Here is a 72,089-nt window from a genome sequence, read left to right on the forward strand (position 1 = left end):
CAGAAGGTTCATCTAGCTGACACTAGCTGGAACACGGCAGAGTTATTACAGTGCCCATGGTGTACCTTCCCCAGGAACATTGACTGCTTGTGACTCACATCTCTTGGATACCCTCTTTGATCCCACTGGGTAGAAAACTAAGAAGATCTCCAGTTATTTTTGGAGCTAAAATTAAGCTTTGTTTTCATTTATAATTTACAAAGGGATTTTTTCTTCACAAGGCCTTTCGGTAGGGGGCGAGATTTTCCTGGAGTTCTAAATCACCTTTCTAAATAAAGACTCTTCCTGCCATCACAGTGAAGTTTAGCATTTTTGACATGCCTTCAATGATTCCAAATGAACCAAGGTAACAGGTGCTAAATCCTTACTACCTTAGTATCTGGGTATACTCTAAAGTATAACCTGGATATAGCTTTAGTTGTATATCTTCCTCACCCTTATTTGGGGATTGCTCTGACCCAAACTCTGACAAAACATATTTTTTTCATGTTCATTTCACTGTGAAAACTATTGTTGCACAGGTTTGTAACTTTTTTCCTTGATCAAGAGAAATGTTTCAGTTTTCTTCCTACCTTTTGTTCTATTCCTACATGTAAGTGAATAAATTCTCAATAAATATTTGTTAAATGAATGAATAAAGAAAAGAATAAACAAAATGTTAATACGATTAATCAGAATCATGCAATTCCATGAGTGGGAATGGTTCTTAGCAGCAATCAGACAGGGGTCCCACATGCAAAATCATTCTCCACCGTGATTTATGTTCTCATACACCTGGTCAATAATGTCCAAGGCAATTACTATATGAATTTTACATTGCATGACCTCTCACTAATAATCTTCGGCATAAAACAGGCAATATATTTATAAATAGGGCATTCTCTAATGGTCAATTCATTGATGATGACAATTTAATCCGTGTCTCCATTCTTCTTAGATGTGTCTATGACTATGTATTACTTACAGAGAATCTTCTCTAACAATAATTAGTCATTAAGAGCTTCTCAGATCAAAAGGGATCTTCACAGGGTTTTCACTCTCTAGTCTTAGGTTCCAAACATCTGGAGAAGCTCTTTTTATGACAGTTTTTGAGAACATACCATTCAGGGCTGGTATCATCAGGATCAGTTCAGGGTCCTTTCTAGATGTCTCACTCTTCTAGCCAGAATGGTGCTCTTGTGACTAGCAGCACTGTTTCCAAAGATCAAATGCCCACCTAATACCCCAGTTCCTATCCATGAGTCCTTGACCTTTCCTCCATAATGAAATGCTAGGTATGCATCTTTAGCTGCTCTGAGAATAGAGTAGTTACTCAAGTCTTTTCTCTTTCTATTTTCGACATTTGTTCTATGAAGAACAGATCTTCTCTAGAACCTCATTTTTAGGATTTAATTTCCCTGCTCTGTAAATGTAAACTATAAAGCTGCAGACCACACTGAAAAATCCATAGGCTGGAATGATAAAGTGAGTAATCTGTAGCTAGGACTAACTAATCAAACTGTGAACTTGATTCACAATTCAGGACCACCACCCCCCAACTCCCGCTGCCCAAGCATGTTTATGGACATTGGTCACCAACTTGAGTCTTAAGTAAATGGATGGTAACCCGGCAGCAGAAACACACATTTTTAATAGGAAGTTCATCATAAAGGCCCAATCTCTGGAAAATGACATTGGGTAGGTTGTCAAGATAATAGCATCCCAGAACAGAGTTATAGACTCAGCAGAGAACAAGAGAATAAATAAGGAATCAAGGTAGGACCCCAGTTAAACTTACTTGAAACAAACACCCTGGGTAAGAGTACAGCTTTGTGGTTGTATTACCAACACCTTACAGTGGGCAAGAGTACAGCTTTGTGGTTACATTACCAAGAACCTTGGGAGCTAACATAGGGTAGGCTAAGAGCCAAGCTAAGGATAACAGAGCAAATCCCAATCACCAAAAAGTTGTGATGAGTGTCCTAAAAAACTATTGGATTTAATTATTATTAAATCAGGCCCTGCAGAGTCAGAATTCAAACCCATTCTCCTGATCCATAAAGCACTTTTTATTAGTCCATATAATCAGCATGTGTAAATAAGGAAACTAATGCATTTATTGCATATATATTGAAGATACAGTTCTATGATAGGCACTCTTTTGAGTACCAAGGACACAAAGACAAGAAAAACAAAGTTTCTTCACTAAAATTCATAGACTTGTAAAGAAGATAGAAAAGTAAGCAAATAGTTACACACAATGTGATAATATATGCAAAAAGTACCATGTGAACCCACAGAAGAAGAATATTTACATAAACGTTTGAACAAAAGAGGTAACACTTGAAGAACTATTCGGAATTCAATAAGTGGAAAATGTAGTCATTTACTATTGAAAAAGTTATAGTAAACTTATACGAAAAGGATACTTTCTTATCTTGATAAAGAATATTTACTCAAAAAGTACAACAAATTTCAAGTAGTGAAACCTAAGAACCTAGGATGATCATTATCATAACACTATACAACATTTTTCTAGAGGACACACAAATGAAATAAAACAAACTCTAAACTTAAAAAGGAAAAACAAAGCTCTTATTATTAGATCATATAATTTTCATATTAGAAAACTATTAAGGCAAAAAAAGTCCATAAGATGGCTAAAAACACATAGATAAGTAATAAATTTAAGAGTTTGAGCAAAGATCGATTTAGCAAAGATAGATTTAAGAGTGAGGAGAAAGGAAAGAATCTAGAAAGACCCCATGCTTTCTATCTTAGAGATGGTGTCAACCTATAAAAAGGATGCTGGACCAAAAATATATTTGGGGTGAGTAGAAGGTAGAGGTTGAAGAGCATGAGTCTGATTTTGAATACAATGTTTAAGGTGGCAAAGCCATTCAAGTGAAGATTCTATTTATGTATGAGTAAGGATAGATGAGATTATGCTGTAATAACAGATAACCCCCAAAGCTTGTTAGCCTGTACCAAACGAGATTTATTTCTCACTCTCACAAAATCTAGTGCAAGTTAGAAAGGTTGATAACCTTTCTTGTCTTTCAGCCAGCTATCTGCAGGAGCAGGGCAAGAAGGAACTGGCAGGTGGTATGACATGTTTTTAAGAACAAGGTCTCTATATAGCTTATATCACTTTCACCCACAATCCATTGTCCAAAACTCAGTCATATGACCCAACTTAACTGTTAAAAAGGTTAGAAAATGTAGTCTCTCCATGATCTCAGGGAGAGTAAACAGTACAGTAAACTCAGAACAGCTCCTGTGCCAAAAGAGGACTAACAGAAATGTAAGTTTAAGCTTAGGGATGAGATTTTCATTACATTTATTTTCTGGGTACATAAGTTCTAAATTAGAACTCCAATTTTTTCACATGGAAAGTAGGTATAATCATATCTACATTATCTATTTTGCAAGGCTGTTATAATAAAATTAAATGATTATGTGGAAGAACTAAACTCTAACACAGTATACACAAAAACCATCTTTTTTACACTATATTTACTCTCGAAATATAAGTATGTGTAGAAGGGACTGCAATTATTTTCTGCACTTGTGTGATATTAGCTTCCTGTGCAGTAAAACGAAAGTATCTGTATGCGTTTTTGTGTGTGTGGTAGTTGATGATCTTTTCACAACTGAGAACAGAAAAGAGTCCTAGATAATTTCCTCTTCCACTTCATTTAGCCCAGGGCTTAGCAAACTTTTTTGTAACAGGCTACATAGCATGTATTTCCAGCTTTATGGACTACAAGGTCACTACAGATCACTACCACAACTACTAAACTCTGCCATTGTAGCAAGAAAGTAGCCATTAGCTATACAAATAGGTGTGGCTGTGTTTCAATAAAACTTTGTTTCTAAAATACAGGTGGCATGCTAAAGATCACTGATTTATCCAAAAGAGTTTTTCTGCATCCATAAAAAGGGACTTAGAGGGGCCGGTCCCATGGCCTAGTGGTTAAGTTCAGTGCACTCTGCTTTGGTGGCCTGGCTTCGATTCCCAAGCACAGACCTACACCACTTGTCAGCTGCCATGCTGAGGCAGTGACCCACATACAGAACAGAGGAAGATTGGCACGGATGTTAGCTCAGAGCGAATCTTTCTTAGCAAAAGAATTAAAAACAACAAAGACTTAGATGTTAGACAGAATTTGATAGTATGCATGTGGCGCTCAAAGGCATTTTCTTAACCCATCAACACACTTGTTTTTAGCCCCTAAAATAATCAATACCTATCAGTAGGTATCACCCCAGCATGGGGTGAGCAAAAAAAACTTTCTCTTATTCCAGGAAAGGCCATGGGATATGTGAATAAACTTACAGAGAGACTAATGGAATATGTTTAATAGGGAAATCTTCAAGGATGTTATTAAATAGTAAAGACTAAGTAGAGAGAAGATTCAACATCCATAAAACTTAAGCAATGAAGACTGAGACATTGGAAATGTCAAGCCATTGAGTGAGGCTCAGGGAAATCGATCAATCAGTCTGTCATGATCGAATTATCCATTCTCAATACTGGGGTTTTCAGTTGAGAAATCCTTCTGTACTACCAGCCTTTCTTGAATAAAGGAACACAGTAATTATAATAAGCCAATAAAGCAATACTATTTATTACTATTTGTAATTTCTCATGTTCAGGAATTATCAGACTTGTTGTCAATAGTCTCGTGTATATTTTTCTTCAGCCTGTAAAACACTCAACTGTCAAAATATTTATTTACAAAGGGACTTCATATCTACCATACCTGTTATTAACGTTTTTCTTTCCACTTTCATATTTTATGCCACACATTTACACAATCCTCTGTTGCTTCTAGAATGATATAGTAGTTTTCAAAATAGTAAATTCTCTACCAGTTACAATATGTAAGATCATAAAACTTAACCTTGACAAAAAAGAAAAAAAAAATGGGTATTGCCATGAGACGCCTTTATTATCTTTACAACAGCTGCTAAAGGAATGTCTTGCTCCAAAGACAATGCTATTGGGCTGGGAAAAATTCTCTATAATTGCAATAGTGTGTGCTTGTACTTTCTGACTAACAGGTTAATGCAATAGAGACTAATTATTCAGTTGGGTCAGAGGCTATTAACCATAAAACGACAACTTGTGAGAGAGGAGGAACCTCTTTTCACCTCTCTGCCCATAGGTTGCTGAGTGATGTCAGCTCAATCACTCTGATTACATTAAGATAATTATATCTCAAAAGGCTTCATACCTCTTTAACATGGTCAATAATACAACTGGACATGGGACTGAAGCATTGTGTGTACATTTTCAGTTTCTCACCTTTGATTATTCTCTTCTTCACGCAGCTGTTTATTGATCTTTTTCTCAACCCCTTGTCAATTGGAGATCTGGAGTCTCACCTACTAATTGCATTTGCTGTGGTTCCAAAACAGACCCCTGCCAGTGAGTCACCTGCAAACTTTACTTAATGGGCATATTACAAATTTAGAAACCCCTTTATTCTCACCTTCATTTGCAACTTTCTTATGAAATTTAAGTAGGAAATTTTCCTATTACCCAATCTATAAAGACATGGCATGCTTAAATTTAATGTAAACCTATATTATTGTGGTCTTGCATTTGCTATATTTAATGCTATTGTAAATATGTTATGTAGAGATTTGAATCCAATTCCTTCACAAGCATTTATTAATTATTCACTTTGTGGAAAGCATTTTTCTAAGAACAATGGCAGATACAATGAGATGAACTAGAAGGAACTACTGTGATTGGAAAGAACTATACAATAACTCATGGATTATAAGGACTATAACTGAGTTTTAAAAAAATTCTGTGACAGTGCCAAAGAATGAAGATTAATGAACTAATTCAATTATTAATCTGGAAAATAATTAAAAATCAATACCCAGTGGAATATCTTCCCTAACAAATGCTCTTGTGACTCCTGTATCTGACACTGCTGTTCTCATTATCCACTCAGTTATCCAGATCTGAAGCTGGCAGTTGCTTTATGCAATGTACGAGTCCAGGCCTTACAATGAGAAGACTTGGGCTCAACTGTGCCTTTCCAAATTACTAGCTGTGAGACTTTGGGCAAGTCTCATTTTCCTCATAAAAATGGGGAGTAATCATTCCTACTTCTCTCACTGACTTATGTTGAAGATCAAATAAGATAATATGAATGGACGTTTGTGTACCCACAAAACTCTTAACAAATGTGAGGTGTTCCTTTTTATTTTCGTTACTACCCCCACATTCATACTTAGAGTATACAATCATTATTATTTTAATTCAGCCAATTTTTATAATTGAAGACCACAAACAATGGAGATGAATAAAGATCAGAGTTAGAATTAGTCCTTGAATCGTCTACAGACAAAATAGCCAAAGAACAAGATTTTACTGTCAAAATGGGAACAGAATGTGCGGAAGAGAGACAAGAGATCGTACTTGCTATTAAGACAGTCTTGCTTAGTATATGGGAACAAGCATTGGTATTTAGGAAAGAGGGAGTATGTGGGCCCCTTCACTGATGTTTCAAGAATTTCAGCCAGGATTCTGTTCTATAAAACCTCTGAAAAGTTATATTATTAATGTAACTCTTACTTGAAAACTCAATTATGTCAAATGTTTCAATAATATTTTTATAGCAAGATTTGTCCCCCTATTATGGGACTCAGTCCAGGATCGCTGAACTCATGTAGTTGTCTTGTCTCTTGAATCTCCTCTATTTTACAATCATTTCTCAGCTTTTATCTTTTACAACATTAAAATTTTTAAAGAATATAGGATGGTTACTTATAAAATGCTCCTTAATTACAATTTGTCTGATATTTCTCTTGATGTGACATAATAAATGCCACAATTCCCAACTCCACAACAGGGTTGAATAAAGGATTTAAGAGAAGAAAGAATCAAAGAGTCATACAGAGAAATTTTCCAACTTTGCCTAGTGAGCTTTTTTCTTAATAGTCTCAAATTGGAAACAACAAAAATGCCCACTCATAGGAGAAAGGGTAAATAAATTGGGACATTTTCATACAATGGAATACTACACAGAAATGAAGAAAAATAAACTATGATACAAGCTACAAATATAAAAACATAAAGTTGGGTGAAAGAAGCCAAAGATAAAAGAGTACATAGTGTATTTCTCTATTCATATGTACTTCAAGAGCAGGCCAAACCAATCTATGATGACAATGAAAATAGTGGCTAATTCCACTGACCAGAAAAAAGGGGCACTAGGGGTCTTTCTTGGAGCCAGAAATGTTCTCTATCTTTACTTGTGCGGTATGGTCACAGTATAAAATTATGAAAAGTCATCAAGCTGTACACTTACAATTTGTGCATTTTTCTGTGTTAATTATAACAATCACACACATACATGTATGTATAACACATATTTATGCTTATATTTACTTAATAATTTCTCTTGCAATTGCCCTCAATAACATCGAGAAATTGTGGGAGGACACAAGGGAGAAAAAAAATGCACAAATCAATATAATCTACTATGTTTGTCATTTTAAACTCTTGTGCTCTTCTACCTAGTATTGTACACAATGGCTCTTTAAAAAACGTAATACACACACACACACACCTTTATTATGTTTAATTGACATAAAACTGAGTAGCACATAATTTACAAATAATAATAAAATATACATTATTTATTGCAAATTTCATATAGTCACTTGATTTTCCCAAAATGTTTTCAATGATTTTTGTTGAAATATTATATCCATAACTAACCTATGGTTGCATGTGATGAATTAACATTGTTGCAACATAAATATCAATTGATAATTTTGTTTACATTAAATAGTAAGATGATCATGAAACAACGAAGACATTTGTCAAAACTCCTTTCAAATATTGAAAGAATATTTCCTTAATTTCTGTGCTTTTCGGTGTAACAGCTACAGATACAACATATTTTTAAAGTTTAATTTGTTTCATTAACATTTCTCCATCACTTTATTAAGCTTAGGCAATAAAATTAGCAAATAAAATAGTGAAGTATAGACAAGAGAAATGAATAAATAAAAACAATATATCAAGCACTCGTTCATAGTGTTTACCTGTTTTCAATTTTTAAATCTTCCTAACAAGGCCAACTTCAAGCCACTACAGTGACGTCACTGAACATGCAGTTGAAGAGATGAGCAGTAGCAACACCTCATGTAGTGTAGTATTTCCACTGTACAGGTACAGTAAATGCAAATGACTCAAAAGCATACAGAGTAGTAAAATGCAATCAAATAATTAGGAAGCTAAGAGTTGTGAGAAATTATTTTCTTTGTTTCCAGCATAGTTTATTTAACAGCAAGTTTATATACTTTAATTTTTAATATTGGCTGTGTTTAGTGACTGCTTCTCAAAACTCCTGAAAAAGTAACAATCAGTTCTTGCAAGCCAGCTTGAGATGGCAACATTGCTTCCGCCAATATTCAGGCTTGATATACTACAGTAAAAAACTCCTCAAAACTTATAGCCAAAACCCCCACAGTTCTTTCAATAGAGCTTATTTTTCCCCTTTGAAATATGATATTTTGTACCAGCACTTTTTGTGGCGGGATATACATTAATACACTATCTCCTAATACACTAGTCTGCAAGCTCCTTGAAGATAGCTACTCTATCCCTGGAACTTGTATACCCTCAGAACATAGAATAGCAGTGGACACAAGTAGACAGTCAACAAGTATAAAAATACATTTCTTCCAAAGACATTAATGTTCCACTCTTAACTGATCTATTTGACCAATACCAAAATTATTAGTCATGATTATTGTCATTATAAAGAATAAAAATCCAATTCAAAAGAACCCAAGCAAAAATGATCATTTTTGGCACACATAATTGGCAAGGACATTGGGTGGCTCAACTCAAAATCAAAGAAAGAAATGTAGGAAAACCATGAACACAGGACCAAAGTTTCCAAAATTTTCTTGGTCCTTCTGTGATGTCTGCTTGTTTCATTATCATCAATGTGTCTGTAGAAAAAGATAATCTCTGGCATTGTACGTAGCAGTTTTATTAATTCATTCAACAAATACTTATGATTATCTGCTATATGTTTGGTATTGTTCTTAATATTGTGAATAGCATTAAAGAAGACAGACACAATTCCTGTTCTGTCTACTCTCTAGTGACAAAGAGACCATTAAATAATTACAATACAATGGGAAACGCCTTATGGGAAGGGAAGTCTCAAGATCTGAGGACCACATAGGAAAAGCATCAAAATTAGCCTTAGGAAGTCAGAAAAGGATTCCAGGAGAAATAATGTCCAACCTGAGATCAGAAATATGATTAACAGTTAGCTAGGTCAATTAGTTAAAGACTAATTTCTTTATTGAATCCAATTTTTATGTCCTTCATTCAGAAATATATTGCCCATATTTTTAATGTGTCTGTGAAACTCCAAACAGTAGAGATTTAAGCCATAAATATGAATAAACCTAAAAATTTTTGGATTCATATTAGCAGGAAATCAAAGAACTGAATTCACCATTCTTGTCTAAGAAAAGGGAGAAATCTTTCAACTTATTTGCCACAATGAGAAGACATAATAAGAAGCACAGTGAAAAGGTCCAAGCAAGCACTCGATATTTCTCCTCCTCCTGAACATAAAATCAATTTAAAAGAGATTAAGTTGGTAATGATCAAACATAAATTAATTTAACAGGCTCATCCTATAAACCACGTTGTTGGGAAAAGCCTGATCAGCATTAAACTACTTCCCCCCAAATAAAATATCTTACATTTTTATTTTAAAACAATTGAAGGAAAGAACATTTCTGAGAATCTTAACCTGTGGGAAAGCATCTTTTATTTCCTTAGGAAGTACACCCATAGATTTTTGCTCTACTAAATTAAGTAATTCATTTATTCTCTTTTTACAGCATTCCCATCTTCTAGGTCATAAAGGGGTTGAAATGTGAGAGAAAACAATCCTCAGAGAGAGCCTTGGAATTTAATAAGCACTAGCTTATTCACTCCAGCTAAGCGAAGATTAGAAATTTGACAGAGTTCGTTCATGACAAGAATGAAAACTCTGCACAGAGAATGAAATTGATATTACAGCAGTTTCATCAAATCAAGTATACGATACTTGTATGAGAAAAGCAAAATCCCAACTACAATTTAACAAACTGAGCAAAGGAGATGGATATGTTGACACTGAAAACTGGTCATATTCTCTCCTAATTAATGATAGTGGATCAATCCCAAGTGCATTCACTGCATGATGAAGTTTGCTAGATTTGTGAACTGATGACAGAAATTGACTACTATATGTCAGGTATGGTGCTAGTTTAGTCATTAAAATAATTATGTGGGAAATATTATCCCCATTTTTACAATTAAGGTAATAGTGACAGAAACAGCTTGTTCTGTTTTAAAATAGTTAGTGTTTCTGATAGGATTCAATCATATTTCTAAATCCAAAGCTTTTTTCATTTTCCCTGAAATACAAGAATGGAAGAGATTAATGAATACATAATATTTTAAATAAGAATATTTTTCTATGAAGCACCTCTTCCCAAAAGTATTTTTTGTGAATTACCTAAAGTAATATGTTTCTTTGTATTTTGGAATGTGGTGAGAGCTTCTTTGCTAACCCTCCTATGAATATCTAAATTATATGACTCTCACCATCACATTAAGTACATATATTAAATATATATATTCATATAGTGATATGAATCACTATATGACATATATGCATATTGCTAGTTAGTTCTATTGTAGAAAATGATAATTCCTGGGTCATCTCACTTTGAATGAGTTGCTCACCTCACAGTAACTATTAGCTAATATCCTATCCATATAAGGATGTGTTACTCTTCAGACATTTATAGATTGCCAGTGGCCTGAAACCCCACTAGTTGCAGTACTGTCCTTCCTCCCTCTGCAAATGAACAAGTGATCCATGTTCATTAGGATAGGTTGCAAACTCCTTTCTCACAGATACAGCTTTTGCTCTAGAAAAACTCACATGTAATTTTGGACCTTTGCAGAAAACTCCTTTCCATCCACGCCTAAATTAATTTTTACTTCTCTGAACTTCTGGTAACCACAGGAGATTCACTTGTTACTGGCTGTCCAGCCTCATATCACAACCTTATAAACCACATTATCAAAATGTGGAAGCAGTTCATTTTATTTCCCTACAGCACTCATTTTCTACATTCTATATTTGCTTCTACCCCTCCCAGATGTCTCCACTCTCATACATTTCTTTCCACCCATAGTGTCATTTTAGTCTCCTTGGAGGCTCATTTCATTTCTTAGCCAGCCCTTTAGTGCTCTTCTTCTTGTTACCCTTCATGTTGATGTATTTTTTTTTTAAAAGAAAGGGAGAAACACAGGAGTTTTTTCACACAGACACATCTAAGCACACAATATACACAAAAGATGATAGATGAACTTAACAGAAGGATAGAGATAACAAGAAAGGTGCTGTGCACTTGAAGATAGAATAATAGAAACTATTCAATTTGAAGGACACAAAGAAAAAAGTTTCTTTTAAATAAAAAGAGTTTTGGGAACCTGTGTGACAATATCAAGTTGTCTACTGTATGTGCAGTTTAAGTCCCTGAAGGATATGAGAGAGAGATAATGATGTAGAAAAAATATTTAAAATAGAATGGTCAAAGAGTTTCCCTCAAGTATGAGGAAAAATATTAATTTTTAGAATCAAGAAAACTCAGTGAATTACAAGGATAATAAACATAGAAAAAAGTTATGCATAGGCACATGGTAGTAAAACTCCTGGAAAACAAAGGTAAATAGAAAACCTTGAAAGCAGCCAGAGAAAAACAATTTGTTGTATACAGGGAAAGGATGATTCAAATGTACGATGACTTCTACTCAGAAACTATGAATTCCAGATGACAATGGAATAATATCCATAAAGTACAAAAAGAATAAAACAAACAAACTTTAAACCCCAAACTGTATACCCAATTAAAATATTATTTAAGAATGAAATCAAAATAAAGACATTTTCAAATAAAGGAATACTAAGAAAATTTGTACTAGTAGATCTGGATTAAAGGAAATACTAAAGGAAGTTCTTCAAGTTGAAGGAAAATTTCTTAGGAAATGCTAAATTTCCTGAAAATACATGACCCTGTTTAAAGAAAATATTATAAAGTTGCCTCTTGAGGCTTATAATACATATAAATGTAATACATATGACAACAATAATATAGTGGATAAGGCCAGTAAATGGATCAACATATTGCAAGGTTTCTTCATTTTATGTGAAGAGGTACAATAACAAGTATAACCAGACTGTAAAAAGTTATGACATATATTTTATATCCCCAGTGAAACCACTAAGTATAATGCACAGGGATATAGTTAAAATTCCAGTAGCTAAATTAAAATGTATATCTTTAAATAGTTCAAAGCATCTAGAAGATTTTAGAAAAGAAGATTCAGAGACACAAAAAGCAAAGGGGAAAACAGAAAGCAAGAAATAAAATGGTAGACCTAAATCCAAGCATTTCAATAGTTACATTGACTGGTAATGCACTAAGCAGTCAAAATAGCAGCAGAGATTTTTCAGAATGAAAAAAAGGGGAGCCAAACTCTATGCTATCTACAAGAGACATATTTTATTTATTTGTTTGTTTGTTTTTGGAAACATGTTTTACACAGACAGTTTGAGAGTAAATGGATTGAATAAAAAATAAACCATGCAAACAGCAAAAAAAGTAGTATTGACTACACTAATATCAGATAAAGTAGACTTTAAAACAAAAAATATTAAGAGACAAATGAGGGTATTTCATAAATAAAAATGGTCAGTTTATCAGTAAGATATAAAAATCATAAATATATATTTAAGGAAGGAACTGTGAAGATGTAAGATTTTATTCTATTTGAAAAGTAGTAAGTTAGCCTGTCACAGTTTCATCGACAATAGCAGAAAACACAAGCCTTTTGGTTCAGAGATAAATGATAGTTTATTACTCACAAGAGTAACAATAGCCAGAGTGACGTCTTGTGCTATTTCCTCAAGCTCCAGTTCCCACAAAATGATATGGTGAGAGCCAAGTGTTGCCCATGCTATGGGATGAATTTTAGGAGAGAAACTCCCAGATTAGGCAGCCCAGACATCTTATGCCTATTATCCTCTCCAGAGAATATTATCTTTATTTCCATGTAATATAAGTAAGTCTGGTCCAGGGAAGAGAGGGAGACATCCTTATCTTTAGTATTTGGTAATATAAATAAATCTGCTCTAGAAAGCGAGACATATATATCTTTATCCCCTGGAATGTAAGAGAAATCATTATCTTTTCCAAATGCTGTCTGCTTACATCAGCATTCTTTTAAAGAGAGTCTAGAGCAAATTGAAATGAGAGAGACCAAGGAAGATTCGTCTCTCAACAATCCCACTCTTGGTTTCTACACTCTTAGCTTCTAGAAAATATTCCCATATGCATATTTCTCTGTTGGCCACTCTAATTAATCTGACTGACAAAGGCTGAGATTATATCCATTCAATTTGTGTCATGTAGGATTTAATTAAATCTTCCATCAACAGGATTCCAGGCAGCAGGATGTGGCCAACCTGCAGTATTGACTCCAGCCAGGGACCCCAGGGTCCCAGTTCTAGACAGCTGAAGAGATGCAATAAATAATCAGGGTCTATCTTAGAAAGCCAGGTGCCTTCCTCCTTAAATTTCTCTAAAGTTCCTTTCTTTTGGCCAATGGCATTGACCCAATTGTAGTAGGATATATTACCAACTGCACAGACTCCTCATTGGCCCACAAGAGAAGTTTGGGGCAGTTCCGTCATCAATAGCAACTCTAGTCGGGGAGTTGAGGCCAGCCTGAATGCCTTCCAGGGACAAGATGCTGTCATTGACAAATTCATACCACCTTTTTCTAATTAAATGACTCTCATTGTAGGTAAAACTAACCACAAGGTGTGCCTGAACAACCAATCCATTATCTCTCTAGGAAATCACCCAGGTAACCCAGGATTACTCATTTGTAGAGATCTGTGCAGTCATCTGAGGGCTACATGACTTCCTAGTGATGTTTCCCTAAACACTTGAAGATCTCTTATGAACATCCCTAAGGTACAAGTCACCACGTTTTCAGAATGATGACAAGTTAATGCATGGCTTCCACACAAGAAATAAAACCCCAGGGGTGCACATGGTACCCCTAGAAATAAAGTGTAGTGTACAATATTTGGGGCTCCTAAGGGAGACTTCCATTCATTCAGAGCCACAGGTTGACAGTGCTTCCTTCCCACATAGCCCACAACAGAGCCTTCCACATGTGCATTCAAGCACAAAGAGAGAAATCCAAAGCAAAATTTAAATTCAAACATGGTAATGTCAGAGAAGAGATGATTGGCGGTGAGTATCAAGTACCATTTTTTTAAAATATGAGAGAAGTAAATAGAATGATATATTACAAAGTGTAAAAAGAAATGTTATGCCAATAAGCCAAAATAATTATTTTAATTTGTTTTCAAAATTAAAGGTAAAATGAAAGGGAAAAAAAGCACCTTCAGTTTAATGCTAGTATTTGAATTACAGGCCTTTAATTCTATGTTGAATTTATGGAAATCTAGAAAGCGAGAGAAAAGGAACCTGGGAATAGAAAGAACTATATTAATTTTTTCCAAAATTTAGTATTAAAAGTTAATATTTTAACTTTTATGTAACATACGACTATTGACAAAAACATAACAAATCCCACTGGCATTACAAAGTTGGACATGTTGGATTAATTTTGGAGAATTCTAATCATGACTGAAAAAAAATTAAAATATGTAGCAGTGGAATAAAAAAGAAAAACAATCTGCATATCCTCCAAATCACGTAGAAGATAAAACCTAATCTATACCACGGAAGCAAATATAGAAAGGGAACTGAAATGAATATAAAAGGAAAAAGGAGAAAAACTACAAGACACACTGTCAGAAGCCATAATAAGCACAATGCTTTGAAAAATAAGCACAATATTTTTTAAGTTTAAAGAGTTTTAGCTTGAATTCAAAACAATAATTCAATAAGTATAACAAAGAAAATAACAAAGAGAGTAAAATAAAATTATGAAAAAATAAAGAAACAATAAAAACTGCATTGGCAACATTGAGACCAGAATTTAACAAAAAACATCAGTAGAATAAGAGTAGCTATATTAACATTATAAACGTAAAAATTTGAAAACATAAGTTAATGGTGTAGAATAAGTAGATTTGTATTGAATTTTGAATGTTTTCCTCTTAAATGTCCTGAGAATATTTACTAAAATTGATAATATAATAGATCACAAAACATATTTAAATAACACTCAAGAAATTGTTTATTACTCAAGCTACATTTTCCTAAAAAAGAGATTTAAAATTAGTATTTTAAAATTCCATTTATATTTAATGTTAAATAGTTTCTTCATAATTTTTTAGGTCAAGGAGGATTTTAAGAATTCATTAAAAGAGCAATAATATCAGATCAAATTCTAGGATTAAGGAGATCGAAGAGAAGATTTTAGATAATATTAAAATGAGAAAAGCATCTCTTTTTTTAATCCCCTTTAAAAAATCTATCTTAAGTGCCAGAGTACACAAAAGTGCAGAAATCAAAAATGTACAAGTCAATGAATTCTCACAAAGTGAACACAACTCAGCATCTACCAAACCAGATGATGAAACAGAACATTACCAGTAGCCCAGATGCCCACCTCACACTCCACTGTCACTACTTATCAAAGGTAACAACTATCTCACATACTTGCTGCTACCCATCCTTTTCACTCAGCATTATGTTTGTGTGAGTTCATGTAACGTCTGTGATGTGACATGTAACATTAGCATGTTCATTTTCATTGTTGTAGAGTATCCCATTAGATGAATATATCAAAAATCATTTTTCCATTCTCTGTTGGTGGTTTGATTTCATTTTTGGCTAACACAAATAATGGTACTGTGAAAAGCTGTAAACATACACAAACACACACATTTTTATATTCATATATATATTTATTTTGAGGGGCATATCCCTAAGAGTAGAATTGGTGATTCATAGGATATGTGACTATTTAGCTTTACTAGTAATTACCAAGAGCTTTCCAAAGTAATTGTACCAATTGTGATTTGCATCCACAGTGTATGAGAATTCTAACTGTTCTTCATTCTTGCCCACAATGAACTTTGTCAGACTTCTTAATTTTAGCTACCTAAGTGGATAGTATTATCTATCATTTTAATTTGCAACATTGATGACTAATGAAATTGAGCACATTTTCATATATTTGTTGGCCAAATGGATAACCTCTTTTGTAAAGTACCTGTTCAAGTCCTTTTTACATTTTTCTGTATGGTTACCTGCCATTTACTTATTAACTTGGAGAAGCGCTTTTGGTTTTATTTATACACATTGAATAAATGTGTTAAAAATAACCTCCGGTCTAGGAGTTGCTTTTTCACTCTCAATGTTTTTAATTAAAAGAACTTCCTAATTTTAATATATTCTAACTTGTTGATCTTTTCTTTTATAATTAATGTTCTTTGGTTAAGAATATTAGCCTATTTAATAAATCTACGTCTTCTACAAGATCATAAAGATATTTACCTATGTAATAATCCTGGAAAATTTATTATTTTATCTTATGTATTTAGACCTGTAACCTGCTTTTTTTCCCTGGTGTCTAGTATAATGAAGTGGTCAAGACTCCTTTTACTCTTTCCTATGAATAACCACTTGTCCAATCCTTACCACTGCCCTACAGAGCTAGTTTTGCCACAAATCAGGTGTTCATATATGTTTGGGTAAATTCCTTGACTTTCTATTCCATCTCGTTGGTCTTTTCTTCTGTAGTTAGGGTAATAGCACACTGTCTTAATTATTGTAGCTTTATAATATGCATTGATGTTTGATAGTGTAAGCTGATTTTGTTGTTCTTCAAGGTGATCTGCATTTGTCATTTTTCGTTTTCCATTTATTTTAGAATTAGCTTGACGTTTTCCATCAAAATATCCTCTGGAATTATAATTTATAGATAAATAAACATTGACAGCTTTAAAATATTGTATCTAACAAATCAGAAACATTATAGAGCCATTCATTTATTTAGGTTTTTATTAATTTCTCTCAATAGTGATTTATAGTTTTCCGTATAGTGGTCTTTCATGCCTTTAACTTGGTTAAGTCTTAGGTATTCAGTGTGTACTATACTATTGTTTCATGTTATTGTAAATGGTATCATTTCTAAGTTTCACTTTCTTGTTAATTGTTGCTGTGATATAGGATTACAGTAGTAATTTTGCTACATTCAAATAGTTTGTATGTTCTTTTGGATTTACTACTTTCAAAATCATGTCATTAGAAAATATTTCCTATTCTTACACCGTTTGTATGTGTTCCTCCCTTATTATTCTGGCTGAGGTCTCTGATACAATACAATATTGAATATGTGGCACCAGGGAGCATTTTTGTCTTGTTGATAACGTCAAAGAGAAAGCTTTCAAATTTTTTTCATAAAACACGTTCGATGCAAGTTTTTCTTAATATTTTTTACCAAATTAAAGAAATATTCTTATTGCATTCTGAGTTAGCTAGGAATTAATGGAGGTTGAATTTTAGTGAATATTTTTTCTACAACAATTAATATCAAATAATTTCCTCCCTTTATCATTTAATGAATTGAAGTCCGTTGACTTACATTGAATTACATTGATTGTAGCAAATCAGAAAATATTCTCTTTCTTCCCATTCTCTGTAAGGGTTTATGTAAGATTGTCACCATTTCTTTCTAAATTTTTGCAAGAACTCACCAGCAAATTCAGCCATGTTTTTGTGGGAATGATTCTAATTTCAGATTCAATCACTTTAGTACATGAAGGAATATTTATAGTTTCTTTCTGTGCTAGCTGTGGTAAATTGCTTTTTTCTAGGCAGTTGTCCAGTTTTATTCCAATTGACAAGAGTATTGGCCCCAAATTAACAGTATTTTGTCAGTTTAACATTTGTGGGATCTATAGTTATGTACCTTTTTTCAATCCTGAAATTATTCTTAAAATTTCTTTTTTTCTTGATCAAGGGTTGTAGAGATTTATCAATATTGTTAACTTTTTCAAAAAACACACCTTCCCATATTAATCTTCTCTATTGTACATTTTTGTTTTATATCTTTCATTTCTACTTTTGATTATTTCTTCTACTTCTTTTGGGTTAATTTTGCTCTTTTTCTACCTTCTTGGAATGGATTCTTGGATAACTGATCTTCAGCCTTTCTTCTATTTTCTTTTTATGTTTGTAAATTTCCTTCTAAGCATGACCATAACTATTCCACAATATTTGATTTATCATCTTTTCAATATTAATCTATTCAAAATGTGTCTAATTTATTTTTGTAGTATTTTATTTGACTGAGGTTATTTACATACTGTGTAATTTCAAAGTTTGGGAGTATTTTTAGTTGTCCTCTTGATATTGATTTCCAGCTTTACTCCACTGAGGTCAGAGAATGCACTTGTATAATTTTTATCCTTTGAAATTGGTTGAAAATTAGCCCATTGTATAGTCAATTTTGGTAAATGCTCTGTGTGTATTTGAAATGAATGTGTACTCCGCACTCATTTGGCCCAGTATTCTATATACACCAATTAGGTCTATTTTGTTAATCACATTCTTCAAATATTTTCTATCTTTACTTATTTTTTTCTACTTGTTCTATCAGTTTTTGCAAGAAGTGTGTTTAATCTCCTACTAAGATGATTACTTCCCTGTGAGGAATTCTGTTGCCAGCTTTTTAGGTAATGTTTTCACTCTTATGCTTCAGTTTGCTAATTGAAAGTTTTCATACACATCTGTTTAATTTTCGATGAGCCCTTTACGACTAGAACTATTTCTCTTCATCTTTCTATGCTTCTTGCCTATCACTGTACCTAACAAAAGAATTGGCATCAATTAAATGATTTATGGCAAATGAATAAAAAGATGGCCAGATTCTCTACCTGCCTTCATTTTTCCCAGGCAGTTTGCCACACAGCTGCTTTTTGAACAAAGAGCATCTCAGCAGGAAATTTTAAAAGTTGCTAGAAGGTTTACCAGAAGAGATATCTGTGTCTTTTGCAACTCTGTAGAAATCTCATGTACATATAGTCACAAAGGATTCAAAGGTAGTTCATATACTGTGAAAGTTTGTTTACATTTAAGTTTGGGAAATTGGGATCTGATTTTTTCCTTCATGTCTGATAAGGATGATGATCCACGCATTTCACAGGTAGAAACTAAAATCTGAATGTTCATGGAGCTCACACTGGCTAGTACATATGAAAGAGGAAAAGCAAGCTTCCTGGTTTTGGATAGAGGCCCTAAGAATTGCTTTTAATTGATGTTTTAAGGGACTGAGGTAACATTACCTTGCTAGTGGGTATCTGAAGTTAATAAGAAGGTGAGAAAATAAAAAAGACTTCATGCTCAAACAGGGTAAGGCTCTGGCATATGCAGGTTTCTGTGATCTTTAAACCACACAGAAATCTCTCTCCATAACTGTATCCCTGGAATACAGGACCCTGGAAAATGTAACCTTTCACGGTGAATCCTCTGGGGCACGCTTCTTCCACCTTTGCCTGTTTTCCTATAGACTTACCATTAGTGGGTGATTTAAACTGTTGTTTCAACTGCAGAGAAGTACCCAAATTTTAACATCTCAGGGAGAAGTTGATTTAGAAGAGGCTAGGTTTAGCAGACTTATAAACTCTTTTCAAGCATTAAGCTCTGCCACAGTATTATGAGCTGTACATGATATAAAGACAAAAATGAAATAATTCCTGTTATCACTGGAAATTTGAGTAATAGAAATACCAGCTTCAAATGACAAATTAGGTACTTGATGAAACTGGAGCCTGGCAAGGAGGATAACCCCCTAAGACAATCTTGAGTGGTAGGAAAGATGGGAGTGATCTCAGCATTTATTGTATGAGAGCCACAGAATAAAAGGTTGATGGAGCCAAAGTACACAAGTATAACCAGAGGTGAGAGGGCACAACCCAAGAAGCAAGTATGAAAATTAGAAATGTAAAGGTTTAGGTATATTAAGTAAATACAATTCTTAAGAACCAGAGAGAGAACGATGAAAACAACAGAAGAAAGAAGAAAACATTGTCATTTAAGGAATTAAGAATACAGTAGAAAGTAATTGGGAGACATGTTGGGAAGGGCATGGAACAGCTTTTCCATGTAAAGGTAGCTGATTATCTAAGTCAGAAGAGATATATAAACCTGACCTGTTGCTTATATGTGACAGCTGAAAGCTTCTTTTCATCACACACTTATCAAATTTCTACCTGTAAGACAGTGAGCTAAGATCACTGAGCTGGTGAATTATGCAAAGGCTATCATACATGGATCCCACAATCAAGAAATTGAATTTAATGATAAAATGGATTGAACAAAAGCTTTATTTTAACAATAGCTTCAGAGACTAATCTCCAACAAAAATGTCTCTCAAGTATTGCTGACCTAACTCATTTTTCTAAAACTCATAACTGATTATACTGTTTGTTTGTTTTAAAAGTTGCTTGTGTGGATCACACTCCTAATAGGTGACCTTTTCTCTTTGTGGGAAGTCCATCGTGCATCACTAAGGGAAACCTTTTTACAGCCTCACTACAATTCTAATAAAATTGTGGAAGATGTATTATCATAAATGATATATGAGATATATAGCTAAAATTCATTGGTAGAACACAGGAAGAAGAGACTCTTTCCCACTAGAGGAAGCATAAAAGTCTTCATGGTGTCTTAACTCATGCCTTTAAGATTGAGTAGGTTCAGGGCAAGCGAAGACAGAGAAGAGGTGTTAAGAGCACAGAGATGAGGACTTCAGCCAAGAGACGACACATACAAAGATCCTGTGGTGGGAGGAGGCATGGCCAGTATGAGGAGCTGACAGAGGCCCATGTGGGCGGAATGCAGTCACAGACTTTAGTCCATGATGAGGCTGAAGGGGTAGGCAAGTGTCACATAATGCCTGGCCTCATAAGATGTTGAAAAATAGCTCTCTGTGGCCTAAGATCAATGGAAGACACTCATGGGTTTGAAGGAAGGGTTAGGGAGCCTCGTCATACTTGTGTTTTGATAATATCATGCAATGTAGAAATGTCATTATAATGTGGAAAGCAGGAAGTGATTGAGAGTGAACTAATGGGGAGAGCAAAGCAAATTATACATGCAATTTAATTATTCAAGAATTACTTGAACGTGTACCATGGACAACTCACATATTAAATGCTATCAGATTATGAAAGTTATAAAAGAAAGGATAAAGTGTTATAAAAGATAAAAGTTATGAAAGAAGGGATATATAGACATATACTTGTCATATATGTATTTTTATATTTGTGTACATACACATATATGCATACACACTAACACAAAAGAAATAACTTACATGGCATTTCTAACACTAAAAGAATCATATTATCTAGCTAATCTTCAGAACACTCATGCAAGCCAGCTTGCTGAGCAGTATGAGCATTAAATTTCTACTTTAAAAAAAATGGGCAGAGAATTTAGCTGTTTAACAAAGATGGTGGCTAACGTGCGTTCTGTCCTTAGGGCATCAAATAAACTATTCCAAGAGTTAGGGAAAGGAAGCTTCAGGATGGCTTAGGGACCAAGTTTTGTAAGGCAAATTTCAGGGCCTATTTGAACCTCTATAGAGCCTCCTTCAGGCTACCCGAAATTGAAACATTCATACAAACTGCAATTTGAAAAGAGTTCACTGCCAAACGAGAACCTGGAAGGTTCTAGAGGTAAGGGAAGAATATTGTTGACTAAGAGTCATTCATATTATGAATATATTTTTTACTGAAAGCCCTTGGCCAAAATGAGCAGCTTTCCATGTAGCTACTTCATCTTTTTAAAGACCCAACATTCACACTGAAAAGAAAAACAACAAAAGAAACTCTCCCATGTGAAACCCACAAGTCCAATACAACTAACTCCCCAACGAGCTACCCGTGGGCACCCATCACTGCAGTGGCCTTGCTGAGACTGAAAGAAGCCACAGACAGTCCACAACATGAAGTAATCACTCAAGTAAGAACAGGGACTTATCCCTACACCAGGCTAGCAAGTTTTCAGAAGGATCATCAGTGATCATGTCTGTACAAATATAAACACAGACACAGCATTGCTGCAGCTTAATGCATCCAGGCCACAGTGAAGCCTCTGGCACCTGTCATGTGAGTTAGCTCAGTATGAGAGGAAAGCAGTGCAGACAGCAGTATAAACCTCTATATTGTTGTTGGGTGTCTCCCCACCTCCCCAAATCACAAAGAATATGGAGTTAACTGTCACTACATAGACTCTGACAGTTTCTTCTATAACCCATTTACTGCCAACAAGGAGCTAATTTAACTGCAACACAGATGACTTAGAAAGAGAAACAAGAGCCAGGTTGCAGCCAGGAGGTGGTGAACAAGAAAATCACAAAAGAGAAACCAAATGATAAGGAGATATATGTATGCTCATGCAAAGTAATGCATAAGAAAAATAAATCAGCCAGCCTTTTATGGTGCCCTAGAAGCTACACAGGCTTTGGATTTAAATTTTACTTATTTATTTTAATGCAAAAGTGGTATGGTGGCCTGGATTATACATGTCTGACCTTTAGCTTCAGTAAAGGATAAAACAAATGAGGATCTCCTTTCCCAGGAGATGTTTGTGTTGTTGTTGTCTGCCTATGTTTATGTTCATCTCTGAGGCTCCAGGGGGAGGCGGCAGAGCAAGGGGAGATGGAGGAAGAACATGTGAGGAAGTCTTTGCACTTGGGGAAGATGAGGAGTCCAAAGAGACCTGAGCCAAGGGGAGTGAGTTTGAACCAAAAACCTCTTTCTTACAAACAACAAAACATCATAGAAATGGTCTTTCCGATGTTTTCTTCCTCATTTTCTCCCCATGTGATAGACTTCACCTTCCATCTCTCTTACTGTTTTACCTTCCTTGATCCCCACAGAGCCTAACACAGTGCTGCAGCCCCAGAGGTGGAGGACCTACAACACACACTGAGAGATGAGGAAGGTGCTCATTTTGTAGGTTTCAACTAAAAAATAATAATAACCCTATGTCTCTCATAGTCGTCATCATCCAATCATGTCTTGTACTTTCCTTTTACGGAGAAAAGTTCTTTTCCCTAATGAATCCTGGTGTTATGACTTAATGCCACCCATTCACTTTGCTAAATAACTTCCTTTCAAGTTGAAAACACACCTCTAATGGCATAGAATGTATACTCCCAAAGCCCTTGAAATAGGAAAGAGGCAGAAAAAAACAGTCTCTCTGCCATGCTATTGAGGAAACTGTACACTTTTTTATAAGCCTAGAGGAAAGTACAGCATTTATTTGGTGACCTTTGGAAAGTCCCCATTATTGACTCTGTTCTAAGATGGAAAGAATGCAGTAGCTTAATCTAAAGCTCTGTTATGGTTAGAATTGGCCCATCCTGAGGCACTGAAGTTTCTCTAGACTCAGTGTCCTCATATGTCAAATGGGGACAGACAGGAGGGTTGATTACAAACAATGTATCTGAAGGACCAAGGACAATGTACACAGTGAGCATTCAAGACGACTGTGGTTGTCTTTATTTTCTCTTATATTATTTTATTAGGGAAATGGAAGAAAGATAAGGCTTCTGAACTGCAGCTCTGTGTTTCCTCTACTCAACGATTTTGCGCATGTGTGTTTGCATGTGTGTATGAGAGGTCCCTCCACCCCCGACATACCTGCACCTCATACACATCTCTTCTCAAAACTTAGTATTCAGAGAAAAGTGGACAGACTCATTTAGCAAGAACAACAGTTCACACTTCACGTAAACAGAAGAGTAAAGGCCATGAGAAGGAAAGGAGAGGGGATTACAATCTATCAACCATGAACAATAACACCTCATATATTAAAAAAACAAAATACTACAACTACTACACCATGCTGTCAGGAAGATCTAGCTATATTACCATTATTACATACATGTGTATCTTATCTTTACATTTTTATATAAAATATATCCATATTTTTATATAAAATTAAAATATCTACATTTTTATATAAAATTAAGTGCCAGTAAAACACACTAAATATATTGATATTACTCAATGTCTTTGACCCATTTTTCAGCTACTGGAAAAATTTTTTCAAGCAATATTCAACTACTTTCCAAGATGTCTGTCAAAATGCATTGTATCAAATTCTCCCAGCAAAGAAAATTAGATCCTTATCTTATCCTTGCTGCATTGTTCTAATTGTTTAGGCTTCAAATCTTACTAAACTTATAGTATCAAATAGAATCATTTATTTCATTTTGGAAAAAGCAAATGTAAAATTCATATAGTTTTCTTAAATGCTTCCTCCTATTAATTTACTATATATTTGCTTTTGATGTGTTTGTAGAAAATATTTCTCATTGTGTATATAGTTCTCTGGCAAAATTCATTCTCACTTTTCTTTCAATTCAGATAGGTTGTATGATTTTTATTCCTCCATTAAATGGACTGAAGTCCTCTCACTCAGACATTCATGATTTATTACTGACTGAAGCAGATTAATCTGGTAAATTCACAAGCTGGTTCTCTTTAATACCCTATTGTGCATGCCATCTGGGCCTGCTGTTTTCCTTGCATTCCAGTTTTTCAAATATTCCCTCACCTGTTTTTTTTAAGGTATGTTGCTGTTTTGGTAGGCTCTTTACTAACCTCAGATTATTATTTTTCTATTTTCCTTTTAATAAGATATAGAGTATGAAAATAACAAATGACTCAAATCAATATCCTGGCCATTTTCAAGAGTTATTATTAATTTCATTGATTGATATTTAGGGGAGGTTTAGTCCTTTGCATGGAACTACATCTTGACAAATACTTTGATGGCATATATGGAAGTTACCTGCCTATTCTCTTGCTCTAACACAATTAGGAATAACAAATATGTGATAATTTCTATTTCCTATGTGTAATTCAAACTACTTGTGGTTTATAGAATAAGAGGCACAGTGCTCAACTTTCATGAATCAAAGGTTATATTCTATTTTCTCTCACTTTTTCTTCGTTTATAACAATGGCTAGTCTATGTCCTTCACAAGAAAGCTGAATGATATTCCCACAATGCCGTGCAGCTAAGCTACATTTCCACGGCAGCAGAATATTTCTATTCCTTCACTGCTACTCTATAGTAAAATATGAGTATCAAGCCCTGACTCATGTGATGTAGTCTGAGGACAGTATCAAATTTAAAGAATCATAGCTTCCAAAACAGAATTCTACCCTTTATTTGCATCCCACCAAATAGGTGTTCCACAGCAACTCATATTAACAATTGCCTGATCTTTTTGATTAGCTAATACCACATTGTCTATAGAAGCATCCCACTCTGCTTTCTTGAACTGATTTCCTCAGGCAGCATATTCCATCCCATCATCTTGCATTCTTGATCCCCCCTCTCCTCTGGGCCGTATCTTCTCAACTAATAACACCCTCAAAACACCACACTCACTATCCTTCTACATATCTAATTCAGGTAGCAGATCTAGTTCATCTTCAATTCTGATCAGTTATTCCATGAGAATAAAACTGCTCCTTCTATTCTTTGTATCATCAGATATGGGGTAAAGAGAAAGAAGCTAACCAGACAATTCCAGAACATTCCTTGTCAGGATGGAGAATGAAAGAGCTATTAAGCTCCATGCATAAATAATGTTTCTTCTCTTACATACCTAAGATAATTTAAGTGTCCTCAAAGGTGTCTGGATACATACTCAATTTCCTTCAAGAACAGTGAGAATTGGCTATGGTATTTTTTAACTCCACAAATATATTCTTTTCATTCATACATAAAGGGGAAAATGAAAAGGAAGCATAATGTTTGATGAGCTACACTAGATCCAGAGTTATATATAATCTGATATATCTACTTATATATATATATGTGTTGTTCTAATTTTATGAAGAATAGTATTGAGGAAAGGGGTTTAGGAAGTACCAGTGGTGAGTGGGGTTAGAAAGACCTCACTGAGAAGGTACATTTTCTCAAAACACTGACATAGGTGAAGGAGAAGGCTATGTGGCTTTCTGGGAGAAGCATTTCCAGGTTGCTTCAGCCCATGCAAAGCCACTGAGGCAGGAACATGTCTTGACGCATTCACAGAAAGCAAGGATCCGGTGTGACTGGAGCAGAGTGAAGAAGGAAGGAGAGGGAGGGAGGCCACCTGTTCCTGATGCCCCTGTGGCTGGTGAGAGGCAATGACCAGGCTGTAGCTTGGATATCAGGGCAGAGTAAGCACAGTGAGGAACTCTGCTTTAAGGGAGAGTTTACTTGAGGGATAGAAAGATTCTCTGCTAATGAACATAATGAAGTGAGAGCTATAATTTGTTGGGCCCTCATTTAAACTTTAGTTTTGAAATTAGTCAAAACAAATTAATGGGTTACAAACCAAAACAATATCAGAGTTTTAGTCTTTCCTACCCCTTGTCCTCAAACCCTCTGTGCACTAGAAAGTGTCGTTTTTAGTTTATAAATTAGTCAAGAAATTTTAAATTAGCCAAGAAATTTAAACTACACTATTTAGAGCTCTGCAAATGGGCCAAATAGAAGTTCTCGACTTTTAAAGACTTTTTTAAATTTGTTGAAAAAGAAATTTAAGGAATACAAGTTTTTCAATTCATCCACATTATCTTTTATGTCATAAATCTTATTTTAAAAACTTGACTATCTATCAATGAATATCTGCTCACAAGATCTAGCAGATAAAATATGAGTTAGTAAGTAACAAATCAATGTTAATATAAATACATAAATAGCTTATCATACTAAGCTACTCATTCTTTTTCTGGACATAATGTACTTATGAATATGATTTAATGTAATATGCGTATAGTACAAATATAGTTATGCCCTCAAATTCGCTCTGGTTCATTTGTCAAAATTAAATACGTCAATAATGAAAATGAACTTGCAGACATTCTAACTCCATGGTTTATCCCTCATTTCAGCTTTCTATAGGATCAAATTTTCACCAAATTAACTTAACCACACAGACCTAAGACAGAAAGCAGCACTTACCAGGATATATAGGAAGAGGCTACCAAAATCAGAGACAAGGAAGCCACACTTTATTGCAAAATTAAGGGCGGAACCAGCTCAATGGGACACACTAGGTATTGATGATAATCTGTGAGGACAATGTGTTGATGCCCGATGGGGCATATGGGGTTAGGAAAAATTTGGTGCTGTAGGAGATCATTTGCCAAAGCATGCAACAGATGATTCAGAGTACTTTGATGAAAAAATTATAGGATAAATAATAGCCCTTCAAAATTTCCAAGATGTGTTATTTTAGCCTCAACTTATTCATCAATAAGTTGGGATAATTATATCTTCTGTGCCAATACCAAAGAGTTGTCATAAGGATGAAAAGAGCCAACAAACTTGAAAATTTTATATTAGTTTTTATCAAGTTAATAATAATAATAAATATGACTACTTAATAAATAAGGGTAATTAAACTAGAGAGATGGAGAATTCATGTAATACCATGACTAATTCATCTTGTATTGATTATTCATGTTTGTGTCACTACCTTTAAGGTTATTTTAGGAACAGCTGTTTCTGGCCTCCTGGGGTGTAGCCCAATGAACGAGGGTATTTAGAAGTAGGAGTAAGATATGTTACCTTTACACATAACCTGTAGTATTTGAAAGAAACACGTTAAAATATTTTGTTTCCCTCTGATAAAGAATAAAAGATATTTGACTGAAGTAAGTCTGTGGCAAGATAAAAGGAGAAATAAAAATCTTTAAGGTGAGCAATGTTAAAAAACAAAAAAGAAAAGATCACTTAGTGCAGTGTAGGAAGAGAAAAAGATGTTAATAGTTAATTTACTTAATTTTGTTTGCTTTAATAACAAAAATATCAAAACATCAAATCAAAGTAGTATTTTTAAACTCCAACTTCACCTTATGCATTGAAAATAATTAATAGCCCAACGGAGGGACATTTATGAATTGCATGGATTATTAAAAAGACACAAAATTTCCTGTCTGCTCTCCCATTCAAAAACAAGAGCATTTTTTATCTTTGGTCAAGAGGAAAAGGAAAGAGGGGTAGATGATATTATAAAGGAACAAATTAGAAAATAAAACCAAAACCAAAACGGATTAAACTCAGTTATTAAATGAAATTATACTGACAAAAGCTCTTAAAGTGATTTATCTTCCCCTTTTGCTATCATAAAAATTATATAGCCTACCTTTGTCTGACAGTCCAATAGTGCATAAAAATATGTCTTTTGCAAGTACTATTATTTCAGTAGAAGAAAATCCTGAAGAAGTGCATAATAACATTTCACTGTATGAATTCAATAGGATTATAGGGTCTTTACACTTTAGAAAAAAGCCCTAGAACACATCGAATTCCCTCAATTAACAGAAAAAGTAGTTCCAGAATATACGCATGAAATAGTCTTTCTAATCTCAGCTGGCCCTTTCTCAGTGTTCCGACACATAAAATGTTCAAATTTGCCTTACTGTACAATTAAGTTTTTGGCTCTGCATCTTCACGGTCATTTATCCTCAGCTTAGTTGCTATTGTTGTCTTAATGAAATAATACTATTTGTAAAACTTTTTTTAAAAAAAACAGGGCAACAATTTATCAGTTTTAGTTGGTGATTTTCTATCTACTGGGAGGTTGTATGTTGTAAAGGAAAGAATCTGAATTTAAATTATTATTATTATACTATTTGTTATTCATGTGAACTTGGTAATTTTCTTAAATTCCTGAACTTCATTTCTGCCTCTGTAAGGTTGCCATAAGAATTAGAAACAGTATATTCAAATTGCTTTAAGCAATGCCTGGCACGTATTATAGAGCAAATAAAACAAATTATAAAACAAATAGTACCATTATATTTTATTGCATTTCTACAATTAAGTTAAAAATTCACAGTAATTTGGAACTATTAAAGAAGTCTAGGTAAAATTATAAAATCTTAAAAGTTTCTAATATAACACATTAAAATTTTTCACATTTATTATCTCAGCTGTTCCTCACAAAAAAAGGCTACAAGGTCAACAGGACAGATGTCATTTCATTTTAAGGATGAGAAAACAGGGGCTCAATGAGTTGTTCAAATTGCTAGTAAATTGCTAGTATATAACAGATGAAGGAGGCAAACTTATGTTGTGTGGCACTGACCATGCCATATTCTGTGATTGGGAATAGTAAAGTGGAGGGTTTTATCATCCTCTCTCCTAAAATCTTCCTCATTTCAGTCGATGGTAATTTTATCCTTTGATGTAGCCAACACAAAAAACCTTGGAATCATTCTTTGTTCCCCTCTATCACACTCTCATCTCTCACCTTTACTCGAGTTTTCTTTTTATTTACCTTCAAAATAGGTCCAGATTTCTACTAGTTCTCACCACCACTGATGGTTATTTTCTTCTTCTTCTGAATTTTTCCCACATTTCTACTGATAACCCCCAGCACTTCCAGCCATAGTCAATTCTCAACGCAGCAGCCAACGTGTCTGTTTAATTATATGAGGAAGATCATGTGACTTTTCTCTGAAAATCTTCCAATGGCTCTTGACTTTCCTCAGAGTAAACACCGAGGTCTTTACAATGGTCTACAAGGCTTTACATTACCTGAACAGTAATTACAAAGAAGCAGTTAGTTCTTTGCTCTCTCTCATTTTCTTTACTCCCATCCCATACCAATTAAACTCCTCCCAGAGGGCCCATGATAGTCCTTCGTGGAATGCTCTTTCTTCAAACATCTTCATGGTCAATTTCCTCATCTTCTTCAAATCTGCTAATGTCGTCTTCTCACTGAGGCTTATTCCTGACCTCCCAATTTAGAATTAGAACTTACCTCTCAGCTAGTTCTCATCTCCCTATCCTGATCTATTTATTTTTCTTTCCATAGTATTTTTTCTTCTTCTAACACACTATATAATTTATTAAGTATGTTAGTCACCCTCTGACTCCTCCCACCTTTAACATTTAGGCTCCATGAAGGTAAGAAATTTTTTCCTAATAGATGCAAACGCCTAGACAACAGCCCAGCATGTAAACATGTGATGCGTAAATGAATACTGCCTTCTGACTGCCGTCTCACTTTTAGAGCAAAATCTCGACCAGTTCCTTCCGAAACACACACACACACCCCACAAGCACATACTTGATCACTTCTGACAAATTTTCTCTTCCTGGGCGTTACGCCATAGCTCAATGTTTTTCAAAATATTGTACACATATTGAAATCTTATCAGAATCAAAACTACAAAGGATTGTTGATTAAAAGAATAAACTCTAGCACCCCTCCAGTGTCGGTGTCGCAATCCAATGTACGTATCAGGATAGATGTGGAGAGGGCTGATGGTCACTCTGAGTTTATTATAACCAGCGTTTCAATATATACATAGCTTACATCTGTTAAACATACACAGGTGTTCTGGATGAAGTAATTAGCAAACGCCAAGAATTCCTAGTGATTTCTTAAGGAGCCCTCCCTGGGCCTCCGTTTTGATATTATCATGTTATTGCCGTGCTCCTATATTTTTATCTCGGAGCAGGCAAGGTCTCTTAGGCAACCGTCCCTCTTGCTCCCGATATCGATATTGTTTCTCCATCTGTGCCCCGGGGTGGCCGCCGCCTGGCTTAGGTTGCCCCCCCACCCAGGGTGTCTTACCCGTCATTGGCTAACCGGCCTTCTCACCTCCGGGTCACAGTTTATTAGCAAGCTTTTTCCAGTGATTATTAACCCTTCCTGTGTCAGGGGCGGCTACACTCCAGAAATACTAAATTAGGATTTCTGAGGGTGAGTATATGAGTATGATCCATTTTCACACTGGAGTTTGAGCACCTTGGCTAGCCTTCATTCTCTTCCTCTTTTGCTTTCCTCCATTTCAGCCACAGACTTTCTTGCAAAAATCTGTAAAATAAGCATCCTCTAAAGTGCCAATAATGGAAATATCGACTAGAGAAATTTGCTCCCACTTTCTGTATTTTACTCTGGAAAATGAAAATCACTGATATGGGTCACGGCCAAGGTGCTAAAGTCTAAAAATTTTTAGTTCAGGACAGAAGTGAAATGTGTGGCTTCCCTTTGTGTTCCCTCACCATTTTAAGTATTTTATTTTATTTTTCTTATTGTAGTAACATTGGATTATAACATTATATAGCTTTCAAATGTATATTGTAATATATTACAAATTCTGTGTAGATTACATCATGTTCACCATCCAAAACCTAATTATAGTCCATCACCACACATGTGAGCCTCATCACCTCTTTTGCTCTCCCACCTCCCCCCTTCCCCTGTGGTAACCACCAATCCAATCTCCGTTGCTGTGTGTTTGTTTGGCATTGTTTTTATCTTCTACTTATGAGTGAGATCATATGGTATTTGACATTCTCCCTCTGAATTGTTTCACTTAGCATAATACTCTCAAGGTCCATCCATGTTGTCACAAATAGCCAGATTTCATCATTTCTTATGGCTGAGTAGTACTCCATCATGTATATATACCACATCTTCTTTATCCATTCTTCCCTGGATGGGCACTTAGTTTGCTTCTAAGTCTTGGCTATTGTGAATAATGCTGCGATGATGATAGGGGTGCATATATCTTTATGTATTTGTGTTTCCAAGATTTTGGAAAATACCCAGCAGTGGAATAGCTGGAACATATGATAGATCTACACTTAGTTTTCTGAGGATACTCTATACTGCTTTACATAGTGGCTCTACCGGTTTCCACTCCTGCCAGCAGCATACAAGGGTTCCCTTCTCTCCACATCCTCTCTAACACTTGTTTCCTGTCATGAAAATTATAACCATTCTGACTGTAGTGAGCTGATATCTCATTGTAGTTTTGTTTTGCATATCCCTGATAGCTAATGATGTTGAAAATCTGTTCATGTGCCTGTTGGCCGTCTGTATATCTTCTTTGGAGAAATCTCTGTTCAGAACTTTTGCCCATTTTTTAATTGGGTTGTTGGTCTTTTTGTTGTTGGGATGTATGAGTTCTTTGTGTATTTTGGATATTAACCCCTTATCTGATATATGGTTTGCAAATATCTTCTCCAAATTGTTAGGTTGTCTTTTTGTTTTGCTCATGGTTTCCTTTGCTGTGCAGAAGCTTTTTAGTTTAATTTAGTCCCATTTGTTTATTTTTCTTTTGTTTCCCTTGCCCAGTCAGACATGGTACTTGAAAATATGCTGCTAAAACCCATGTCAAAGAGCGTACTGCCTATGTTTTCTTCTAGAAGTTTCATGGTTTCAGGTCTTACATTCAAGTCTTTAATCCATTTTGAGTTAATTTTTGTGTATAGCATAAGATAATGGTCTACTTTCATTCTTTTGCATGTGGCTGTCCAGTTTTCCCAACACCATTTGTTGAAGAGACTCTCATTTCTCCATTGTATGCTCTTGGCTCCCTTGTCGAATATCAGCTGTCCATAAATGTGTGGGTTTATTTCTGGGCTCTCGATTCTGTTCCACTGATCTCTGTGTCTGTTTTTGTGCCAGTACCGTGCTGTTTTGTTTACTACGGCTTTGTAGTATATTTTGAAATCAGGGAGTGTGATACCTCCAGCTTTATTCTTTTTTCTCAGGAATCTTTTTGCTATTCGGGGTCTTTTGTTGATCCATATAAATTTTAGGATTCTTTGTTCTAGTTTGGTGAGAAATGTTGTTGGAACTTTGACAGGGATTGCGTTGAACCTATGGATGGCTTTAGGAAGTATGGACATTTTAACGATGTTAATTCTTCCAATCCAAGAGCACAGAATATCTTTCCATTTCTCTGTGTCTTCTTCGATATCTTTCAACAATGTTTTATAGTTTTCGGTGTACAGATCTTTCACCTCTTTGGTTAAGTTTATTCCTAGGTATTTTATTCTTTTCATTGCAGTTGTAAATGGGGTTGTATTCTTAATTTCTCTTTCTGCTACTTTGTTGTTAGTGTATAGAAATGCAACCAATTTTTGTATGTTGATTTTGTATTCTGCCACTTGACTGTATTCATTTATTGTTTCTAAAAGTTTTTTAGTGGACTCTTTAGGGTTTTCTAAATATAAAATCATGTCATCTGCAAAGAGTGACAGTTTCACTTCTTCTTTTCTGGTAGGGATCCCTTTTATTTCTTTTTCTTGCCTGATTGCTCTGGCTAGGACTTTCAATACTATGTTAAATAAGAGTGGTGACTGTGGGCATCCTTGTCTGGTTCCTGTTCTTAGAGGGATAGCTTTCAGTTTTTCTCCATTGGCAATGATATTTGCTGTGGGTTTGTCATATATGTCCTTTATTATGTTGAGGTATTTTCCTTCTATACCCAATTTATTTAGAGTTTTTATCATTTTATCTTGTCAAATGCTTTCTCTGCATCTATTGAGAAGATCATGAGATTTTTATTCTTCATTCATGTGGTGTATCACGTTGATAGATTTGCAGATGTTGAGCCATTCCTGCATCTCTGGAATGAAACCCAATTGATCATGATGTATGATCTTTTTAATGTATTGTTGCATTCGATTTGCTAGTATTTTGTTGAGGACTTTTGCATTGATGTTCATTGGTGATATTGGCCTGTAATTTTCTTTTTTGGTGTTGTCCTTGTCTGGTTTTGGTATCAGGGTAGTGTTGTCTTCGTAGAAGGAGTTAGGAAGCCTCCTCTCCTTTCAATTTTTTGGAAGAGTTTGAGAAAGGTAGATATTAAGCCCTCTTTGAATGTTTGGTGGAATTCACCAGGGAAGCCATCTTGTTCTGGACTTTTATTTTTTTGGAGGTTTTTGATTGCTGTTTCAATCTCCTTACTGGTGATTGGTCTATTCAAATTTTCTACTACTTCTTGGTCCAGTTTTGCAAGGTTGTATGTACCTAAGAATTTATCCATTTCTTCTAGATTATCCAATTTGTTGGCGTATAGCTTTTCATAGTATTCTCTTATTATCTTTTGTATTTCTGAGGTGTCCGTTACAATTTCTCCTCTTTCATTTCTGATTTTATTTATTTGAGCCTTCTCTCTTTTTTTCCTTGGTGAGTCTAGCTAAGGGTTTGTCAATTTTATTTACGTTTTCAAAGAACCAGCTCTTGGTTTCATTAATATTTTCTATTTTTTTGTCTCTATTTTGTTTATTTCTGGTCTGATTTTTATTATTTCCTTCCTTCCGCTGATTTTGAGATTTGTTGGTTCTTCTTTTTCCAGTACCCTTAGATGCACTGTTAGATTGTCTATTTTGGATTTTTCTTCTTTGTTGAGGTAGGCCTGAATTGCTCTAAACGTCCCTCTTCCAACTGCTTTTGCTGAATCTCATAGATTTTGGCATGTTGTGTTTTCATTTTCATTTGTCTCCAGGAATTTTTTTATTTCTCCTTTGATATCTTCATTGACCCAATCATTCTTCAGTAGCATTTTGTTTAATCTCCACATTTTTGTGGCTTTTCTGGTTTTCTTCCTGTAGTTGATTTCCAGTTTTATACCTTTGTGGTCAGAAAAAATGCATGGTATTATTTCAATCTTCTTAAATTTATTGAGCCTTGTTTTGTGGTCTAGTACGTAATCAATCCTGGAGAATGTTCCACGTGCATTTGAAAAGAATGTGTATTCTGTGTTTTTGGGATGGAGTGTTCTATATATATCTACTAAGTCCATCTGGTCCAATGTGTCTTTTAAGGCCAGTGTTTCCTTATTGATCTTCTGTTTGGGTGATCTATCCATTGGTATAAGTGGAGTGTTCAAGTCCCCTACTATTATTGTATTACTGTCTATTTCTCCTTTTATGTCTGTTAATAACTGCTTTATATATTTAGGTGCTCCTATGTTGGATGCGTAGATATTTACAAGTGTTATATCTTCTTGTTGGATTGTTCCCTTTATCATTATGTAGTGCCCACCTTTGTCTCTTGTTGCAGTTTTTGTTTTAAAATCTATTTTGTCTGATATAAGTATTGCTACTCCTGCTTTCTTTTCTTTGCCATTTGCATGGAATATCTTTTACCATCCTTTCACTTTTAGTTTGTGAGTGTCTTTAGGTCTGAAGTGTGTCTCTTGTATGCAGCATATATATGGGTCTTATTTTTTTATCCAATTGGCCACCCTATGCCTTTTGATTGGAGCACTTAGTCCATTGCCGTTTAAAGTAGCTATTGATAAATATGTATTTATTTCCATTTCGCTACTTTTCCCCCCTGGATGTTTTAGTAGTTCTTCTCTGTTCCTGTCTTTTTCTCTTGCTCTCTTCCCTTGTGGCTTGATGACTTTCTTTAGTAATAAGCTCGATTTCTTTTGTCTTATTTGCTTATTTTTGGTTTCAGATTTGTGATTACAATGAGGATCCTATATAATATTCTATGTATATAACAGTCTATATCAAGTGGATAGACTCTTTAGCTTGACCTCTTTCTAAAAGCTCTACTTTTTCACTCCTTTCCCCCCACATTTTATGTTTTTGAAATCATATCTAATCTCTTGATTTGTGTGTGTATATCCATTACCTTCTTATCATTGAAATAGGTAATTTTAGTACTTTTTTCTTTTAACCTTCATATTACCTTCACAGGTGGTTGATCTGCTACCTTTACTATACTTTTACCTTTACAAGTGACTTTATTACCTGTTTTTTGGGGGGAGGTTTTGATAATTATTTTATCCCTATTTGTGGTCATTGTTTTCCCACTTAAATAAGTCCCTTCAGCATTTCTCATAGAACTGATTTCTTGATGATAAACTTCTTTCATTTTTGCTTGTCTGGGAAACTCTTTATCTCTCCTTCTGAATGATAGCCTTGACGGATAGAGTATTCTTGGCTGTAGGTGTTTTCCTTTTAGCACTTTAAATACATCATGCCATTCTTTTCTCACCTGTAAGGTTTCGACTGACATGTCTGCTGGTAGCCTGATGGGCTTTCCTTTGTTTGTCGCTTGTTGCCTTTCTCTTGTCGTTTTTAGGATTCTCTCTTTATCTTTAATTTTGGAGATTTAAATTATAATGTGTCTTGGTGTGGCCCTCTTTGGGCTTATCTTATTTGGAGCTCTCTGTTCTTCCTGTACTGGGATGTCTGTTTCCTTCCTTAGGTTAGGAAAATTTCCACCTATTATTTCTTCAAAGAAATTTTCTGCCCCTTTGTCTCTCTCTTCTCCTTCTGTGATACCTATAATATGAATGTTAGTGCACTTGATATTGTCCCAGAGTTCCCTTAGACTGTTCTCATACTGTCTCATTCTTTTTTCTTTTATCTGTTCAGCTTTGGTGATTTCTTCTAAGCTTTTGTCTAGCTCACCAATCCGTTCTTCTGTATCCTCTACTCTGCTATTGTGTCCCTCTAGTGAATTTTTCACTTCCAGTATTGTATTCTTCATTTATGATTGCTTCCTTTTTATATTTTCCAGTTCTTTGTTGTTGAGCTCACTGTGTTCATTCAGTCTTCTCCCAATATCTGTGAGCATCATTATGAGTTTTTGTTTTAACTCTTTGTCAAGTAGGTTGCTTATTTCTGTTATATTTTGTCCTTTTTCTGGGGTTTTCTCCTATTCCCTTGCTTGGGATGTATTCCTTTGCCTCCTCATTATGTGTCTTTCTCTGTGATTATATTTATGTATTAGGTGAGTCGGCTACATCTCCTGATCTTGGAGAAGTGGCCTTATGTGAGAGATGCATTTTGAGGCCCAGCAGTGTGCTTCCCTCTCGTCACCAGTCCAAATGGTCCAGGGGTGACCCCTTTGTGGGCTGCTTGTGTCCTCCTACTGTGGCAGGGTTGCTGTTAATGCAGGTACCCAGGGAGTCTAGTCTTTCCTTCCCTGGCCAGCTGTTTGCAAATCTGGTTTGGGGTGCCTCAGCACCATTGGCTACAAGGTCTAACAGCACACTCCTGTTGCAGTTTTCCTGTTAAATGAGTATGTACCCAGTGTAGCTGGTTGCTAAGCTCAGGGGCTTACAGTTGCTATAGTCCTCAGGCCTACAAGGCTGTTGTCTGTTCTCTTAGGATTGCAACTGAGTGAGGCTGGCCCTAGGCATGGGAGCACTCAATTCTTTCAGGCTTTGGAAGGTGGGGCTGATCCTTTTTATGGCTATTTGTGAAGCACAGGTCTTCTGCTGCTGATAAGACTTACCCCCAGAGGTACACACACACCTTCAACACAGTCCTGGTTTGTGCACACTTCCCAATCCCCTGGAGCATACCTGACACCCCATTGCAGAGGCCCCCACCTCTCCACCAATGCCCCCCACAGTTCACCTGGTGCTCACACAGACCCTGTCCCACAGAAGCGGACACACTCGCCTGCCTCTAGAGAATCAAGGCACCCAGTCAATGCAAGCTGACAAGTAGCCTGAGGGCTTGCTCTTGGGTGGGGCTGGTCCCTAGGGCGGGCTGCCTGTCCTGGCTGAACTAGATTAAATCTGCACTCTAGTTGGTGTGGCGGACACCTGGGCTAACAAGCCAGGGGAAGAACTTCAATGGTATCTGCCAGGGTCTGTGTCAGCACGCCTGGACTAGGTGACAATAATAGCCACCACCAATGTCTCAGTCTCCAGAAAGGTCTCTCCTCTTACCAAGATACACCCAGAGCCTACCAGGTGAGACTCTTTTCACCAAAGGACTGTCAGTCTTCTCTCTGGTGATTTTAGGTAGCTCTCTGAGATGAGTGCGTTTGTGCATGAGCCCTTTAAAACCCAGGTTTTTTCAACTTTCTTCTGATAGCTTTTCTGGGGGTATCCCCAGCTGCAGTTAATAGCCCATGTAGCCAGATAGTAAGACCCTTGTCTCAGTTGTGCTGAGTCTGAAGCATGCTTATAGCAGTATCAGGCCCCTACTCAGAACGTCACTCCTCCAGGGAGGGCTGCGTACATTAGGGTGGCTCCTGTCTGGCCAGTGGAGAAAATGTTGCTCCTGAAGGTGGCTTTTTTTCTCTCTAGAAGGACTTTCTGTCTCTTCCGCCTTAGTCAGGACTGTCCCTTGTTGTGGGGGTTCTTTTTACCCAGTTTCACTTTTCTATCCAGGGTAATTTTTCCAAAAATAGTTGTAATCTGGTTGTGTCCATGGGAGGAGATGAGTTCAGAGTCTTCCTATGCTGTCATCTTGACGAGATCTCTGGCTTCCTTTCTGAAGTAATCCTTTTGAAATTGTTTTCCATCCTGCTTGTTTGGAGTAAATTTTTTTATGCAACTAACATAGTAATATGCCTCCTCAATCCCTCCTTATCTCCACAACCACCTTAGAAAAACTTATAAGGAATCTTCTGGCAAGCTCTGCTCTAGACCTTGGAAACAAGCCTGCTCTTTTCCTTGGCTCTCATTCTTGTTGCCTCATCTCATTACTGTACTGGTGAGACAAGATGAAACAATTAGGAGCTTGACCTAGATGAAGGGAGCTAAAACTTATTTTTAGCTCTTAGACCAGAAGCATATGTGTGTCCAGTCATGCTTCCCAGTATGAGGGGCACCTCACAGAAAAAGAGATCCTAGCTTGGACCAATGGAAGAGTTTTTGGAGCATCCAAGAACTCCCTAAAGTTAATGTCCAAAATGTACTTCTGATATTTCATACTTTTTATGGAAACAGGTATACAGCTTTCCTCAAATTCTCAAAAGATTCTGAGATCAAAAAAGATTAAAAGCTGCTGCCCTTAGGACTCAAGGTTTCACTATAAGTAATATCCTCACAGAAAATCCTCTGTGTATAAACAGAAGTATGTTCTTTGTTCACATTTGCCTTGTAAAAGTATGATAATATCGTTGTCAAATATTTTTAAAATTCTGCTCATTGTTAGCATGCATCACCACTCCAAGATAACGTGCTTGCATTGTAGCTTCTCCTGTCTGAGTTTCAATCCTAAAGAATGAACAAGCAGAGAATTCCTGTGTCTTTCAACAGCCCATATTGAGCATTGCTTTGGTTTCGAGCCCAGAATTCATCACCAAACTCTCAAGCCATATCTATCCTAGAACTTCTCTTTTAAAAATTATTTGGCAATGAGAAAGCCTGAAACATTCTTTTTCAAAATCAAAATTTAACTTAAATATATAAATTTATTCTTCAATTTTTAAAGTAAATTAATCTGAATATTTTACTTTATATTTGTTTCCTATTAGCACATTAAATTTTAAATTAATCTGAGGTTTACATTATTTACATTAGAAGTAAAATATTTTCATTTGAACAGGAATTTGCACTTAACTTCATTTTGCTCTTTTTTAGAATTTAAAACCTAATATGACTTTTTGTTATATACAAACATTTAGAATAAATCCAATAATAAATTATCATTTCTCTCTCATTTTATTTATTGACAAATGTTTTCTAAGCTCCTCTGTTGATCAAGATATGGTGTGGATTACTAAGGAAAGTTCAAAAATGTAAAGATGTGTATATCTCAGTCTTGCCCTCTAGAGGTTTGTAATCTTAAAAGATAAATGAGATGCCCATACCAATAATTACAAAGCAAAGCCTTAAAGGGTGTGATATATGCTATGGATAGTAGGTCCTATGGGAGTTCACTGAGAGACAACTCTCCTTGTGTTGAGATGTGTTAATGGAATGTACCACCAGTTATTTACATGAAAGAGAAAAGTTACATAATTATAATCATAGTGCTCAGTATCCAATTTTATCATTCAGTGTTGATCAGAATTATTTTTAAAATACGGGTGAATTTGATAATATGCTTTCAGAATGTAATATGTGTCGCATGGCAAATAGATGCTAAAATTTTTCATTAAAGATTTAGTCAATTAATCCATTCATAGAGTTGAAACATTTACTAGCCCTATGCCTATCCAGGAAATGAAGGAAGGAAGAGGACGAATTATTTGACAAGGATCAAGTTCAGATGGTTCAATATCCACCTGGAAAAAGAAGCAACTCCAGAAAAAAAGAAGAAAGTTTCAAAGTGAGTTTCAAACTTAGCTCAAAAGTAAATAGCTATATCTTATATTTCTTCACCAGAACCTGCTGTGATGCTAGGAATTGAAAAGTCTTTTGAGTTCCTTCCAAAATGCTGATCATGAACGTTGGACAGGAGATAACTGAGTGAATAATTTCTTCTTCATTTATCAGCCCATAAATGTTGAATATTAGAAAAATCCATATATATATATATTTTCAATTTCTCCAAAAAAGTAAAACACAGTAACATACTTGACTGGAAGTTGACCATTTAATAGTCACTGTTTACCCTGAAGCTCCGAAAGGATGATCGTCAGTAAGCTTACTTCACCTGAGAGATGAACAGTACCAGTATTATTTTGTTTAACGTATATTCAGGCATCTGAATTGCTTCCAGGTGTTTATCTGACACAATATTATCCACTAACTTTTTGAGAGTGGAAACCACAACAAAATACTGCATATTTCCACAATTAAGTAATTATTTTGTTTTCAGTGACACCGCAGACTTTCACAGAGTTACATCACTTGAGGTGTCCCTTTCTTCGCATAATTAAGTTTTGCTCAACTTATAGATAAAGAATAGGACTCTTGTTCCAATTCTTTTTGTTGAGAATTTTTTAAGTCCCCAAATCTCAAAGAAACATTTTACTTTCAAGCTGAGAGCACAATAGCTATGAACTATTAGTCAGGAACACTGGGAACATCATTATTATGCAAATTACTCAATTTTATTCAATTCCATAAAGGTTAATCTCTTGGTTCAGAAATTTAAATGCCATGAGAAATCTATTGAAGGACAATGAATAAAAGTATATTTTACTTTTCCTGAGAAATTATTTTAGTTCTCTAGGTCTCTTATTTTGAAAGAATGAAAGAAATATGTTTTGTTTATTTGGAAATTATGCAACAATATTAAGAAAGTTTAGTCAAACTTCAAATAAAAGTAAGCAAATTTTAAACTCTAAATAAATAGAAATGATTCATTTATTCCAGTCCAAAAATGTCCTCACCCAAAAATAATTATAAGAATCAGTGATTCTGTATAGCAACATTTCTTAAGATAACACATAATCAGCAAAACGTACATTTGAATCTTCAGATAAAAATGTAAATCTTTAAGCTATCAATTGAATAAGGTAAACTAACAATATTTCCAAAGGTATTTCAAAAATTTAGTAAGTTTTGCTGTCTGCTCTACATCTAAACTCTTAGCAATTGTTTCATAACTGGTGAGAAAAGATTATCAAAATCAGTAGAAAAAAACAATTACTCCTATAATGATGTAGCTAGTGGTACTTGTCACATTTTAGCCAACTGTAAAATGCTCTTCTGGAGCATTCCATCAATGTAAGAGTGCTAGTCATCAGGCAACTATCATGTTGCCCCTTTAAATTTCCAGCATTCTTGTGATGAAGAATAATCAACCATCATTCCATTATAACTCTATCTGTCTGTCCTACTTGGACTTTACCAAATGTTTTAAGAGAAGTTTCAAAAGACTCGACTTTACTGGCTTTCCAAATTATAATGGAAATATAACGTTCCCCCAGGTCGGTCTTTCTGGGAGCCCAGTGCCACCCCTTGCCTCATTCATTCTGCTTTCTTCAATAGCCTTGATTAGTTCCTGTCATGACCCTCACCTACCACCACACACTGAACTCTTGATGTTTAAGCACATGGAGTAAAGTCTTCTATATTATGAACTGATGACACAAAACCCCAGAACATTGTTTATCAGCATTCCTCAGATGCCCACTGTCCCATAAGACCTTAGCTGAGTTTTATTAGAAGGCTAAGAACTCTGCCCGAGGTCACTAGTTAATCTGGGGTGAAATTTGAACTCAAGCGGCAAGACATCAGAGTCCATGCATTTAATGACACCGTATTGCCCTCTTGTTAATACAAGGAAAGGTTCTGTCTGTATTCTAATGAATTGGTTAATACTGTGTGCCAGCATCCCTGGCAGATTAGCAGTGTTCATTGTTATTCAGAATGCATCTTGGCACTTTCTCGGCTCTGTGAAGCTCTATGGTGTACTTTTGTGGTGGACAGTATAACGTCTACCTCTCTGCAAGAGCATTCATCCTCCCTACCCTCTTCAAGTCGGGCTCGGCCATAGACTTGATCTGACAAGTGAAATGTGAGCAGGAGTGGTATGTGTCACTTCTGGCCGGAGGCATTAAGAGCCACGGGTGCCATCCATGCTGTCTTCTAACTCTGTTGCAGCAACATACACTGTTCCATACAGTGGCTTCTCTGTCCAATTGGCTCCCAGAGAGGAGACAATAACAGTGACGCAGACCAGAGGCTGCTGCTGACTTGCAATGGACATTTGTGAATGAAAAAGAAACCTTAGTTGTTTTAAGCTGCTGAGATTTACTGGTTGTTACCTGGCTTATCCTGGTTGGTTTTTAGCAAATTTGTTCTCCCTCAGAATCTGTTTTTCACAGAATACCTATCTAATGAGATACTGGTCCGACACGGAAAATGGCTGGAGAAATTCTTCCTTCGTGCAATATTATCAAAAGATAAAAAGGGAAACATTTTGGAGACAGTGTGAAAGCCTTTTCTTGTTACAGCATGACTGAAGCCTGAGGAAAACAATGCTTAAACCTGACTGTTCTTTTAATATATTCTCTCTAGCAACAACTTCACGAAACCCCTCTACACAATACAGCTGTCCCCCAAGGGGCTGTTTCACCCAAATATATTAATTAGTTCATTCAATAGCTATTTTCTGAATATTCACTAAATGCTACCAGTATCAGGTATCCACTCCAAATCCACCATATGTGTGTGTCCCTAAACTGCCCAGTGATAATGTTGAAAACTCTGGCTTCCCAATCTGACTCAGAGAAGCTTTAAGAGTTTTATTAATTTCATTATGATGAATTTTTTGAGATGTCAACTAGGCTATGATACAGTTTCCAGTTATTCAGTGGAACCCCTGTCTACATGTGCTGTAAACAGGTTTTGCCGATGTAATTGGAGTCCCTAATCAGTTGGTTCTAAGCAAAAGAGATTATCCTGGATAACTGGGTGGGCCTGGCTTAATCAGCAGGACAGCTTTAAAGGCAGAGCTGAGGTTTCCTGAAAGAAAGAGAAATCTGTCATTTGACCTTTGTGGCTCAAAAGCCACACATTGTTCTGCAACTTATTTTACTCAACATAATATTTTGAACATTGAGGCATATGAACATAGGTAACTCTAGTTTAATTTTCTCCCTTTGATAATCTTTCACTATATGAACACATGAAAAATAATTTGTGAATTCTCCTGTTTATGGACATTTATGTTTTTCAATATTATTGCCTTTACATAAAAGCTGCCATAAGCACTCTTACACATATCTCCATACGAACACGTATAAGAGTTGCTGTAAAGTGCATGTCTAGAGGTGAGAAGTTTCTTCAGCTTTACCAGATATTGCCAAGTCACTCTACAAAGTTGTCCAACCAGTTTATAGTTCCACCAGCAGTGTATAAGCCGTGCCCTGATTCCAGACCCTCACCATCACTTAGCATTTTCAGGCTTTGTAATCTTCATCAAGTTGATAGATATGAACCAAAATCTCCTTTTACATTTATTTTCTTTATTTCCAGTGGGGTTGAGCAGCTTATTTTTATCAGACATTTGGATTTCTGACTCTGTGCGTTGCCTGCTCATTTCCATGTACTTTTGTACTGAGAGTTTTGTGCTTTTCAAAATTCTTAATCTAATCTAAATAATGTATTGTCAGCTGTGATAATTGTCTATATTTGTTTCTGTCTCTGAACTGTTTTTTTAATACTCTGTTAAAAGTAACATTTTTATGCAGAAGTTTCTAATTTTACTCAACATGCTCACTGTCTTTCATAGTTTGGTGCTTGATTCCTCCTCAGCCTTGCCCTCTGGTCTCCCACCAGTTCTGTGATCCTGGGTATCTTTTCAGTAAATGTCCTTTAGCTAAAGTTGGCTGGAGACATTCTCTGTTGCTTTCAAACCAACTAATACAACCCTAAAACCACACTATGACTTTAACTTTAAATTAAACTTTAGACAGAAAAATCTTTGCCTAAAAACACAAAAAGACTGCTTATTTCCTGAACAAGTTTTTCATCACTCTTAAAAATTCAAGATCAGACAGCAGACGTAACATGAGGTGAGGCTCACAGCATGTTTATATTTCTGTATTATATAAACTCATACACAATCAGAATATAGAGCCATATGGCTGACGAGTACTTGAAAAACATGATAAATACTGATTACTGAATATAGTATGAAACAGAGACATTTTCACATTACTTCCCATTAACATGGAACTTTCTACAGGTTTCTGCGAGGTCTTGCCTTTGTGAAGCTGACTTTGAGTGAGAAAGATAAGTACACGTAAAAAGAATAGAATATGATACAAAAATTCCAGAGGTATAATTCTCAAGTCACTTGTCAAAATTAGACAAACTAAAAACACTTGCAAAACAGTGACAATAATCGCAAACACATTGGAGGCTTGTGAGGACCAGGCTGCTTCATCTCCTAGGATTTGCCCTTGGCCATCCAGCCTTAAGAACAATGGTTGCTCTTGGAATCTCTCAAGGGTCAAGAGATGAAACCAAAACAGTTTTCTTTCTTTCTGAGATGGATGGCTATAAAACACTAAGGAGGCATAACCCATTGATTTAAAGTTCCATCTTACTGAAAATTTCATCTGTCAAACTACAGAAAAATTAGGCAAGGTTTTTAAATAGTTGTGCTCACAGTCTTGATGTCTACTGCCAAGCGATGCTGCAGATTGCTGTCTTTTTTCCTGTCACAGCAAAATCCGTGCTGTGATAACTGATTCCATAAAACTGATCTCTCTGATCTCAACACCAAGACATGTATATAGACAGCATCTACATCCTTAGCAATGAATATATTGTTCATGTGTGTGTGCGTGTGTGTAAAAACACATTTTAGCATGACCCTAATTCAGGATTTAATACAACAAAGAATATAGCAAGAAGCATTAAAGTATACAATTCCTATTTGGCCTTTTCACTGAGTCTCTTTCCAGACTTGTTTATTCTGATCCATGTGCCAAAAAGTCCCGATAAACGTGATGACAGGAAGAAGGAATTTTAGAAACTGAGGAGTGGAAGCCACCCATACCTTGGTTTAAGGTTTACTTTGCCAAGAGTTTCAAGGATCATGGGTAAATATTAATTTTCTTGTTGAAAATTCACCAGCCTTCCTCAGATCCATTTGCACTTTGTTAGAACATCTCTCCTAAAGGCTCCTAATCTAATTTGGATAAAACACCACTGGTGTGTTTAATGCTTTAATTGGTTGTCTGAGTAGATTTTATTTGTGTATGTTTTGGGGTAATTAATCCACAAGGAAGAGCCTTTCTCCGTTGCTTTCATTCTCTTGATAGATGTTCCTTTGCATAAAGAATGCTCACCTTACAGCAAAATGTCATCTTACTCTCACAAGTTATAAGAATTAGTAGGAATACTCAATAACAGATAAAACCTAATGGATAGTATCTCATATTATTCCTTTATAGCCAGTGTATTTGTGTTTATAAATAGTAGAAAAGAAAAAACAATGTTAATAAAGATGAAAAATAGTCCCTTGTTAATCCCCCAAATCATTTTATCTGTAATTAATCTGTAGTCAGAACAAGCAGTTTACTTAGAGTAAAAAAGATTGTCCTGACAAGACTTCTTAGTTGGGCAAGAGTCTTTTAATTAAAATGAGGGATTTCTGAGTATATGTTGTTTCTAAGTGGTGGGAAATGATGTTAACATGCAGCATTAACTATTGGAGTTCAAAGACAAACGGGAAGGAAATATGAGAAACTGGCAAATGTGATGTCCTTGGGTGCACTCACGCTCATTGGAAATGTTCTATCTTTCCACAATATGTACTATAGCAAATTTCTAATCTCCACTGGGGAAAGTAAACTCATTAAAAAAATTTTAAGACAACTTAATATCAGTTTTTGGTGCCCATATTTTAGGGTCTTCAAAAGTAATACACACACCAGATTGTTGGTCTAGATATATTAAATAGATTTTTCATTTTTATTTTACAGTCCACATTTCAGAATAGTTTTACAATCTCCCAGTGGTACTTCGGGGCTGAGTACTTGGCAAAGTAGATACTGCTCCTCATTACAGCAAACAAACTGACATATGTGTAAGTCATTTCTAGCAGAGTTAGAGGCATATATATTTAAGAAGAGAAGGATCTGTTCATTATTTCCTTCCTCAGGGTGGAGTATATAAGGCTCTGCAATCAAATAAAACTGTACTAGGACAGCATAAAGTGAAATATTTTTACAATAATTAGGAGAGTAAATATTTGCTTCTTTTTAAAGAAGAGAAACCACCCATTTTCATTGGCAACAGGGAGCTGTGATAGTGACATGCATCATTTGTCCTGTTACTCTCAGGAAGTCTTTCTCCCTATCCTGATGAGCAGAGTAGGCAGTAACAACTGAATCTCTTTGTGATGGCATAATTGCATGCGCCAGGAATCTTACATAATCCAAATACTGCTTTGGAATAACTCCAGAACAAATTGGACTTTTGAGAGGAATCTGTTAAAAGTAAGAGAAGTGCTGCTTCCCACAACCCTGAAACCATATGACCCTAATTTTGCCAATAAACATACATAATGGCCAGAACTTTGTGGTTGGAGAGTAAGTAGCTTGTTCCTTACATTGCCTTATGGGAAGGGAACACCTGTTTCACCCTCTGGAGGGAGCAAAGGAGGGCCAGTCTCCTCACTGGCCCCAATGCTTCTCCAACTGATAAATTTAGGGTAAAGAGTCCTGCTCTTGTGAGTCGTGGGATGTTGCATTTTGCTCTGTAGCATATTGTCAACTTATTAGATGTCTGAAGGCCAAGGCTTATCTGTGTTCCTAATACCCCGTTCCCTGTTGATGGAAGTGTAAACTAATTCAAACTTGTTGGAGAATTAAACATATACATCTCAGTATTCATGAAGACATTACTTGTAGTGACAAAATTTATATGCAAACCCAATGTATATCTATAGAAAATTGGTTGAGTAAACTAAGGTATTTTCATGTGATGGAATTCTCTGCAGCCACAAAAAAGAATGACAACAGTCTCTATAAACTGATACAAGTTATTACCAAGATATACCAAGTGAAAAGGTGAAAACAAGTGTGTACAGTATATGACTTTGATCCCAAAAAAAACAGAAAAGAAGGAAGGAAGGCAAGCAGGCAGGAAAGGAAAGAAAAGTCATAAACTAGTGAAAATGATACCTAGACGTAGATGAGAGCAGAGAAGATGGAAATGGTAAGAAGTGTTCCATATTTTTACATAGTTTAAATTTTGAACCATAGCAATTTTTATCATATTTTACATATTCAAAAATAAATCAAAAGTGTAAAAAAATAAATCCTAAATTATATATAGCGAGAAACAAATGAACCTAACTCCATAGCAAATTGATAACATTGACTATGAAAAGAAAATAATTAAAAAGCGGACTTTTGAATACATACTTAATTCTAAGGAAAGAAATAAATCCAAAAGAGGTCTTAAATTTGTCTTAGTAAATTTTTTATTAGTGGAAATATTAGTGTAATTTGAAAACTATGTCTAAGTGTGTATGTACATAAAGTAGGATAAAGCTAATATGCAAATATAATAATGTTATTAGGGTTAGAGATTTTCCACTGTAAGTTAGAGGAGATTCAAAGATAAAACTTTAAAAACAGTAGTAAGGAAACCCTGTAATATTACAGTTGACTTGGAAATAACTACATGAACTCATGATATTTTGCAAAATATATATTTCTGAAAGCTGTATACATTGAAAGGGCCTAAAAGGAAAGCTACTTCTGTAACAATGAACACATCACACCCAGAAATTATTTTCTAAATATTATTCTTCACTAAAAGGTCTAGGGCTCTTTGGAAAAATAGGCGATTCCAGGTGTGATGCAGAAAATGTAGAAAGAGAGCCTGGGACAGCTTGTGGCTCCAAAAAGCAAGGGATTGCTCAATGATTAATGAGGTCATGCCAAAAGGACACAAGAGACAGCTCGCAAGAGCTGCCGGCAGCCACGAAATAACAAATGTAAGGGGTATAACAAATATAACAATAAAAATAATTTGTATGTCTTCAGTGATACTTTTTTAAAAAGAGAGAGAAAGAGAGAAAAGAGGAAGAAGGAAGCTAGCTAACAAATGTAAGAAGAAAGGCAGAAGTAAAATATTACCATTTTTTATGTAATATCTTTTTAATGTAATATCTGGTGTCAGCAACAATCATTAATGGATGCTAAACCGCTGGGTAATAGAATGTTGGGAAAAAGGTTATTGTAGTGACAAAGTATCATGTCACTGATTATTAATTACCAAAGGGTAAAATACGTGTTTGCAATTGAAAGTTCTGACAGTCATCATTTTAGCCCAAGTGAACGGAAATTTAAGGTCATAAATAGTGGAATAACCTAACATTTATGTACCTCCTATTATAGGACATTAGGAAGTACATACATCACTTACGTAGCATTATTATAAGAAATGTTTATCCAGTATTTAATCATGAGGAAACTATCAGACCATGCCAGAAGGTACCACATTCTATGAGCACACTGGCCTGGGCTCTTTAAATATTCAAGGTCATTTGGAAAACAGGTAAAAGAGACATAAAAATTAAATTCAGTTGTGAAGCTTAGTTGGATCTTGGATAGAAAAGAAACAGCTTTTAAAAATAATTCAGCAAAATAATTGGGAAGCTTGCATGTGGACTCCACACAGTCTTTGACCCAGCAATTCCACTTTGAGAAATTTATCCTAGAGATATAGTCACATAAATAGACAAAGATATATAAAATCATTTGTCATAGGAGCAAAAAAAAATGAAGAACCTCAAAGTCTATCAAAATGGAGAGTTACTCAATCTGGTATTATTATGTAATCATTGAAAAATAAAACAAATTTATTTGTACTAAAATGACCAACTATCCAAGATAATATATTGTCAAGCAGAAATTAAAGCAAGCTCTAGGGAAGTATTTTGTTTTGATGGTTTTTTTATTGAACAGTCTTCACAAATATTTAAAAAATTAAAAGGCTATTTAAATCATAAACAGTGATATTTCTACATGGGAGGATTTGAATGTGATTTTATGCTCTATAATATATACTATATACAGAATTCAATCTTTCTGCAAAGCATGTATTACTTTATAATAACTTTAATTTAAATTCCCCCTTCCCTATTACTCTTGCTAAGAAAACATGTGCAATACAAATGCAAAACCTAAAACTATAAAATCTCTCGAAGAAAGCACAGGAGAAAATCACTATGACTTTAGTTAAGGCAACTATTTCATAGAGATGACATCGAAAGCATGATCTTTTAAAGAAAAATTGATAAGTAGACTTTGTTAAAATTAAAAATATCTGATCCTCAAGAGACACTGTTAATAAAATGAAAAAAGAGATCATATCCTGGGAGACGATATTTGAAATCGCATATCTGACAAAGGACTTGTATCGCAAATATATAAGCATAAAACTCTAAAATTTAATCATAAGAAAATACCAATGTTAAAAAATGGAAAAAATTTGAACTGATGTTTCAGTAAATAAACCCATGATCACATGTTCAATAACACTGGTCACTGAGAAAATGTGAATTAAAACCATAATTAGATAGCAAAACACATCTATTAAATAATGGCTTTAAAAAAACTACAATATCAAGTATTGTTGGGGATGGGAAGTAACTGGGACTCATATGATACAATCACTTTGGAAAAGTTTATCAATTTCCTATAAAGTAAATCTATACTTACCACATGACCCAGCAACTCTAGTCCCAGGTATTTGCCCAAGTACAATAAAAATATAAAACTCTATTCATGAACATTTAGAATAGCTGAAAACAGAAGAAAACCTCAAGCGTCCCTCAACTAGAGAATGGATGAACAAACTATGTACATCCATATAATGTCATAGTGCTCAGCAATAAAAAGGAATGAACATAACAAGATGGGTGAATCTAAAATGCATTCTGGTAAGTGAAAGAAGCCAGATTGCAAAGGGCATATATCTTATGATTCCATTTATTTGAGATTCTTGCAAGGGTACAACTCTAGGATCAGTTCTTTTCTTTTCTTTTTATTTTTTTTGAGGAAGATTAGCCCTGAGCTAACATCTGCCACCAATCCTCCTCTTTTTGCTGAAGAAGACTGGCCCTGAGCTAATATCCATGCCCATCTTCCTCTACTTTATATATGGGACGTCTGTCACAGCATGGCTTGACAAGCAGAGCGTAGGTCCACACCCTGGATGTGCACCCGGGATCTGAACCGCGAACCATGGGCTGCCAAAGCAGAACCTGTGAACTTAACCACTGTGCCACTGGATCGGCCCCCTAGGATCAGTTCTTGAGAGGGAGTGAAGATGTCAGGAGAATTTGTTTAATAAAGAGCATGGGGAGTTTTTCTGAATAGAGGAAGTACTGTATTTTAAATCTCTATTTTTGTGGTTATTGCACAACTCTATATTTGTCAAATGTCACAGAGCTCTTTGCCAAAAAAGAATAAATTTTACTGCATGTAAATTGAGTGAAAATAATTACACAATATATCAAAATTTGTTAGTTTTAGCTAAAGCATTGCTTACAGGGAAATTTATAGCATTAACACATATTTTTTTAAAAAAAGAATTTTCTCTAATCAATGATCTATGCTCCCACCTAAAGAAATTAGAAAAGATAAGTCAATTTAATCTAAATGAAGGGAAAAATAAAAGTCAGCACAAAAATCAGTGAAATAAAAAACAGAATAGTGATATAGAAAATGAGCTAAGACCATCTTTCATACCAGATAGCAAGCTACCAGAGTTTACTAAGGTTGTGTCAAAATGACCTAGGAGACAACTTAAAGAAGTACTGACAAAATAACTGAGATAGTCTAAGCTCCAATAAGGATATTAACTGGATCAGAGTGAAACAGAAAATATATTTGTCTATGAGTTTGTAATCAAGTTTAAAGAAAAGCTCATTAACTTTGGAAAACAATAGGGACCCAATTATCTTGAAAGAATGAAACATATATCTTAGCACTTTTATAATGACTACACCACTTTATAACAAATAGTAGATGAAAGGAAACATCTCTTTATAAATGTATTTCAACTAATAAATGAAGCCAAAGTGATGGAATTAAAATGTCATCATTTCCAATTCCCAAAGGATTAATTGACCCAGGAATCAGACTCCAGGGTTTGTGAGTGGGGTTCTTGACCTGGGTAGTTCCAGGGATTTGTTTTATAAAAATTTGTTAAATTATAAATTTGTTAAATGTACATTTCTGTATCTGTGTTATAAAAAACTTTTATTTTTTTCAAAAAACACTTTAGACCTGAAAAAAAATGGTCAAGTTCTTCTCCTAGGGTGCTTAAACTGCTGTGTTAAAACTCTAGAAAAAATAATAATAATAATAAATCCAGTGGATTGCTTTAAAGGGTTTGTGAATTTCTTAAAATTGTTTCCAAATCTATACGTGCCCCCAAGACTAGGGGCATGAATCAAGGAGGGTAATTTCCACCCACTTGTGTTTTTATTATTTCTGACTTCTTTAACTTTCCTAACAGAGGAACCCACCAGCATCAAAGAACCACAGTTGAGGAAAAGAGTTCTTTCTACAAGCAGGAGAGAGTGGGGATCGGAGGGGCCAGAAAAACATTAAAAACACAATGATAAGAAAAAATAACTACTGATAAAATTTAAAAGAAAAGCTAAAATACAATAAAATTAAGTTTGTTTTACTGCTTCCTTTCTCAACATTATCTTATACTTGTTCATTTTGCTTCCTGTCTATGCAGGTTTGATAGACTGGTTTTTTTCTGATTGTTAACTACTTCTTGGATAGTCCATCTATTTATATATCCTTTCCCTTGGTTTTCTTTACCAAGGGAATTTTTTCTTTTATTTACTCTACCTGGCCCTTCACTGAGTCTCTTCTCTTCCCATCCAGCTTATCTCTGTCTTCTGTCAGCTTTTACCTTTATCTATGAAATAAAGGTCTGGATTAGCACCGTGCCTATTGGAATCACCTAAGCTGCTGTTTAGAAATGCCGGTTCCTAAAACCAAAGTCCTCTATTGCCAATCACTAGGGAGAGGACGCTTTGGAATCTGTCATTTGAAAGATTAGCCGCTGACACGCGATAAAACACCAGACAGCCATTGCTTAAGTGTCAGCGTGAAGACTCATCTCTTTTTCCTTAAATAGGAAATTTTTTATTAATTCTTTTTCTTTTTAGCGAATATACCAGTGCAGGTTAACTAATTTCAACTGCCTGTCTTTCAGTTCTCAGTACACAAGTGATGTACATCTCTTAAAACTTAGCCCGCTTTATATTATTGAATACCTATTTCATAAGAACTCCATGTATATTACAAAATATTCTCTTCTTTCTGAAGCATTGGTACGACTATATCTATTTAATGGACTAAAGAAAGCTAAACAGTAGGTGATAAAATGTAGAACCAGGGGCTTTCACAGGGCTCTTATATTTTTTTATTACATTTCCTACTTTGTATGAGCAATTTTTTAAAGGCTATCCCTTTTACCATGAAATAAGAATGAAAACAAACCTGTAGCACAGTATTGAGCATTATATCAACATCTTTATTTTCTAATTCTATATTTTCAGACAAAAGGTACAGACAGTCCACATGATGAATATTTTGTCTGGCCTAGAATAAATTCTAGGTTTTGAAAAACAATAAATTATGAAAATTAAATTATGCCTAGAGATGGTTTCATCCACAACATCACAAACTCCAGAAATTAGCTGCCCAGGAAGGAACAGGAACCACCACACACAGTTTACCAGATGTGAAGCCATCCAAAAGTATCTTGCCTTTTAGAAACGCAATTATTGCCAAAAGAAGCTTGAAAACTAACTTGGAATTTATTTTTGTTTTTTCTATTACTGTCGTGGAAGGGAATGGGTGAGGAGCAGTGGGAGGGCATGACAGGAGGTTCTTGAAAATAATTCTCAAACTTTACTTCCCAAATTAATTTCTTCTTATTGTGTGCATCCTGTTGAAGCAGTTTTAACTCTGAAGCTAGATGACCACAAGGAATGACTTTTTACTAAGTCCACATCAAAAGAAAACAATATCCCATGGTGATTTTTTTTTTTTCTCTCAAAGTCTAAATGCTGGTGGATTCTGGAATAAGCAACTTGTCACATACATTAGCCATGAGCAGCAGATGAACCATTAGGTGAGAATGATACCTGCTGTAGCATTACTTTTCAAGATAGTTGTTAATTTGTGTTAAAGTAGTTTTGGGATTTGAAAGACTACACTGGTTAGGCATCACTGCAAGCAGAAATAAGTTTGTTTGTTGCCTTTCTGTGTATTAGTGAAAGCTTCTTTGAGTGACACAAATTTTCATTTTGTCGGGCCAGATTACAACTTGAATTATGTCCTTTTTTACAATAAACTATCATATAGCTATGAAAAGTAATTTGTAAATATTATTAATGCCTTTACCTCATGCTGGTCTATGGGTGCTGCTCTGAATAAACAGAAATGGATTGATTGGAATGTCACACTATTAGGAATTATCAATGTTGAGAAATGACCTCAAATTTTGATATGGAGGTTTCTGCTAAGACTTTACCTTATTTTTTATTATACTGTGGTTCCCTTGTATACAGCGTTCTAAATTATTTATTAATTGAAGTTGAGTCTAACCACAGCATCATTAATAATTAATTCTTCTTTTGGATCTGTGTGCATTCATGTGATTAAATGTCTGTGCTTTTGCTTATGGAACCCACAACCTGCTATTTTGCATTGATTGGAAGGAATGCACAAAGACCAAGCACCCATTACAGAATTCCCAAAGGATATTCTCAATAGCCTTTCCTGAGTGTGTCTAACCTCTGATGTACCATTATGTGGAAGGGAAAAACAAACTCTTCTACCCACGTTTTGCAGCATTTGAAACACAGTATTTAGAGTTCGGAAGAGCTCTCTGTCTGCTTGCTCACTGTTATTCTTATAACGCATTGCCCCCTGGGGCAGAGAGAGAGGTGAATAGGAAGGATAAGATAAGCTACCTAAAATATCCTCGTAAATATGAAGGGAAAATAAAATGACTTTTTTAAAAAAGATCTACTTTATACAGAATTTTCAGCTTTACCCAACATAGCTTGATAGGCTAGATTATGCTTTAGGAACAAACCACTCCCAAAGCTTAGGGTTATTTTTCATTCAGGCCTCATGCCTCATGAAGCTTGGCAGGAGCCTCTGTTCCACACTGCCTCTCAGAGATAGATCTGACAAAGAGTTTTCCTCTTGTAACTGTACTTTCTGGAACAAGAGGCATGCTCAGTCTCCACATCAAGGAAAGAGAGGCTGTAGCTCATGTGTGGGCTTCTCATTACCTCAGCCCTGAAGTGATGCTTTGCTTCCACTCAGAGTTCATTGGCCATCACCAGTCACATGGGTGGAAATGAAGCAGAAAGTAGAATATTTGGTGAGCATTACTGTCTATGCCCCAGTTTACCCTTCTAGTCACCAAATGGGCCTTTGCTCTCTTCTTCCAACAGATGGGTCACTTTTAATAGCTTCCCGCGGGAGATTACATAAAAATTCCAGCCAGTCACAGACTTAGCTTAAAGTCCTAGGTCTTTGGGTGATGTGCAGTCATCTCTGTGTTAGCCCATATGTGGCTCTACTAGGTCCAGAAGCTTATGGACTAAAAAGACTTGCTACTGCCCTCTCTAATGAAGAGCAATTGTAGAAAATTTCCATCTGGAAAGAAAAATGGGAAATGCACAGTAGTGACTTCTTTGTACCAATTCCAAAATCCCACTGGCCACAATTATTGAGGGTACCCTCAACTGGAGTAAGAAAGGATCCTTGATTATTTTATCTTGACTCTCCTTGTCACATCTGAATTGGGCATTGGGGAGTATACTTTTCATCATGGCTGTGCAGCTTTCTGAGCCACATTCCTGCCCATAGAACATTAGTAGCCTATAATCATCTTCATTACTTTTCACCAATATTCTCTGCCTCTCCATGCAAGGGGATCATATGCCCCACTCTGTTAATCTCTGGGTTTATCATTGTTTTAGCCAAAATCACGTGAGAAGTAGCGTGTGTGACATCTAGGGTAGGACCTGCTTCCATGCTCTCTTTGCCCTCTGCCACTTTGATTTGCAATGTACCAAACAACGGCTGTTTCAGATGGGACCCAGAGTAAAGACAGCATGGAGCACCGCCACAGCCAACTGTGATGGTCATGTGGTACAAAGAAAAGATCAGCTTTGTAAACCATTAGCATTTTGCAATTGTTTGTTGCTATAGCCTAGCTTAACCTATCCTAAAATTGATACAAGCCCTAGGGTCATTTTAAGGCCCCATATCTTTTAGTTCACTGGATTCTTTGGCAATGTAATTGTTTCAAAAACTTAATAGAGTTTCTTATCTAATCCACTCCAGCTAGCCCAACGTGCCACTACATGCATCTATGTTCTTTTTGAGACATAGTTCTCATGCATGAAATATTTATTTGCTTTCTCACCCATATAAACTCTCACTTTCTCTAAGCTTAATGGTGTTGTCTTGAGTCCCTTGGGCTTCAGAGAAAAAATAAAAGTTTTTTTCTGGGGTCTGATCCTTAGTTTAATTTTGCCCTTAAGCATTTTAATTAGTCGAACATTTGTACCGAGTAGGTTTCTCAAAAAGGCTTTCTCAAGCTTATCACTTTTAGGTGTCAAAGCAACTGACTCTTTTAACAGTGAAAGGCCTTAGTGTCCTTATTCCCTTTCATTAAGCTGCATATTGACAATTCCTTTGCTGAAATCATCTCTTTCTTGTAATACTTTGTGAAATACAACCAAAAAGCAACCAACACACACTATTAATGCTATATTTTCCAACCTCTTCCTGGAGAGCCACATCAAGGATGCTGCAAGATTTGCTTCCCAAATGGTCACAGGTTCCAGTTTTACAAAATATTTCACCCCTGCCAAACCAGATTGCTCCTGTGAGTCTTAAACAGCTCTAGAATTAAAAGAAAAAAAAAACATTCCAAAAATTGATTGCTACCTTCCTAGCTCGACAGTCGTTTCCTGAATGGACACCAAATCAAAGGCCATGTACTTGGACTTCGGCTTGTTTGTTACTACCGCATATCTCTCCTGGTACCAGTGTCTGTATTAATCAGGACAGGCTAGGTGATGCTGGGGTAACCAATAACCTTCAAATCTCTGTAGTTTCACAAACAAAAGAGTGTTTCCCAGTCACAGGGCCTGTCCGCTGCAGACGGGCAGGAACTCTGCACTAGAGAGCCCCACAGAGGACCCGCTCTCTGGGATTTGCACTAATTGGAAAGGCAGCAACCCTTCACAAAGCCTCAGCCTGGAAGTGACACAGAGCATTCCTCCCACAATTTTGGCCAGAACCGGTCTCCATGACCCCACCTAATTGTAAAGGGGCTGGAAAAATGTAGAGGCGCAAGTGGAATCTTTGTCATTACTGTCTCTACAAAAATAATGTAATACACCAATCAAATTAAAAGGAAGCAAGTGACTGTAAATATGAACACAATGACAGGAAAGAGGAAAAAAAAACTTATTATAATAATAACCAGGCACAGGAATTATGGAATAAATAATCAAATTTCTGACATGCCTGTTTGCATGACAGCAAAATAACACAATCAATTCTGAAGTATTCAGAAGATTAGTCTAATTTGCATGTTTTATCTCTTCCTTGCTCATCTTTACCCTCCTGGTCGTTACCACTTCATCGAAGGTACGGAACTCAAACTAGGCCACTTTATATTTTACAAGTGCTCTGGCAAAGGATACTAACAAGTACCACTAGCATGCATTATTTGTACAACTTGCAATCTTTATCACTTGTGTGGCTATATAAATTATCGCCGAAACCAGAACATTTTGAGAGTTAAAAGGAATGATATTAGATACACAAACACATTTCATTTAGTTTGATTTTTCTAACTTTAAAGGTGCGTAAAGAGAAGTTGTAGAGAGGTTAAGGAACGTACTGAAGTCCCAGCATTAAGAAGCAACGTGGTTAAACCCAGGCTGCTTGATTCCCACATCTGAGCTCTTCCCCATAGTGCTGTCTGCGAGAACTTCTCCCTTCCTACTAGGCAGTTTTTAATAACAAGTTTTCTAAACAGAGACAAACATATATAGAAATTCAGAGAATGTAAGAAAGCTTTGTGTGTATTTAGTTGTGATGATGTCATGTTAATCAGGAAAGAGTAAGAGTACAGGTGGGAAATATTGAAGAATAAAAAGAGCCTAGTTGGACTACAATCTTTGCTTGAAGATACAAGAAGTTTAAACAGGGTGAGAGGTAAAGCCAAGATTTTTAAGGATTCCAGAAGATTGGCTCAGTTCTTCATTTTTAAGAATAGTGTATATTAAAAGTATCCAGAAAAAAATAAAAGGGGTAATATCCAATTTAGCATAAATGGCTAGTATATACTCCAATATACAACACAAACATTTCCATTTATTTTTCTGTGTTCTTCAAAAGTCATAATAACTAGTATGTAATTAGGTGTGCTGTGTTAAAATTGGCCATGGAAGTAGCTACATAGCATAATCTGACGAAGAACCAGAAAATACAAAAGAAGTGAAATCAGAAGAAACGTTTTAAAAGAACTCAGAAGCAACAATGCATTTCGTTTTCACGGTATAGCCTGTGAGTTTTCATTTGTTTTTAACATTGTAACATTTTAAGACCATTTGTTCATTTCCGTGCCAATTGACAATGACAGTTCACAGATAATATTTTGCAGGAATCTCTTGACCTGTCAAGCACAGGGTAAGCAGTGTTAAAAGGGGCAGATAAAGAGACATAAGGTACAAGAGAATGAATGAGTAGGTGAATGAATGCAGAGTGAATCTAGAATTTAAAATCCCCTGTTCTGTCCCTCTTCAAATATATGTGCTGAAAACTAGACAGGCAGCACTTTCTTTTCATCTTTATGAATATGTGACTTTGACCCCAAACAAACGTAGTTGCCTAGTGGGCAAGACAGCTGCACTACAAATAAAATGGTTATTGGGCATTTTTTATGGCTCCTGAAAACATTTTCAAAAATAACATTTGCTGTATAAAATTGGCTGTCTCCACTCACATTTACTAAGGCTTCCCTTAGAGAGTCCTTTATTGATTAGGTACGAATTAGGTTAGGCTTACTTGATAATTAACAGGGTCATTTGTAGGTTTCCCACGGTCCAGATTAAATTTAAATTTAATTTTGCATTGATATTGGACATTTGATGTCCCTTAAAGAGATAATGCTACTTTTATTAACTAATTTATATACTTTTTGCTGTAGACAATTATTTTAAATACCCCATTAACTGTCAGAAATCGATTTAGATTTTGCTATAATGTTTCAACCAGGTAATGGTCACAATCAAATTAATCCTTAATGGTACGTTAAGTACTTTGAATATATTTTAGGTATTTTTCATCATGTGTATGTGAGATGGTCACTCACACATACATAGCATGACCAACAAAGATAAAATTGAAAATAATCAGCAATAAACGACTTGTAACCATGTAGTTACACTTGGCATAAATGTAAGCATACTGCATGCATAAGGAAAGCTGTAGTCTGAAGCCTTGTTGTCTAATTCAAAGGTCTCCCTAATAAACTGTGTGGAATTTTCTTTTCAGTTGCTAACCACAGATGAGCTAATGACATTGATTTGTGGTTGGAATATCAGTACTATAAGACCCCAAATTGCTAATGGAGTTAGTGTATGTATTTAGTTGACAAAAATATCCACTCTGGATCTTAGAAAAAGGTTCAGCTGTGTTATCTCTGTACTTTGAAAATAACTTAGAGACCTTGGTTCCTGTTCCCCAGACTCATTTTATCCTTTACAGCAGTCCCCATGACATACAGACTGTTTCTTTTTTTTCTTAAATTTTTTTATTGAGGTCATATTGGCTTATAACATTATGTAGATTTCAGGTGTACATTGCTAAAATTAACAAGACAAAAAAATAACAAATGTTGGAGAGGATGTAGAGAAAAGAGAATCCTCATACACTGCTGCAGGGAATGCAAACTGCTGCAGCCACTATGGAAAACAGTATGGAGATTTCTCAAAAAATTAAAACTAGAAATACCATATGATTCAGGATCCCACTACTGGATATTTATCCAAAGATCATGAAATCAACAATTCAAAGAGACTTATGCACCTTTATGTTCATTACAGCATTATTCACAATAGCCAAGATGTGGAAGCAAACCAAGTGCCCATCAATGGATGAATAGAGAAAGAATATATGGTATATATACAAGGCAATACTATTCAGCCGTTAAAAAGACAAAATTGTTACATTTGTGGCAACATAGATGGACCCTGAGGGTATGATGTTAAGCAAAACAACCCAGACAGAGAAAGACAAACACCATATGATTTCACTCATATGTGGAAGATAAACACATGGAAGAGAACAGATTAGTGTTTACCAGAGGGGTAGGGGTTGGGGGGTGGGTGAAAAGTGTTAAGGGGCAGACTGTTTATCTTCTTGAAAGCTGTTACTACCAACACTCTTCTTTAAGATTCTATGTTCTTCACAAGCCTAGTTACAGAGATAGAGATTTTTCAGTTTACCTATCTCTTGCTCTTTCAAAAAACTAAATTAAATTAAAAAATAAAACTATATAAAATATATAGACCTACTGACTTTAAGGATTTTGGTGCTAACTCTTAGAAAATAAAAGATATGGCATACAAAAATAATACATACAGGAACACTAAATAGATTGCCAAGTCTTACATATTTTTAACAGTAATTCCTAATCTTAAAAACGGTCTATAGTCTTCATTTTCTTGTGGGCTTATCGATGGGCATTCTGACGGATTTCTTCCCTTCACTTTTGTTCCTGAGCACAGCACTTAGTAACTCTCAGTGCACTTTCTGATCTACCTCAAGGAGAGGGCTGTGCTTCTATGAGCATTCTTCATCCCAATATCCGGAGTCAAAACAAGACACGGATTTCTTCTGTGTTTCAAGGAAATAATTTACATCCCTAAGGTAATCTGGATTTAGGAAGCCCAAGTCCCCCAAATTCTGCCCTTCATCAGAATGTCATTTCCTTACAAGGACATATTAAAATAAACTAGAGCTTGCTTAAAAATTCTCTGGATTATTGTTAGAGTAGGTTCTACTATGTGCAAAACACCACCTCAGCAACAGTAGCGTTATAGTTCATGGTATTCTATAACAGAGTTTCAATCCTCATTTTGAATTTGTGTAACAATTAAATGTTTTAACCAGAAAATGCAATATATCCTTTTGTATTTTTGCATCTTGATCATAAATACATTTTGAAAAGAAGTAACATATATTGTTTATAATATGTCTGAATTGTTTTACTCTATCACAATTAAAACATAAATTAGGGAACAAATATGATTTGCCCTCTAGGTGTCATCTAGCTGTTATTGAAATCAAAAGTTTCCTACAATATTTTGAAGTTTGAGAGCCAGCTCCTATCTTCACTGCCACTGCCTGAGCACTTATTGCAGCTGCCACATCTTTAAGGAGGTTCACAGGCATGACAGCCACACAATCTCCTAGTAGGGGTGCTATCTTCTGAGTGTGTGCCCTCCCAAATTCATATGATGAAACCTAATGCCCAATATGATGGGATTAGGAGATGAAGGCTTCGCGAGGTGATTGGGTCATGAAAGTGAAGCCCTCATGTATGGGATTCATGCCCTTATAAAGGAGACCTTGAAGAGCTCCTTAGCCCGCCCTTCCCCCATGAGAGGTTACAGATAGAAGGTGCCAGCGATGAGGAAGTGGGTTTTTATCATACACTGAATCTACACAAAAATCTTGGATTTCCCAGCCTCCATAACCATAAGAAATAAATATTTGTTGTTTATAAGCCACCCAGGCAATGATATTTTGTTATAGCAGCCCAAATGGACTAAGACAACTGGTATGCCCTGTGGTGAAAGCCAAGGGCAAACTACAATAAACCAGTTCCAGCAGGGCTACTAATGGCTCATATCCTTCAGGAATGAAGCGGGGGTCACTCCACCAGGAAAAGAACCATGATCAGCAGAGGTGCTTACTGAGAGCAAAGGGACTGTGGAATGAATAGTAGAAGAAGATAGTTGTAAATACCAGCTATAACCACATGACCATTTGCAGAAATAAAGACTATAATTATTATGAGTATTTTTTCCTTATTTTGTTATTAATATGTTTGTATATATTCACACAACCCACAAACATACACACACATAGGGCAAATATATTTTTTTTCTTCTGTCCCATTCCTTTATCATATTGACTCTATGTATTGACTCTACATCACAGTATTTAAGTGTTGTTAACTTTATGCCATTGTAATTAAGTTACAGAACACCAAGGAGAAAAGTAAACAGCACTCAGGGACTTTGCATCCTCTTTTGGGAAAAGAGTAAGTGCAATTTCAGTTGTATGCAAGAGTTGTATCATGTTTAGCAGAAGCATTACTTTGTTATTGTCTTTTTTTGGAGATTAAGTATGGTTTGTGGAGATGTGTATAGATGCTAAGTTGACAACCAGTCACCTGTGGTGACTGATTTTTATATACTAACTTGGCTAGGCTATAATGCCCAGTTGTTTGGTCAAACTCTAGCCTAGATATTGCTGTGAAGATATTTTTTAGATGTGATTAAAATTTGTAATCAGTTGACTTTAAGTAGAACATATTACTCTCCATAATATGGGTAAACCTTATCAAATCAGTTGAAAGCCTTAAGAGAAAAGACTGAGATGCCTCAAGGAAAAGGAATTCTGCCTCAATACTTTAACATAGAAATTCTGCCTAAGTTTGCAGCCTACTGTCCCACCTTGCAAATATCAGCTCAAGGTTGCAACATCAGTTTTTACCTGAATTTCCAGCCTGTCAGCCTGCCATACAGATTTTGGACGTACCAGCCCCCACAATCCTCATGTGAGCCAAGTCCATCAGTCAATATCCCTCTATCTCTCTATTTATCTAAGATACATCTATCTATATAACTCTCTTTATATATCTTTTCATATCTGAAGAGAGAGACAGAGAGGGTTGTAGATTTAATCATATATATTTTTTACATATATCATATATAATTTTCTGTTGTAGAATAAATATCCCATTTATACTATTGGTTCTGTTTCTCTGGAGAACACTGACTCATACATATACCTTTGCTCCTCTTCATTTTTATGTTAAGCCTGAAGCTAAAGTAACTATTTAACATGAATGACATAAATGAAGGAAGTTTTCATTTGAAGCTTTTGTTCCTGATTTACAATCCAATATAGAAAAAAATTTAATAAATCATGTTGAAACAGTTCTAAATCAAAAATTCAAAGGGTGCTAAATGTATAATGAATTCAGCAGTGACTTTTTGAAGTAACCAAGAAAATCTTAACCCAACCTTTTTTCCCCCATAGACTAGACCCAGCCTTGGAAACAGAACACCCATAATTTTCAAACTGTGCTGGATGAAACAGTGAATTAACACTCTACGTTAAACATGTGTTCATTGCATAACTCAGTTCAAACGTTTATAAAATGTCTACTGAAAGAATTTACAAATACAACCCTTTGCACCTGAGTTTTTCTGTGTTACAGTGAACTGATATTTTCTGCAATTGGGTTCCTTAAGCCTAAATCCCAGTGGCAGTTACTTGTTACCTGGGGCTTTATGGAGCCTGAGACAAAGGGCACAGAGGCAACTCTGTGACTTATGGGAGTAACAGACATGGTCCCTCCTCATTCCCACCCTTGAGTCCTATCTTCAATTTCCCGTAATATCAGTGTGCATATTAGAGTAAGCTGGGATATCAAGTTTCTTTTGTGCTTTGTAAGCTACAACATCTTTTAGAGCATAAATTCAAATCCTTTGAGGGAAACAGCTACCTATATGTGACCTCTGTAAGTGCTTTTTGCAGAAGAAATTCAGGCAATATCTATTAATGATTGTCCGGCTTTTTATGAAGTCACTCCCATTCTGGGACGTTATAACAATGACTTTGCTCTTGTAAACACTATATATATATATAAATATATATTACTTTATATATATATATTTCTATATATAAATATATGTGACTTTATATATTTATGCATTATATATGCATTAAAACATAATTAAACATATGCATTAAAGCATAAGAAAAATGTGGTAAACGAATTTATAGAAGAAAGCTAATGTGCTCCATTAAATTCAGCCTTTATAAAACATTTATTTTTTTTGGTGATGAAGATTGTCCCTGAGCTAACATCTGTGCGAATCTTTTTCTATTTTGTATGTGGGACGCCACCACAGCATGGCTGATGAGCAGTGTGTAGGTCCGTGCCTAGGATCCAAACCCGCAAATCTGGGCCACTGTAGCAGAGCACAGACTTAACTACTATGCCACTGGGCTGGACCCTAAAACTTATTTTTAAAAGGATATTTTACAGGAGTAAATTTTACAACTTTTAGACACATTTCCTAATTCTTTTATCCTGTGGGTTTTATTTTCTTTAACTGGAAGTTTATTCAAAGAAATAAATAACATAGGTCTTTTTTTAAAATATTTTGACATCATCAGTTGAGCATCATTTTCTGAACCCTCACAGGTGCATGTGCATATATGTGTGTATGTGTGCATACATCAGTAGAAGCAGCTTTGATCTTTTTGTGATTCTTACAAGAATAGGGGCAAGAAACTTCAAAAGATACACTGGCATTCAGTGGCTGGAAAAACTGTGGTAATTCAAGGTTTATTGTTAAATCAAGAGTTTGCTTTAGGCTTGAGGGCAGCTTTCGTGTTACAGAGCTCACTTGTCTAAAGAAAAAGTGTAAAGAAGCCTTTAGTCAATCAAGAAACAGGCAATAAAGCAATTGAAAAGAACTGCTAGAAATTATATATACAGCCCACCATCTGACAAGTTCTCTGTGAAAAGTGAGGCATTGCCTCAAAAGTGTGTCTCATGTCAAGAAGACTAACAGAGAAAACCAGTTATTGGGCATGACAAATGCAGAGGGCTTGATCTTTCACCCCTTCCTTTCTCCCTCCCAGACTTAGCTCAGCCAACAATATTTATTGAGCACCTATTACATGTCAAATCATAACAGTGAACGAGACTCAGACCCTGGCCTCAGGCTTCTCACATGCTGTCTTATGCTACAACAGGGCATCCCTCCTACTAGACTGTAAGCTACTTCAGGACAAAAAGCATGCCTTGTTTATTTTAACCACCCCTCCTGTGTTATGTAGTATCCCACACACAGTATGTGATCAACACGTCTGTTTAGTTTGGTAGCATCTCCAACCACCCAGTCACCTAACCTAGAAACTTCGGTTAACTGAATTTCCCATATCCCTTCACATTTAATTAACAAACCCATCCCATCAGTTTTACTTCCTAATTAGCACTAAAGCATCTGCCCCATTCTACGTTTGCTCTGCCGCTTCCTTTGTTCACATCAAATCATTTACTTATGGACTAACTAGCATCTGCACTTCAAGTCTTACTTATCTCCAATCCACCCCCTTCACCATGGAATCAGTTCTTCATCTAAATTACAGAAACAACTATTTTAAGTCCTGCTTTAAACAATTAATAGCCCCCACAGACTATACAATAAAATCTCAAATCTTTTCAAACTATCCAAGGTTCTCCTTTGCCTGTCCTTTTATTCTTTTGATCAAAATGTTTTAATTTTAGTTGGTTCTAGAAATATGGTCAGGAATAAAGTAGAGATCAAAGATTATAAAATATTGTGAAGAGCACCACTGTGCCTTTAGAAAGCAATTCTCCTCCAGAAAAGCCTTTATTTCCTTCTCCTTCATAAAGACCAATAAAAGCATATGTAGGTAAAATTATCAAGAATATGCAGAATTTGTATTTCTTTATTTCCATTCATTTATTTATTGAGTCCATTTTCTTTAGCCTGACACTTGTATTAACATGACTCACAACAATACATGATGGTGAACTTATTCAAAGTCTTTATCATTCAAAAAATAAGAACATATTATAATAAAGCAAAGAAAGCAACCTCCATGGCTAGTTGTACAGACAAAGAAGGATAATTTCTCTACATTGTGTTATCATTTAAAAGAGTTTGGTTTTTATTAAATAGTTTGATACAGGCAGATATTTTTAAGTGAATAGGAGTTCCTTACACTGCAGATAACAGCCTTCTTTCTCAGAAGTGTGCAAAGCATATGCCAGGGCGAGTGAACAATGCAATGTATTCAGCTGGAACGCTGAGTACCTGGAGAGGTGTGTTGGAGGTAAGAAGAGTCTGGAGGAACAAGACAATGGAAGACCTTGAATATCCAGCTGAGAAGCCTGGAATATATCATCTAGGAACCAGCAAGGGCTTTTGAATGATGTGATTAGAGTGTCAGATTATCATGTCTTGGATATGGGGAAGAATTCCTTGAAGTGGGTGGAACTGGTGGCAGAAAATCCCCAAATTAGAAGGATATTGAAATACAATAGAAGGATGTTGAAATACAATGGTACAGATTATTGTTGACAGCAATTTTTGCAGAGTAGCTTAATAGAAATATGGACAGGGCAAATAACAACCAGGCCTAAAGCCCAGGAAAACTGGAGAGAAGACAGTCTTGTAGTCCACTTACGGTGGTCTTTGCAGTCCGATTGTTACATTAAGTGGAGCTGTGAAGTTAGCTTATTCCCTCCTCCCAGAGCTGTGTGCATCAGTGTAACCTGAAGTCTGATATCCTCCATCTCTTAGGCTCCACAGACTCCTATCTTGTCAAAGAAACATTTACTTGTTATTTGTAGTATAGTAGCTGTCACATCTATTTTTAATTCAAAGAATTATCCTTTGTGATGTAGCTTTTATTCACTTTTAATGCACTTAGATAAAGTTATTGCTGGTGGTTGAATGACTTGAATGTGGAGGTCAGTAGTAAATTCCTACCATTCTAACAATCATTCAAGAAAGAACTAATTGGACTCACTAATTCAGATTCTGTAAGTCTTTTTGTCACAATAACTACATTACCAAAGATAGCTTAATATAGTTTAATACCACAATATGACTTATTTGTCAGCTTTTTCGTCACAAAAAAGACCCACTATGGTTCAAGTTTCAAATTTACATAAAATTTGGTACATACTATATAAGGAAAAATAGAGCCACAATTTATTTGACAAAACTTATTTATACTGCCTTTGTAAAATATGTAAAAAAATGAAACAAATTGAGGTTAACAAAGTAGCGACAAACTCTATAGAAAACTAGGTCATTAATGTTTGCTTTAAAGAATTATTGTGCTACAACTTAGGTATAGATAACCAACTTCTGATCATGTTTAGCCTTCAATTAGACTCTCTTTAAAATAACTTCTGATAAATAGGAATAGAAAAAAGACATGGGGTTTTAATATTAAAGAATTATAAACTAAAGGTGAGGATATGCAATATTTAAAAAGTGATTTCTTTGGTCACTGAAAAATCAGTTAGATGGTCTGAGAAGTAACCAGAAACAACTAACTCAATATAAATCTGTCCTTCAGGTCTTCCAAAAATGGATGTATACTCAATATGTTGTAATAAAGGTACAACTCAAAATCCTACTGTATATGACATATAGCAGAGATAAAATAAATGTATGTTAATTGAATGGAGGAATGTGTAGCTATAGCCAAAAAACAGATCTCCACTGACTCAGTAACCACATATTATGTGTCTACCATGCCAATCTCTTCTATCAAGCTCTGCAAAGATATAAAATAATGATACTAAATATTTTCATAACATTTTAATATGTATAAAGTCTTCCTCATATGTGCACATTTTCATCTTCACAAATAATAAATCGCTAAAGAAATTATTAGGAATTTCATTTTCCAGCAATATGGTGGGGAAAAAAAGGCCGGAGAACCACCTGTTGATAGAGAATATACAGGGAAAAAACATTTAAAATATTATTTTAAAACCTATCTGGCTGTTTAGGAAAACTATAAAAGGCTGCAATCAAAATGAAAGAACTTTCAAAGGGGATAACTGAGCTCCAGAGTAAATTATATCATTTTCCGTGAAGACATCTGCCAATCCCTGTTGATGTGGAGCTTTGGATTTTTGCAAAATAACAAGCCTGGGTTCAAGCAGATTAGGCGGATAGGTCAGATGGTGTGGTGGTTAACTTGACTGGGCTAAAGGATGCACAGTTAGCCAGAAAAATTATTTCTGGGTGTGTCTGTGAGGGTGTTGCTGGAAAAGATTAACATTTGAATTGGTGAACTGAATAGAGTCATATGTTGCTAAAGGAGGGGGATACTGTTCTGAGAAATGTGTTGGATGATTTCAGCATTGTGCAAACATCATAGAGTGTACTTACACAAACGTAGATGGTGTAGCTTACTACATACCTAGTCTATATAGTACTAATCGTATAGATCACCATCCTATATGTGGTCCATCATTGACCAAAATGTTATGCAGCACATGATTATAAAGCAGATGGCCCTCCCCAATGTGGATGGGCATCATCCAGTCTGTTGAAGGCCCAAATAGAACAAAAAGTAGAAGAAGGTGAATTCTCTCTTTCTACTTGAGCTGAGACAGCAAATTTCTCTTACCCCCAGACATCCAAACTCTCAGTTCTTGGGTTTTCAGATTCACATCAGGACTTACGCCACCAGCCCCCGGATCTCAGGTGTTTAGATTGAGACTGAATTACACCATTGGCTTTCCTGGTTCTCCATCTTGCAGGTGGCAGATCATGGTACTTCTTGGCCTCCATAGCTGTGTAAGCCAATTCCTAGAGTGTATATATATCTATTTATACATCTATACGTCTCCTATTGGTTCTTTCTCTGGAGAACCCTGACTGATACAGATGGGAAATATCCACATAAAGAAGTCAGGACAACCTTGGGAAGTGAATTAGAAAAATCACACGCTGCTGAGAAAGGGTGTGATTGGCTTTGCTTTGCACAGAATTAATTAGAAAAAAATCTACTCGGATTTCCCAACCACAAGCCCTCATTCACGTAACCCTAAAACTTTGTGTATCCCAAACTATTTCCACCTATAGCAAATAATTTTCTTAAAGTTTCTCCAGGTTGTCGTATTTCTAGGAGCCTAACAAAAGCAAGTGCAATGTCTAGAACTCCAAGAGAAAAAGTTCCAAGACATAGGAGTTCAAACTTTGGGACAAAATTGCTAAATACATGAGGAAACAGGCCAACATGAGCAAGTATAAGTATGAAGAGCAAGTGGAAAAATGAGACTCATAACACCTGTAGACCTTGAAGTTAATAGAAACACATAATAAAATAACTTTTTAAATATATTTAAAAGGTTTATTATTCACTATATTAAAAGGCATAGAAGCAGAGAATTAATCTGATTGAAAGAACAAAAAACCTATAAAATTTCACAAGTTAGATTTGAAAAATAGCTCAATGGATCTGTTAGAAAGAAGAAAATCATAATATAATTGAATTGACTCAAAAGGTCACCTTTATAGGTAGACACTAAAATAAAGTACAGAACAGAGTCACAAATCATAAATAAGGAAAAATCTAAGAAACCCAGCATAAGAAATTGCAGTATTAAATGGGTAGTCTAAAGCAAACAGGAAAAGAAACGCAGGAAAACAAGATAATGAGCAACAGATTAACAGCATTAAGTCCACATGCATCAATAATCACTCTCAATGTGAACGGATTGAACTCTCCAGTAAAAAGACCCAGAGTGGCAAAATCAAAATGGATTAAAGAACACGATCCAACAATTTGTTGCCTCCAGGAAACACACCTCAGCCCCAAGGACAAACACAGACTCAGGGTGAAGGGGCGGAGGACAATACTTCAAGCAAATAGCAAGGAAAAGAAGGCAGGTGTTGCAATTCTCATATCAGACCAAGTGGGTTTCAAAATAAGACAGGTAAAGAGAGATACAGAGGGACAATATATAATGATCAAAGGGACACTTCATCAAGAAGAAATAACGCTTATAAATATCTATGCACCCAACACAGGAGCACCAAGATTCATAAAGCAACTATTAACAGACCTAAAGGAAGATGTTAAAAACAACACAATAATAGTAGGGGACCTCAACACCCCACTCACATCAATGGACAGATCATCCAGACAGAAAATCAACAAGGCAATAGTGGAGCTAAATGAAAAACTAAAACAATTGGACTTAATAGACATATATAGATCACTTCACCCTGAAAGAGCTGAATACACATTCTTCTCAAGTGCACATGGAACATTCTCTAGGATAGACCATATGTTGGGAAACAAGGCAAGCCTCTACAAATTTAAAAAAATTGAAATAATAACAAGCATCTTCTCAGATCATAGTGCTATAAGGCTAGAAATTAATTACAAGAAAAAAGCTGAGAAAGGCACAAAGATGTGGAGACTAAACAACACACTACTGAGCAAGCAATGGATCATTGAAGAAGTTAAAGAAGAAATAAAAAAACCCTGGAAACAAATGAAAATGATAGCATGCCATACCAACTCATATGGGATACAGCAAAAGCTGTATTAAGAGGAAAATTCATCGCAATACAGGCACATCTTAACAAACAAGAAAAATCCCAAATAAGCAACCTTAAAGCACACCTAACTGAACTAGAGAAAAAAGAACAAATGAAGCCCAAAGTCAGCAGAAGGAGAGAAATAATAAAAATCAGAGCAGAAATAAATACTATTGAAACGAAAAAGGCAGTAGAAAGGATCAATGAGACAAAGAGCTGGTTTTTTGAGAAGATAAATAAAATTGACAAACCACTAGCCAGACTTACAAAGAAAAAAAGGGAGAAAGCTCAAATAAACAAAATCAGAAATGAGCAAGGAGAAATAACAACAGACTCTGCAGAAATACAACAGATTATAAGAGAATACTACAAAAAACTATATGCCAACAGAATGGATAACCTAGAGGAAATGGATAAATTCCTGGACTCCTACAATCTCCCAAAGCTCACTCAAGAAGAGGCAGACAATTTGAACAGACCAATCACAAGGAAAGAGATTGAAACAGCAATCAAAATCATCCCAAAGAATAAAACCCCAGGACCAGATGGCTTTCCTGGGGAATTCTACCAAACTTTCAGAGAGGATTTAATACCTATCCTTTTCAAGCTATTCCAAAAAATTAGGGAAGATGGAACACTTCCTAACACATTCTACGAGGCCAACATCACGCTGATACCAAAGCCTGACAAGGACACCACGAAAAAAGAGAACTACAGGCCAATACCACTGATGAACATAGATGCAAAAATTCTAAACAAAATTTTGGCAACCAGAATTCAGCAATTCCTCAAAAGAATCCTACATCAGGATCAGGTGGGATTCATACCAGGGACACAGGGATGGTTCAACATCCGCAAATCAATCAACGTGATACACCACATCAACAAACTGAGGAATAAAAACCACATGATCATCTCAATAGATGCAGAGAAGGCATTTGACAAGATCCAACAGCCATTTATGATAAAAACTCTGAACAAAATGGGCATAGAAGGAAACTACCTCAACATAATAAAGGCCATATACGACAAACCCATAGCCAACATCATACTCGATGGGCAAAAACTGAACCCCATCCCCCTGAAAACAGGAATGAGACAAGGATGCCCTCTATCACCACTCTTATTTAACATAGTACTGGAGGTCCTGGCCAGAGCAATCAGGCAAGAAAAAGGAATAAAAGGAATCCAAATAGGGAGGGAAGAAGTGAAACTCTCGCTGTTTGCAGACGACATGATCTTATATATAGAAAACCCCAAAGAATCCATTGGAAAACTGTTAGAAGTAATCAACAACTACAGCAAAGTTGCAGGGTATAAAATCAATTTGCAGAAATCAGTAGCATTTCTATACTCCAGTAATGAACCAACAGAAAAAGAACTCAAGAATACAATACCATTCACAATCGCAACAAAAAGAATAAAATACCTTGGGGTAAATTTAACTAAGGAAGTGAAGGACCTATATAATGAAAATTACAAGGCCTTTCTGAGAGAATTGGATGACGACATAAGGAGATGGAAAGACATTCCACGTACATGGATTAGAAGAATAAACATAGTTAAAATGTCCGTTCTACCTAAAGCAATCTACAGATTCAACGCCATCCCAATCAGAATCCCAATGACATTCTTTATAGAATTAGAACAAAGAATCCTAAAATTCATATGGGGCAAGAAAAGACCCCGAATTTCTAAAGCAATCCTGAGAAAAAAGAACAAAGTGGGAGGCATCACAATCTCTGACTTCAAAACATACTACAAAGCTACAGTAATCAAAACAGCATGGTACTGGTACAAAAACAGGTGCACAGATCAATGGAACCGAATTGAAAGCCCAGAAATAAAACCACACATCTATGGACAGCTTATCTTTGACAAAGGAGCTGAGGGCATACAATGGAGAAAAGAAAGTCTTTTCAACAAATGGTGCTGGGAAAACTGGAAAGCCACATGTAAAAGAATGAAAATTGACCATTCTTTTTCACCATTCACCAAAATAAACTCAAAATGGATTAAAGACCTTAAGGTGAGACCTGAAACCATAAGGTTTCTGGAAGAAAACGTAGGCAGTACACTCTTTGACATCAGTATTAAAAGGATCTTTTCAGACACCATGCCTTCTCAGAGAAGGGAAACAGTAGAAAGAATAAACAAATGGGACTTCATCAGATTAAAGAGCTTCTTCAAGGCAAATGAAAACAGGATTGAAACAAAAAAACAACCCACTAACTGGGAAAAAATATTTGCAAGTCATATATCTGACAAAGGCTTAATATCCATAATATATAAAGAACTCTCACAACTCAACAACAAAACATCAAACAACCCAATCAAAAAATGGGCTGGAGACATGAACAGACATTTCTCCAAAGAAGATATACTGATGGCCAATAGGCACATGAAAAGATGCTCATCATCGCTGATCATCAGGGAAATGCAAATCAAAACTACACTAAGATATCACCTTACACCCGTTAGAATGACAAAAATATCTAAAACTAATAGCAACAAATGTTGGAGAGGTTGTGGAGAAAAAGGAACCCTCATACACTGCTGGTGGGAATGCAAACTGGTGCAGCCACTATGGAAAACAGTATGCA

The sequence above is a fragment of the Equus quagga genome, chromosome 9, assembly GCF_021613505.1.
Source record: "Equus quagga isolate Etosha38 chromosome 9, UCLA_HA_Equagga_1.0, whole genome shotgun sequence".
Taxonomy (NCBI): Eukaryota; Metazoa; Chordata; class Mammalia; order Perissodactyla; family Equidae; genus Equus; species Equus quagga.